This window comes from Benincasa hispida, chromosome 1 (genome assembly GCF_027475165.1).
Source record: "Benincasa hispida cultivar pf3 chromosome 1, pf3_genome.v1.1, whole genome shotgun sequence".
Taxonomy (NCBI): Eukaryota; Viridiplantae; Streptophyta; class Magnoliopsida; order Cucurbitales; family Cucurbitaceae; genus Benincasa; species Benincasa hispida.
In genome coordinates, this window is record NC_143478.1 from 69,832,248 (window position 1) to 69,904,336 (window position 72,089).

Below are 72,089 nucleotides of genomic sequence, written 5' to 3' on the forward strand. Positions count from 1 at the left end.
CGCGTGCTAGTTACAAAGTTTATGAAATATGCTTTGGTACAATGGTTGAACCATGGTAGTCTTCAAAAGGAGATTCTATGACATGTTTATATTACAAGTATTTGTATTATGCTTTAAAGCATATGTGCTCTTAATGTTGTTAAGCATGCATTAGGGTTAAAGCTAAGGTTGAATGAAGCTTGATGTACTATGTTTTAAATACCTAAGGTTATCAAAGTATATGTGTTGTTATTCCTAAACACAATGAAAAAGGATATTGAAGGTAGGGAAGGTATCCTAAATAGATTTTTATGCTATATTTGCAAACTATTCTTTTTAATGCTCTTCGAGAACTTGATACTTAAGTGAGCCGGATACTGAAGGTAAAGAAGGTATCTGAGTAAATGTACCTAAGGTGTTGACGGTACTTAGAAAACTCCACGTGCACATAGGTAGTTCAATAGAGAGATTGATGTAGGGGTTTCTTCTAGCCATAGTTCAGTATGAAGAGATTGAAGTAGGGGTCTCTTCTGGCCATGGCTTAGCATTGGGAATTAGAGCAATGGATGTTCATTCTCAACTAAGATTCAGTTTTCAGATACAATGGTTTTAAAAGTTTTATGTACACGTTTGCTTGGCATATTTTAGTTCTAGTATTATGTTTTTGAGCTTTCAGTTTAAGCATGAGATTTATGTTTTTTATTAAGTCACTCACTGGGCGAGTAGCTCATTCTTTCAAATATTTTTCTTTTCCCAGGTAGTGGTCATCTCCCTAGAGGTTAGCTGTCCTACTGCTCTGCCACTCAAAGACTCCAGTTAAAAGTTTAAAGTTTAGAGAGAAGTTTTAGGGTTTATTCTGTAAATGTCTGTACATATGTGTTGCTCAGATTAGGGACTAGTAAAGTATATTGGGACCGTTGAACTTTGTATGTGTTAATATGATGTAATTATGTTGTTGTTGATCCCTAGTGTTCTGAGGTTATTTTTAAAGTTTCATTAGTTTGGTGAATGTTATATATGTATTCTAGGGATCTAAGCAGGTTAAGGATGTTAGTTAGGCAGTAAGTGCCACAAAAGTGCTGGTAACTACTATCGTCACATTCACTTTTGGATTAAGAAGGGTAATCTGGGAGGGGATGTGACAATTTCATTGGATTTAGCTTGAGTCCTTGACTTAAGCATTCAGTCACTTTCAAGCTCAGTGTTCTACCAGCTTTGATCTCAGTATTCCGTTGGTTTCGATCTTAATGCATGACCTGAAGATTCCATTGATTTTTGGCTTGAGTCCTTAACTTGAGTGTTCTGTTGATTTCAAGTCCAGTGCTCTACCGGCTTTGATCTCAGCGTTGTCTTGGCTTCGATCTTAGTGTGTGACCTGTTCGTTGGATTTGACTTGAGTCATTGACTTGAGTGTTTCGTCAATTTCAAGTTCAGTGCTCTACCAGCTTTGATCTTAACATTCTGTTGGCTTCAATCTTAGTGCGCGACTTGAGGATTTCGTCAGATTTTGGCTTGAGTCCTTTACTTGAGCGTTCCGTCAGTTTTAAACTCAGTGCTCTATCGGCTTTGATCTTAATGTTTCGTTGGCTTTGATCTTAGTGCATGACTTGAGGATTTTGTTGATTTTGGCTTAAGTCCTCGACTTCAACACTCCGTCGGTTACAAGCTCAGTGCTCTACAGACTTTGATCTCAGCGTTCTGTTGGCTTCAATCTTAGTGTGCGACTTGAGTATTCCATTGGATTTGGCTTGAGTCATTTACTTGAGTATTCTGTTGAAGCTCAGTGCTCTACGACTTTGATCTCAACATTCTGTTGGCTTCGATCTTAGTGCGCGACCTGAGGATTCCAATGGATTTGGTTCGAGTACTTGACTTAAACGTTTCGCTGATTTCAAGACCAGTGTTCTACTTGTTGGGTTTTATGTTATAAAACTCATGGTTTGTAAACAATAAACTCATTTTGTAAATCGATAAAGTTGTTATTGAATATATGAATTGATTATTTCATTTTAGAAATAAATTCAATCAACTAAAAGATCCATGACTATTACATGAGTACTTGAACTTTATGTGGAGACATAAAAGTGGATCATGTTCGAATAAATAGTCAAAATGATCAATAGTATACGAATAAGATTAGGTGCCTTATTCTTGTGACACTATTGGATGTTGCCCACTCTGTAGTTATTACAAGGAGTTGTAAAGTGCTACAAACACCCTGATTTGTTCATGTGGTGACATGAGGAGTGGGGGCGTCCTATGCAATGAGTTTGCATAAGATCAGACCAAGAAATAAGTTACTTTTACTTTATAACATTGTTTACTGTTTAAAACTAACTATTTTAAAACGATGACCTAAGTAACTTAATCTTAATCTTGAACTAACTATGAATCACTGTTTATTCGGGATTATCTTTAGATTTGCATAAGTAAGTGTTGGCTCAACAACGCTGGCTCAATAAGCCTCCCATTTCAAGGGTAAGATTGGATAGATAGTTGAGTACATAGGGTGAAAGACGGAATGCACTCCTACCCCCTTTTAGGGATAGTAGAGAGGTTGTTCCCTTAAGTGCTGATTTCGGGTCTTGAATAAGGAGCCCCACCCTCTCATTGGCCTGAGAGGGACGTTGATGATCAGATCACAAACCAATTATTCATTAAAGGATCAGTGGGACTTAAGTTCAAGCTTGTTTTGAGTCCACAACTCAATTTAAGGCTCTTAGAGAATAGTAGGGAAGCTCTAGTGGTGGTCCATGGCCTAAATTGGAGAAGATTGCAGCTCAAATTCGTGTTTGAAGAGGATCTTCAAAAGTATGTGTTGAAACCCTTTTAATATCCTATGAACATGCTTATTTTGATGTCAAAACCAAGGAATTAGAATGCTTAATGATCCTGTTTTCTTCCGCTGTATGTTTCTATAAACCAACAATACCGATTTTGATCTTAGCATTTCTTTGATTTCGATCTTAGTGCATGACCTGAGGATTCCGTTGGTTTTGGCTTAGGTCCTTGACTTGAGCATTTCATTGGTTTCAAGCTCAGTGTTCTACCGACTTTGATCTCTCGGATGTGGCAAAGTAAGGCAAATTGAATCTGGAACTAAGTAGACTGGATTTGATCGTGCAAATGAAGCAAATGAAGGCAGAGACAGGAAGATCGAACTCGATTTTGCATATGAGACAGAGCCAGGTGGGCCGAAATTGATCTCACATACAAAGCAGAGCCAGTCGGATCGAGGTTGATCTCACATATGAGGCAAAACCTAGTAGACCAGACTTGAACTCGCATATGAGGTGGAACTAGGAAGACCAAACTTTACCTTGCATATGAGGCAAAGCCATGAGGATCGAAATTGATCTCACATATGAGGCCGAGCCAAGTGGACCATACTTGATCCCGCATAAAAGGCATAACCAAGTAAACTGGACTTGATCCTGCATATGAGGCATAACCAGATGGACCGAACATGATCTCACATATGAGGTGTAGCCAGGTGAACCGAACTTGATCCCGCATATGAGGTGTAGCCAGGTAAACTGAACTTGATCTCGCATATGAGACATAGCCAAACAAACCACAATTGATCTTGTATAAGAGGCGAAGTCAGGAAGACTGAAGTTGATCTCACATATGAGGCAGAGCCAAGCATACCAAACTTGATCTCGCATATGAGGCGGACCCAGGCAGACCAGACTTGATCTTGCATATGAGACATAGCCAGGCGGACTGAAGTTGATCTTGCATATGAGTCAGAACCAGAAAAACTGGGCTTTGTGAAGCAAAGTGACACCAAACTTGCCTTTTTTGCCAGTTGTGTCGGACTTCATTTTCCACCTTCTGCATTGGTCTTGACCTTTTACCTTCCGCATTAGGCTTAACTTCGCAACTTAAGCATAAAGATGGCATCGTAAAGCCTCCAAACTTGGTCAGAAAGATGGTGTAGGGATTGGATCCCACAACAGAAACGTTTCAGCGAGGAACACCTTACATTCCACGATTCGATTTTACATTAAACAAAATCGTTACACTAAACAAAATAAATAAACACGAAAATTAGAATGCTTTTAGGGAAAGGATTAGAACGATTCTTATCTTTGTAAATTCCCTAATACCATGAACAAGTGTCTTCAAGGTTCTAATGAATGGATCTCCAAACGGTCTTGATCACAAAAAACTCCTTGAACGATCTCAAACACTACCATGAGAGAAACCTCGTTATTCTCTTAGGATTCCAAAGGATGATAGGTGGTATCCAACTATTGGGAGAGGGAGAGGAGAATAGTGTTTTTTAGAGAGTACAAAGGCTCAAAGAAAATTCTACACAATAACACTAGAGAAGTATGTAATGTTAGAGTTTCTTTACAATGAGACCGTATCGTGTGTTTTGCAAAGGGCCATAGGGAGGTCTTTATATAGGGAAAGGTCAAGGCCTTTCCTTAATATATTTTCCTTTTCCTAATATATATTTTCCTTTTTTGTAATTACTTAAATAACACTTATTTAATGAATTAGCCCAATTAAATAACACTTATTTCATCTGCATAACTAAATAACACTTATTTAATTTTAATTTGCACAATAATTAACCAATTATACATTAAACCCAATTAAATATATATATTTAATTATCATATTCATCGTATATGTGCAATACCTCTCTATTAATTAATTCTTTATGCATCTAATTCACTTGAATTAGTTAATTTGAATCTTATTCAAATGTTACTTTCCAATTTAATTATAGATCATATCCATAATTAATTATATATTGATCACATTAATGAATACTTTCCTTAAATTAATTTGAACAATTCAAATTGTCCTTTTTAAGTATCCTCTAGTGAGCTAACGAGAGGACCTGGGATCCTATAGATTAGAAGCTCTAATGATATGAGATTAATTGGCTAAACTCATTAACCAAATAATCAATATTCCTTAACTGTGGGCACATTCCATTAAAGATTCATAACTGCACTTTTCTCACTACAGATATATTTATGTGTCCACAAATATAGACCAATACTAGCAAGTTAGTCATTTACGAGTGTTCATAACACCAACTGAGTCAAATTATTGGTTTACCCTTGGGTTACCTCTGAGTTCTTAAGTACTAGTGCTCCTCTATTGAACCAATAAACAGAAACCCCTATTAGGCCAATGAGTGGATAGACCCTTTGTTCAAGTCTCGAAGACACTACCTAAGGGAACACTCATCTACTTACCCTTAAGGCGAGAATGAGTGAGTTCCATCTTGTATCATTATGTTCCCAGCTCCGCACTTGGGTCAGGATCTGGCCACCCTCACCTATACAAGTCAAATGACAATCTCTCGTGATCAGGACTTCACGATATAATCAAAATTAAGACTAAGTTGCCGAGGTCATCAATTGAAATAGGAACCTAACTAGTTAACAATGTTACATCTAGTGGTTACTATTTCATGATCCAGTTTTATGCAAACTCATTGCATAAAATATCTCCACTCGCGTGTCATCTACACGAACGCATTGGATCATTGTGTTTGAATCAAATACAAAGTCGACCGTATCCATAGTATTACCCGAATAAGGTACCCAATCTTTTCCCTATACTATAGACCCTTTAGGCTGTATCTTGAACATTGATCCCTGTATGTCTCCACATACAGTTAAAGACTCATAGGATAACCTTGGATGTTAGTTTATTAGATTTAGGATTATTAAGACAAAATAGACAAATAACACAAACAATAACCTTTATTGAATTAACATCGACAACTCTTTATTGATGACGATCAATTAATAATGTTTACTACCTGCGAGTTTTAGGACATAAAATCCAACAGATGGAGCATCGATGGATCCTTCGAACTTGAGCTTGATGAAGCTTTTGTTGGGAATGTCCTAAAACTCACAGTTCGTGTTAAAAATTCTATTTATCAATAAAATATTATTGAGTATTTTATTTAATAAAGTTGTTGATTTTGCACTCTATTGTGAAAATTCAATAAACATATCCATGACTATAGTATGAATACTTTAACTTTATGTAGTGACATAAACAGGATCAAGTTAATATTGTATAGCCTAAATAGTCTATAAGTATATGGATGAAATTGAGTATCTCGTCCTAGTGACACTATTGGATGCGACCCATTTTGTATAGGTAATACAAATTATGTGACCCACAGATCATTCATGTAAAGACATGTAAGTGGGGGCATCCTATGCTATGAGTTTGCATATAGATTGGACCACAAAATAGTCATTTTTATTTATAACGATCGTTTACTGTTAAAACTAACTATTTCGTATTTAAGTAACCTAGGATAACTCGATCTTAATCCTGAGTTACCTATGAACTCCTGTTTATTCGAGATTATCCTTTGATCAACATGGGTGAGGATAAGGGCGGATGGATAGCTGGGGACATAGCTCTGCAAGATGGAATTCACTCCTACCCATTTTAGGGTTAGTAAATAGATTGTTCTCTTAAGTGCTGATTCTAGGTTTTGAACAATTAGGGCTCTGCCTTCTCATGGTAGAGAATGACATGATTCATAAGTAGTATTTTGAATCGAACTGTTCATTGGAGGGTTAGTGGGAACTTAAGGAATAAGATGTATTTACAGGGGTAAAATGGTGATTTTGACCCAGCTGTAATTACGAACAACTTGTGAAGGATCGACTTACTGATTATGATTTATATGGACAAAAATATATCTATAGTGAGGAGAGTACAACTATTGAGCTATAGTGGTGTGTCTTGATAGTTAACAAATAGTAATTAATTCCGTTAAAGAGTTTTAACAAATTAATTACAGATCGTTGGAGCTCATGATCTGTAGGTCCATAAGGTCCCTCTACTAGCTCATTAAATTGAAATAACAAATTGAGTATTGATGTATGAAATTCGGGTTACGAATTTGAAATGTTCAAATTCAATTTTAGGGTTTTTGATTGATTGTATATGATATAATTATAAACGTTTAATTTAATTGAAATTAAACGAAATTGGAAAATCAATTAATATTTAAATTATAATTTAAATATAAAATTTATTTATTGGTGATATTGATATTTTATTAATTTAATATTTAGATATTAATTAATATTATTTTAATTAAAAATCAATTAAAATTTGGTTTTATATAAATTAATTATTTTGAATTCATTTTATAAAATTAATTCAATTAAATATTTTTTAAAATCATTTTAGGTTAATGGGTTTTTCCAATTTTAGGAAAAATCCACTAACATGTTTGATGGAATATCATCAAATTCCAATTGATTTTGGTAATGATCTTCAAGCTGGAGCTGCCCACCATGCAACCTTATACATTTGCATGTTTTTACCTATATATTGAAGCTCCATGCATGAAGATCAAAGTGGATGCTGAAATATAATTTTTGAATTGATAACCTGAAAACTCTACTCTCGTTTTTCATCAATTCAACTTGTTCAAGTGTTTCCACCACACATTCCAGCTTGAGCATAATAGAGAAGATCTCGATGGTAGTCCTCTCGGTGATTCAAGCTCTATCTTGGTGTTTTTCAGCTGAATTCATGGAGGAATCTTCAAAGGTAATATGTGTTTCAAACCCTCTTTTTGAATATCATATGAACAATATGCTTAAAATTCAAATTAAATGTAATTTAAGTGCTTATTGATTTTGTAGTCTTCCGTTGCATGATATTTCATTCCTTCAGCTTCGAGAAATTCTCCATACTTGATTTTGAAGAAGGCTTTAGTGAAGCCTTCGAGCTTGAATTTGAAAAAGCCTCGATGAAACCTTTGAACTTGAATCCGAAGAAGCATCATTGAAACCTCTGAGCTTGATTTTGAAGCTTTTAGACTTGAAGATGAAGTGTGGAACTTTAGGTGAATGATGCCCTTATAAGTATCTGACTTGCAGTGTCTTGCTCCTAGTGTTGCACTTCTTGATTTGTTGGGTTGCCCCCAGTAAGGATGAACATCTTCAATTTTTAGTGACATTCTTTAATATGGATGAACATTATCAATCTTCTAGTGCCACACTTTAGGTGGTGGTGACTTTTTCTGTGGTCTTAACTTAAATTTCTTTAAGTTGTCTATGTACCCTTTAGGAAAAGGATCAAGCCATAATGTGGTTTAACTGATTTTTCTTTTATTTTACTAGATTTACTTTGAAGTTTCCTTAAGTAGCCAACATACCCTTTATAATAAATAGAGATCAAGTCATAATGTAGTTCAAAAGTTTTTTTTTAACTGGACTAAACTTGAATATTCATTCAAGCTACCTACGTACCCTTTATAATACACAGGGATCAATTCATAACGTAGTTCAAAAGATTTTTTTGGTTTTTTTACTAGATTGAACTTAAAGCTTATTTTAAGCTACCTATGTACTTTTTATAATGACAGTGATCAAGTCAAAACATAGTTCAAAATATTTTTTTACTAGACTGAACTTAAAGTTTCTTTCAAATTGCTTACGTACCCTTTATTATGACAGGGATCAAGTCATAACGTAGTTCAAAATATTTTATTTTTAGGTCGTTCACCTTTTAAGCTCATGCGGGCCAAGAGCACCATATAATTTATACTCTTATGATAAGGAGTTTCTACATTTAAACTTCAAAAGCTCTTATTTCATCATCACTTTGATCATCCACTTCATTTGTAGGATTCATCAATATGATGAGTTTTGGCTTCACCATCAAGGAACCTTCTAGATTTATATCAATATAAAACTTCATTTTCATATGTGAATGGACACGATTGTGAATCTTCTTCTTGTTGTTTACTTCATAAAATGGTTCTGCCTTCAAGGTTGTCATCTTTCTTTTATGTTGAGTGCTTGTCATTTTGAGACGATCAAAAGTAGATGTTGAAGTTCAATCTTTCTTTGACGTGGAGATACCTAGCCTTTTAAAGGTTGGAGTTTGAGTGAAAGTAGATGTTAGACATTTGTTTTGTTCTTCCATCGTGACCATACTCAATCTTTGGAAGACCGAAGACCGAGTAGTTGAAGGCTTGATGCGATCGAAGACAGAAACTCTTTACACGGTTTCTTTTGAGTCATTGACTTCTTTAATAGCTATATGGTTGTTGTCGACTTCCGCTATGCTGATAGTGCGACATGCAATGACTTCTGACACTTCCTTTGGATGATTAACGAGAAAAATTCTTGGGAGAAATTCTGCTAAAGTTACTGAGCGTCGAAGTTGAGGGAAGTCCTCGTCTTCTTCCTTAGCAGGCATAGGCTTCCATGCCATATTTTCCCTTTTTTTTTTTGTCTTATTCCCTCTTTTGTAACGTCAATAGGAGAGCGACCCTTTTTGGGTGGAACTTGACTTTTTTCTCTTTGGATGAGTCACAAGGATCCATTCTTTGTTGTAGTCGCCATTAACATGTTCATCTTTTGTTTTGAGAATCTGACATTGGGATCGTTTGTTGAAACTAAACAACTAAGGGTTCGAGGGTCCAAAACTGGATCAAACTTTATCTTTGATCATAAGGCACAAATGGTATTGGAACACTTGAAGTCACCGAAATTGCAGTATGGTTAGTCTGAGCCATTTCAACCAACTCTAACTCAATCTTCTTTTCACAAGCTAACTTTAGGATTAGCTCCTTCAGTACAAAGCATTCTTCAACTGGGTGACCGAGGACTCGGTGATACTTACAGTAGTTGGGGTTGTTGACTTTCCTTAATTGCTCTGGTCACTTGCATTCTAGCAGTTGAATGAGTTATTTCTCTAACAATTGCTCTAACATGTTAGAAACATTAGAATTAAGGAATTGATAAACTTTTTCCTGACTTTCTTTAAGATTTAGGCGACATTTCTCGCCCTTATTGTATTTTCTTTCAAATTTTGTTTCTTTTCCTTAAGAGGAAAATTTTATTGGGGTTGCATGAATAACCATAGATTCTTTAATAGCATTATTCACAATCTTTAGTGCCCTTGGTTTCATTCTTGTCTTTTCTCACCTTAAGAACCAAAAATTTCTTGGTTTCCCTATTGGCAATGCTCAACTCTATGTCATGGGCACGAGTCGCCAGCTCTTCGAATGTACGAGGCTTTATCCATTGTAGAATCTAAAAAAGTTTCCAGTGTATACCTTGGGTGCACATCTCCATTGCAGATAATTCAGTGAGTTTATCTTTGTAATCCAAACTCAGAGCTCTCCATCGATTGATGTAGTCAATGACTCGCTCTCCTTTTCGATACTTGGCATTTGTCTACTCCACCATACTGACGATGTGTCTGGTGCTGTAAAACGGTTCAAAAACTCTCTTTCCAACTATTCCCAACTGTTAATCTCTTCTGGTTTCAAATCGGTGTACTAATCAAAAGCATTTCCTTTCGAGATTCGGACAAACTGCTTGATTAGCAGGTCTCCTCTGGTTCCTACATTTTCACAGGTTTCAATGAATTGAGCAACATGTTGTTTTGGATTACCCTTTCTATCGAACTGCTAGAACTTTAGAAGTTGGTACTCAGCTGACATTCTCAAGTTGTTGATTCTCTTAGTGTACAACTTAGAGTACATAAAGAAAGATTGTGATGGTCCTCTGTATTGAGCCCTTATGGAGTTTGTAATCATATCTTGTAGCTATTGAAATGACAAAGAGGCAATATAGGTGAATTGTTGTGGGTGGTTTTCCTGGAAGACAATTTTTCCATTGTCATTAGCTTTAGTAGCTGGAGTCTGACTTGTCTCAGTAGCTTCTCAAGCCTGATTTGATCTCTTAGGGTGACGATTTCATGATCTTGCTCCTCAACAACTTTTATTAGGAGATCTATTTTCCTTTCCATCTCTACCATGGTTGACTCAGCCGTTACGTCAGCCACCATGACAGACACTACATCAAAGTGTGATTCTTTCTCTGATCAATCCGAAGTAGGAGCATAGTTGTCAAACAATGGATTTTCTCCGATGAAGATCCTGCCTTTAGGAATGTCCATAAGCTATTATCATGTTTTCTCAACGATGATTGAGCCTTGTTCTTTATCATGCATGTTGCCCTTTGAATGACTCCAGATGAAAGGTTAGTATAGGAGTTGCTTTGAATGAAACTTTCTTTGGTGACATTTGTTGATTTGGATGACGAAAGAGAGATGAGAGGTAGAGAGTTTCCACTAGGCGTGCTAATTTGTTCACACAAAGTTTCCGGATAAACTTATTTTGTGGAATTCGAACTTTATATTTGTTTTAATTTCAGTATAATGAATACAATCTCTAAAACATAATCTTTTGATGCTTTCAAAATAAACTTTAATCTTTAAGTTGGTTGATCTTCTTGGATGATCAGCCTTCAGACTTGATGACCTTCTTGGATGATCGACTTTTGAGATTGATGATCTTCTTGGAAGATCAATGTTCGCATAAGGATTTCGGACAAAACGTATTTCGTGGAGTTGAACTTGTGTTAATATTTATTTGATGCAAATGTGGTTCGACCTCCAGTACTTGATCCTCTAATTCTCTCTCGGTTGAATACGTACACTTAATGTATGAAAGTGGAGCATGTGGATGTTCTTGAAGTTGGAGTCTTGTAAGAATGCTTGTATCTCCAAAGGATTTCAGTCTTCAAAAGTGGTCAACTTCAGGAATTAGCAAGTCTCCGGATTGTTGGGTGAATTCTCTCTAAGCCTTCTTTGTTGGGTTGAAATCCCAAGCACAGTGGAAAAAATCTAGACCATTTTCAAAATTTAATAACACGACTTTTTATCATCGTTCTTAACCCCTCAGTCTGCTTTCACATTTTCGCATGCTGAAAAATTCACGCACAAAAAATGGGCCCCGGGGCAGCCTGATAGCCATTTGGGGCACCAAATAAGCTCCGTTCGCAAAACCGTATGACGCACAACTTCTTTTTCATCGTTTTTAACCACTGGGTTCGTTTTTGCATTTTCGCCCGATGGAAAGTTCGCACAATAAAATTGGGCCCCGGGGTAGCCCCAATAGCCATTTGGGGCACCAAATGAGCTTCATTCGCAGAACCGTCAGCGCGCACGGCTTTTTTCATCGTTCTTAACCCTTGAGTCCATCGCGTTTTCGCCTGCCGGAAAGTTGGCGCACAAAAATTTGGCCTCGGGGCAGCCCCGCCGTGCCCGACACTCATTTGGGGCACCAAATGAGCTCCGTTCGCAAAACCGTCTACACGCACGACTTTTTTTCTTCGTTCTTAACCCCTGGGTCCGTTTTTGCGTTTTAGCCCGTTGGAAAGTTTGCGCACAAAAATTTGGCCCCGGGGACGCCTCGCCGGGCCGATACCCATTTGGGGCACCAAATGAGCTCCGTTCACAAAACTGTCAGCGTGTACGACTTTTTTTCATCGTTCTTAACCTCTAGATTCGTTTTCGCATTTTCCCTCGTCGAAATGTTTGCGCACAAAAATTAGGCCCCGGGGTAGCCACACCAGGCCTGATCCCCATTTAGGCACCAAATAAGCTCCGTTCGCAAAACCGTCTGCACGCACGACTTTTTTTCATCGTTCTTAACCCCTGGGTCCGTTTTTTGCGTTTTCGTCCGTCGGAAAGTTCGCGCACAAAAATTGGGCCCCAAGGCAACCCCGTCGGGCCTGATAGCCATTTGGGGCACCAAATGAGCTCTGTTCGCAAAATCGTCAGTGCGAATGGATTTTTTCATCATTCTTAATCTTTGTGTCCGTTTTCACGTTTTCGCCCGCCGAAAAGTTCGGCACAAAAATTGGGCCCCGGGGTAACCCCGCCGGGCCCGATAGCCATTTGGGACACCAAATGAGCTCCGTTTGCAAAATCGTCTGTGCGCACGGCTTTTTTTCATCGTTCTTAACCCCTGAGTCCGTTTTCACGTTTTCGCCCGTCGGAAAGTTCGCGCACAAAAATTGAGCCCCGGGGCAGCCCTACCAGACCCGATAGCCATTTGGGGAACCAAATGAGCTCCGTTCGCAAAACCGTCTATGCGCACGACTTTTTTTTCATCGTTCTTAACCTCTGGGTCCGTTTTTGCGTTTTCGCCCGATGGAAAGTTCGCGTACAAAAATTGGGCCCCGGGATAGTCCCGTGGGGCCCGATTGCCATTTGAGGCACCAAATGAGCTCCGTTTTGTAAAATCGTCTGTGCGCACGGCTTTTTTCATCGTTCTTAACCCTTGGGTCCATTTTTGCAATTTTCCTGTCGGAAAGTTCGCGCACAAAAATTGGGCTCCGGGGCAGCCCCGCTGGGCTCGATAGCCATTTGGGGCACCAAATGAGCCCCGTTTCACAAAAAAATCCGTGTGCATGGCTTTTTTTCATCTTTTTTAATCTCTGGGTTCGTTTCGCGTTTTCACCTGTCGGAAAGTTCGCGTACAAAAATTGGGCCCCGAGGCAGCCCCGCGGGGCCCGATAGCTATTTAGGGCACCAAATGATTGTCGTTTGCAAAACTGACTGCGCGCACGGCTTTTGTTCATCGTTCTTAACCCTTGGGTTCGTTTTCGCGTTCTTGCCTACCGGAAAGTTCGCGCACAAAAATTGGGCCTTAGGGCAGCCCTGCTGGGCCCGATGCCATTTAGGGCACCAAATGAGCTCCGTTCGCAAAACGGTCTGCGCGCACGATTTTTTTCATCGTCCTTAACCCTTGGGTCCGTTTTTGGTTTTTCGCCCGCTGGAAAGTTCCCACACGAAATTGGGCCCCGGGGAAGCCTCGTCGGGCCCAATAGCCATTAGAGGCACCAATTGAGCTCCATTCAAAACCGTCTGCGCGTACGACTTTTTTTTTTATCGTTCTTAACCCCTAGTTTCGTTTTCGCGTGTTCGCACGCCGAAAAGTTTGCGCACAAAATTTTGGCTCCGGGGCAGCCCCGCCAGGCTTGATAGCCATTTGGGGCACTAAATGAGCTCCGTTTGCAAATCCGTCTGTGTGCACGGCCTTTTTTCATCGTTCTTAACCCCTAGGTTCGTTTTCGCATTTTCGATCGCCGGAAAGTTCGCACACAAAAATTGGGCCATGGGGATGCCCCGCCGAGGCCGATAGCCATTTGGGGCATCAAATGAGCTCTGTTCGCAAAACCGTTTGCGGGCACAACTTTTTTTCATCGTTCTTAACCCCCTGGTCCGTTTTTGCCTGCCGGAAAGTGCGCACACAAAAATTGGACCGCGGACCCGATCGCCATTTGGGGAACCAAATGAGCTCCGTTTGTAAAACCGTCTGCGCGCACGGTTTTTTTCATCGTTCTTAACCAATGGGTACGTTTTTGCGTTTTTGCCCGCCGGAAAGTTCGCGTACAAAAATTGGGCCCCAGAGTAGCCCCACCGGGCCCGATAGCCATTTGAGGCACCAAATGAGCTCCGTTCGCAAAACCGTCTGCGCGCAAGAGTTTTTTTCATCGTTCTTAACCCCTAGGTTCGTTTTCACGTTTACGCCCGCCGAAAAGTTGGCACAATAAAATTAGGCACCGGGGCAGTTCCGCCAAGCCTGATAGCCACTTGGGGCACCAAATGAGCTCCATTCGCAAAACTTTCAGCGCACACGACTTTGTTTCATCATTTTTAAAGCCTAGGTCCGTTTTCACATTTTCGCCCGACGGAAAGTTTGTGCACAAAAATTGGACCCCAGGACAGCCTCGTGGGGCCCGATTGCCATTTAGGGCACCAAATGAGCTTCGTTTCGCAAAACCGTTTATGCACATGGTCGTTCTTAACCCCTGGGTCTGTTTTCGTGTTTTCGCCCGCCAGAAAGTTCGCAGACAAAAATTGGCCATAGGGATGCCTCACCGGGCCCGATACCCATTTTGGGCACCAAATGAGCTCCGTTCGCAAAACTTTCAGCGCGCACGACTTTTTTTCATCGTTCTTAACCCTAGGTCCGCTTTCGCGTTTTCGCCCACTGAAAAGTTCGCGCACAAAGATTGGGCCCCGGGGCAGCCCCGCCAGGCTCGATAGCCATTTGGGGCACCAAATTATCTCCGTTTGCAAAGCCATCTGTGCGTATAGCTTTTTTTCATCATTCTTAACCCCTAGGTCTGTTTTTATGTTTTCGCCCGCCGAAAAGTTCGCGCACAATAAATTGGGTCTCCGGGTAGTCCCATCGGGCCTGATAGCCATTTGCGGCACCAAATGAGCTCTGTTCGCAAAATCGTTAGCACACACAACTTTTTTTCATCGTTCTTAACCCTTGGGTCTGTTTTCGCCCGCCGGAAAGTTCGCGCACAAAAATTGGGCCCCGGGGCAGCCTCGCCGAGCTCGATAGCCATCTGGGGCACGAAATGAGCTCAGTTCGCAAAACCATCTTTGCACATGGATTTTTTTCATCGTTCTTAACCCCTGGGTCCGTTTTCATCTTTTCGCCCGCTGGAAAATTCGAGCACAAAAAATTGGGCCCCAGGGCAGTCTCGCCGGGCTCGATAGCTCTTTGGGGCAACAAATGTGCTCCGTTCACAAAACCGTCTGCGCGTACGAATTTTTTTCATCGTTCTTAACCCCTTGGTCCATTTTCGTGTTTTCGCCCGCCGGAAAGTTTGTGCATAAAAATTGGACCCCAGGGTAGCACCGCCAGGCCCAATTGCCATTGGGGGCACCAAATGAGCTCCGTTTTGCAAAACCGTCTGCGAACATTACTTTTTTTCATCGTTCTTAACCCCTGGGTTCGTTTTCGTTTTTTTCCTGCCGGAAAGTTCACGCACAAAAATTAGGCCCCGGGGCAGCCTCGCCAAGCCTGATAGCCATTTGGGGCACAAAATGAGCTTACTTCGCAAAACCATCGCGCGCATGGCTTTTTTTCATCGTTTTAACCCCTGGGTTCGTTTTCGCGTTTTCGAGTTTTTGTCCGCCGGAAAATTCGCGCACAAAAATATAGCCCCGGGGTAGCCCCGCCAGACCTGATAGCCATTTGTGGCACCAAATGAGCTCCGTTCGGAAAACTGTCTACGCGCACGACTTTTTTTCATCGTTCTTAACCCCTGGGTCCGTTTTCGTGTTTTCGCCCACAGAAAAGTTTGCACACAAAAATTGGACCTCAGGGTAGCCCCGCCAGGCCCAATGCCCATTTGGGGAACCAAATGAGTCCGTTCGAAAACCGTCTGCACGCACGGCTTTTTCTAATCGTTTTTAACCCCTGGGTTCGTTTTCGCGTTTTTCCCTGCCAGAAAGTTTGCACACAAAAATTGGGCCCCGAGGCTGCCCCGCCGGGCCCGATCACCATTTAGGCACCAAATGAGCATCGTTCGCAAAACCGTCTGCGCGCACGCCTATTTTTCATCGTTCTTAACCCCTGGACCGTTTTCGCGTTTTCGCTGGCCTGAAAGTTCTCGCACAAAAATTGGGCCCCGTTGCAGCCTCGTAGAGCCCGATAGCCATTTGAGGAACCAAATGAGCTCTATTTGGCAAACTGTCTTCACGCACGACCTTTTTTCATTGTTCTTAACTCATGGGTCCGTTTTCGCATTTTCGCCTGCCAGAAAGTTCGCAGACAAAAATTAGGCCCCCGGGCTTCCCCGCCGGGACCGATAGCCATTTGGGGCTCCAAATGACCTTCGTTCAAACAACCGTCTGTGCACACGACTTTTTTTCATCGTTCTTAAACCCTGGGTCCGTTTTCACGTTTTCGCCCGCCGGAAAGTTCGCGCACAAAAACTGGGCCCCGGGGCATCCCCACCGGGCCTGATAGCCATTCGGGGAACCAAATGAGCTCCGTTTGCAAAACCGTCTACGCGCACGATTTTTTTTCATCGTTTTTAACCCCTAGGTCTTTTTTTGCGTTTTCGCCCTCTTGAAAATCCGCGCAAAAAACCTGGGCGCCGGGGCAGCCCTGCTGGGCCCGATAGTCATTTAGGGCACCAAATGAGCTCCGTTCGTAAAACCGTTTACACGGACGACTTTTTTTCATCGTTCTTCACCCCCTAGTTTATTTTCACGTTTTCGCCCGCCGGAAAGTTCGCGCACTAAAATTGGGCCTAGGGGCAGCCTCGTCGGGCCCGATAACCATTTGGGTTACCAAATGAGCTCCGTTCGCAAAACCATCTGTGCGCACGACTTTTTTTCATCGTTGTTAACCCTAGTGTCTGCTTTTGCATTTTTGCCCAATGGAAAGTTCTACACAAAAATTGGGCCCCGGGGCAGCCCTGCCGGGCCCGATAGCCATTTGGGGCACCAAATGAGCTCCGTTCGCAAAACCATCTACGCGCATGACTTTTTTTCAACGTTCTTAACTCCTGGGTTCGTATTTGCATTTTCACCCGCCGGAAAGTTCGTGCACAAAAATTGGGTCCCGAGGCAGCCCTGCTGGGCTCAATAGCCATTTGGGGCACCAAATGAGCTCCGTTCATAAAACCTTTTATGCGCACGACTTTTTTTCATCGTTCTTAACCCCTAGGTCTGTTTTCTCATTTTCGCCCGCAGGAAAGTCCGCGCAGAAAAATTAGGCCTCGAGGCAGCCCATCAGGGCCCGATAGCCATTAGGGTCACCAAATGAGCTTTGTTCGCAAAACCGTCTTCGTGCATGGCTTTTTTTCATCGTGCTTAACCCCTGGGTTCGTTTTCGAGTTTTCGCCCACCAGAAAGTTCAAGCACAAAAAATGGACCCCGAGACAGCCCCGTTGGGCCCAATAGCAATTTGGGGAACCAAATGAGCTCCATTCGCAAAACCGTCTTCACGCACGACTTTTTTTCATCATTCTTAACCCCAGGGTCCGTTTTCGCATTTTCGCCTGCCGGAAAGTTCGTGGACAAAAATTGGGCCCGCGGGGCCTGATAGCCATTTGGGGACCAAATGACCTTCGTTCACAAAACCCTCTGCACGTACGGCTTTTCTTTATCTTTCTTAACCTCTGGGTCCGTTTTCGCGTTTTTTGGCTATCGGAAAGTTCGCGCATAAAAATTGGGCCCCGGGACAGCCCCACCAGGCCCGATAGCCATTTGGCACCAAATGAGTTCCGTTCCCAAAATCGTTTGCGCGAACAAATTTTTTTCATTGCTCTTAACCTCTGGGTCCATTTTCACATTTTCGCCCGACGTAAAGTTCACACACAAAAATTGTGTCCCAAGTAGCCCCGCCGGGCCTGGTAGCCATTTGGGGCACCAAACGACTCCCGTTCGCAAAACCGTCTGCTCGCACGGCTTTTTTTCATCGTTCTTAAGGGTCTGTTTTCGCGTTTTCGCCCGCCGGATAGTTCGCGCACAAAACTTGGGCCCTGGGTAGCATTGTCGGGCCTGATACCCATTTGAGGCACCAAATGAGCTCCGTTCGTAAAACTGTCTATGAATATGAATTTTTTTCATCGTTCTTAACCTTTGGATCCGTTTTTACGTTTTCGCCCGTTGGAAAGTTGGCACAAAAAAATTGGGCCCTACGGCAGCTTCACTGGGCCCGATAGACATTTGGGGCACCAAATGAGGTCCGTTCGCAAAATCGTCTTTGCACACGATTTTTTTTCATCATTCTTAACCCTTTGGTCCGTTTTCGCCTTTTCGCCTGCCGGAAAGTTCGCGCACTAAAACTGGGCCCTGGGGCAGCCCCACCGGGCCTGATAGCCATTTGGGTCACCAAATGAGCTCCGTTCGTAAAACCGTCTACACGCACGACCTCTTTTCATTATTTTTAACCCTTGGGTCCGTTTTCGCGTTTTCGCCCGTCGAAAAGTTTGCGCACAAAATTTGGTCTCTAGGGCAGCCTCGTCGGGCCTGATTGCCATTTGGGGCACCAAATGAGCTCCGTTTGCAAAACCTTCTTCGCGCACGACTTTTTTCATCGTTTTTAACCCCCGTATTCGTTTTTGTATTTTCGTCTGCCGGAAAGTTGGCACACAAAAATTGGGCCCAGGGCAGCCCCGCAGGCCCAATAGCCATTTGAGGCACCAAATGACCTCATCGCAAAACCGTATGCTCGCATAGTTTTTCTTTATCATTCTTAACCTCTAGGTTCTTTTTCACGTTTTTCGGCTACCGAAAAGTTCACACACAAAAATTGGACACCGAGGCAGCCCCGCTGGGCCTGGTAGCCATTTGGAACCAAATGAGTTCCATTCGCAAAATCGTCTGCGTGCACGACTTTTTTTCATCGTTCTTAACCCCTAGGTTCATTTTTGCGTTTTCGCTCGCGGTAAAGTTTGCAACAAAAATTGTGCCCCGGTGCAGCCCCACCGGGCCTGATAGCCATTAGAGGCATTAAATGACCTCCATTCGCAAAACCGTCTGCGTGCACGACTTTTTTTCATTGTTCTTAACCCTGGGTCCGTTTTCGCGTTTTCGCTCGCCTTAAAGTTCGCATACAAAAATTGTGCCTCGGTGCAGCCCCATCGGGCCTGATAGCCATTTGGAACCAAATGAGTTCCGTTCGCAAAACCGTCTGCGCACACGACTTTTTTTCATTGTTCTTAACCCCGGGTCCGTTTTCGCGTTTTCGCCCGCCGAAAAGTTTGCGCACAAAATTTTGGCTCCGGGGCAGCCCCGCCAGGCTTGATAGCCATTTGGGGCACTAAATGAGCTCCGTTTGCAAATCCGTCTGTGTGCACGGCCTTTTTTCATCGTTCTTAACCCCTAGGTTCGTTTTCGCATTTTCGATCGCTGGAAAGTTCGCACACAAAAATTGGGCCATGGGGATGCCCCGCCGGGCCCGATAGCCATTTGGGGCACAAAATGACCTCGTCTCAAAACCGTCTGCGCGCACAGCTTTTCTTTATCATTCTTAACCTTTAGGTCTGTTTTCACGTTTTTTTCCTACCGAAAAGTTCGCACACAAAAATTGGATACCGGGGCAGCCCCACCGGGCCTTATAGCCATTTGGAACAAAATGAGTTCCACTCGTAAAATCATCTGCGCGCATGACTTTTTTTCATCGTTCTTAACCCATGGGTCCGTTTTCGCGTTTTTGCCCGCCGTAAAGTTCGCACACAAAAATTGTGCCCCGATGCAGCCTCGCCGGGCCCGATAGCCATTTAAGGTATCAAATAACCTCCATTCGCAAAACTGTCTGCGCGCACGGCTTTTTTTCATCGTTCTTAACCCCGGGTCCATTTTCGCGTTTTTACCTGCCAGAAAGTTCGCACACAAAAATTTGGCCCCAGGGTAGCCTTGCCAAGCCCGATACCCATTTGGGGCACTAAATGCGCTCTGTTCGCAAAATCCTCTGCGCGAACGATTTTACATCATTTTTAACCCCTGGGTCCGTTTTCACGTTTTCGCCTACCAGGAAGTTCGTGCACAAAAACTGGGCCACAGGGCAGCCCACCGGGCCCGATAGACAGTTGGAGCACCAAATGAGTTCCGTTCGCAAAACCGTCTGCGCGCATGGATTTTTTTCATCGTTCTTAACCCTTGGGACCGTTTTCGCCCGCCCGAAAGTTTGCACACAAAAATTGTGCCCCGAGGTAACCCCACCGGGCCCGATAGACATTTGGGGCAACAAATGAGCTCCGTTCGCAAAACCATCTGCGAGCATGACTTTTTTTCATCGTTCTTAACCCCTGGGTTCGTTTTCGCATTTTCACCCGCCAGAAAGTTCGTGCACAAAAACTGGGCCCCGTGGCAGCCTCACCGGGCCCGATAGCCATTTGGGACATCAAATGAGGTTCGTTCGAAAAACCGTCTGCACGTTCGACTTTTTTTCATCGTTCTTAACCCATGGGTCCGTTTTTGCGTTTTCACCTGCCGAATAGTTCGCGCACAAAAACTGGGTCCCAAGGCAGCCCTGCCTAGCCCGATAGCCATTTGTGGTATCAAATGAGTTCTGTTCGCAAAACCGTATGCTCGCATGACTTTTTTTAATCGTTCTTAACCCCTGGGTCCGTTTTCGCGATTTTGCTAGCCGGAAAGTTCGCGCACAAAAACAGGACTCCGAGGCAGCCCCGCGGGGACCGATGGCCATTAGAGGCAACAAATGAGCTCCGTTCGCAAAACTGTCTACGCGCATGGCTTTTTTTCATCGTTCTTAACCTCTGGCTCCGTTTTCGCATTTTCACCCGTCGGAAAGTTGGCGCATGAAAATTGGTCCCCGGAGCAGCCTCACTGAGCTCGATACCCATTTGGGGCACCTAATGAGCTCCGTTCGCAAAACCATTTGCGCGCACAACATTTTTCATCATTCTTAACCCCTGGGTCTGATTTCTCGTTTTCGCCTGCCGAAAAGTTCGAGCAGCAAAATTGGTCCCCGGGCTCGATAGCCATTTGGGACACCAAATGAGCACCGTTCGCAAAATCGTCTACGCGCATGGCTTTTTTTCATCGTTCTTAACCTCTGGCTCCGTTTTCGCGTTTTCGCCCGTCGAAAAGTTCGAGCACAAAAATTGGGCCCCGGGGCAGCCCCTCCGGGCCTGATAGTCATTTGGGCACCAAATGAGCTCCGTTCGCAGAATCATCTGCGCGCACGACTTTTTTTCATCGTTCTTAACCCCTGGGTCTGTTTTCGCGTTTTCGCCCGTTGAAAGTTCACGCACAAAAATTGGGCCCCGGGGTAGCCCTGCTGGGCCCGATAGCCATTAGGGGCACCAAATGAGCTTCGTTTGCAAAACTGACTGCGCGCATGACTTTTTTTCATCGTTCTTAACCTCTGGTCAGTTTTCGCGTTTTCGCCCGTCGGAACGTTGGCGCACGAAAATTGGTCCCTGGGGCAGCCCCACTGAGCCCGATACCTATTTGGGGCACCTAATGAGCTCCGTTCTCAAAACCATCTGCACGCACGGCATTTTTCATCATTCTTAACCCCTGGGTCTGATTTCTCGTTTTCGCCCGCCGAAAAGTTCGAGCAGCAAAATTGGTCCCCGGGGCAGCCCCGCCGGGCTCGATAGCCATTTGGGACACCAAATGAGCTTTATTCGCAAAACCGTTTTTGCGCACGACTTATTTTCATCGTTCTTAACCCTTGGGCCTGTTTTCGGGTTTTCACTTACAAGAAATTTTGCGCACAAAAATTGGACCGCGAGGCAGCCTCGCTGGGCTCGATACCCATGTGGGTCACCAAATGAGCTCCATTCGCAAAACCGTCTGCGCGCATGGCTTTTTTTCATCATTCTTAATCCCTAGGTCTGTTTTCGCGTCTTCGCCCCCCAAAAAGGTCACGGACAAAAACTAGACCCCGAGGCAGCCTCGCCGGGCCCGATAGCCATTTCGGGTACCAAATGAGTTCTGTTCGAAAAACCGCCTACGCGCACGGGTTTTTTCCATCGTTCTTAACCCATAGGTCCGTTCTTGCGTTTTCGTCCGCCGGAAAGTTTGCGCACAAAAATCGGGTCCTGGACAGCCCCGCCGGGCCCGATCTCTATTTGGGGCACGAAATGAGCTCCGTTCGCAAAACCGTCTGCATACTGCTTTTATTCATCGTTCTTAATCCCTGGGTCTGTTTTCCCGTTTTCGCCCCCCAGAAAGGTCACGCAAAAAAACTTTGCCCCGAGGCAGCCCCGCTAGGCCCGATAGCCATTTCGAGCACTAAATGAGTTCTGTTCGCAAAACCGTCTATGCGTACGACTTTTTTCCATCGTTCTTAATCCATAGGTTCGTTTTTGCGTTTTCGTCCAGAAATTGGCCCCGGACAGCCCCGTCGGGCCCGATTTACATTTGGGACACGAAATGAGCTCCATTCGCAAAACCGTCTGCGCACGAATTTTTTCATCGTTCTTAACTCCTGGGTTCATTTTCGCATTTTCGCCTGCCGGAAAGTTCGCGCAAAAAAATTGGGACCCGGGGTAGCCCCGTCGGGCCTGATAGCCATTTGGGGAACCAAATAAGCTCCGTTCGCAAAATCGTCTGTGCGCACGACTTTTTTTTATCGTTCTTAATCCCTGGGTCCGTTTTCACATTTTTGCAAGCCGGAAAGTTCACGGACAAAAATTTGGCCCTAGGGAAGCCCCGCGGGGCCCGATAGCCGATTGGGGTACCAAATAAGCTCCGTTCGCAAAACCGTCTGCGCGCACGACTTTTTTTTTTTTTATCGTTCTAATCGGTTTTCACATTTTCGCCCGTCGGAAAGTTCGTGGCCAAAAATTGGGGCCTAGGGCAGCACTGCCGGGGCCGATAGCCCATTGCAGCACCAAATGAGCTCCGTTCGCAAAATCGTCTGTGCGCATGGATTTTTTTTATCGTTCTTAATCCTTGGGTCCATTTTCGCGTTTTCGCCCACCGGAAAGTTCGCGTACAAAAACTGGACCCCGGAGCAACATCGCCGGGCCCGATCGCCATTTTGGGCTCCAAATGAGCTCCGTTCGCAAAACCGTCTGTGCGCATGACTTTTTTTCATCGTTCTTAACCCTTAAGTTCATTTTCGCGTTTTCGTCCGCCGGAAAGTTCGCACACAAATGTTGGGCCCTGGGGCAGCCCCGCTGGGCTCAATAGCCATTAGGGGCACCAAATGAGCTATGATCGCAAAACTGTCTGCGCACACGACGTTTTTTCACCGTTCTTAATCCCAGGGTCCATTTTTTTTGTTTTGGCTCGCCGGAATGTTCGCGCACAAAAATTGGGCCCCGAGGCAGCCTTGCCAGGCCTGATAGCCATTTAGGACACAAAATGAGTTCCGTTCGCAAAACCGTCTACGCGCACGACTTTTTTTCATCGTTCTTAACCCCTAGGTCCATTTTTGCGTTTTCGCTTGCCAGAAAGTTTGCACACGAAAACTGGGCCCCGGGGCAGCCCCGTCGGGCCCGATAGCTATTTGGGGCACCAAATTAGTTTTGTTCGCAAAACCGTCTGTGCGCACGACTTTTTTTTTATCGTTCTTAACACCTGGGTCCGTTTTCGTGTTTTCACCTGCCGGAAAGTTCGCGCACAAAAATTGGGCCCAAGGCAACCCCACCAGGCTTGATAGCCATTTGGGGCACCAAATGAGCTCTATTCGTAAAACCGTCTGCGCGCATGACTTTTTTTTATCATTCTTAACCCCTGGGTTCGTTTTCGCATTTTTGCTTGTCGGAAAGTTCACGCACAAAAATTGGGCCCTAAGGCAACACCGCGGGGCTCGATAAACATTTGGGGCACCAAATGAGCTTCGTTCGCAAAACCGTTTGCGTGCACGGCTTTTTTTCATCATTCTTAACCCCGGGTCATTTTTCGACCGACGGATAGTTTGTGCACAAAAATATGGCCCCAGGCAGCACCGCCAGGCCCGATCTCCATTTGGGGCACGAAATGAGCTCTGTTCGCAAAACCGTTTGCGCGCACGGTTTTTTTATACCGTTCTTAACCCATGAGCTCTGTTCGCAAAACCGTCTGCGCGCACAGCTTTTTTTCATCGTTCTTAACCCCTGGGTCCATTTTCACGTTTTTGTACGCTGGAAAGTTCGCAGACAAAAATTGGGCCCCGAGGCAGCCCCGCCGGGCCCGATTGTCAATTGGGGTACCAAATGAGCTCCGTTCGCAAAACCGTCTGTGTGCATGACTTTTTTTTTTTTTTTTTTACTGTTCTTAACCCCTGGGTCGGTTTTCGCGTTTTCGCCCGCCGAAAAGTTCGCGGCCAAAAATTGGGCCCCGGGGTAGCCCCTCGGGGCCGATAGCCGATTGCAGCACCAAATAAGCTCCGTTCGCAAAATCGTCTGCACGCACGGCTTTTTTTCGTCGTTCTTAACCCCTGGGTTCGTTTTCGCATTTTCGCCCGCCAGAAAGTTCACGCACAAAAATTGGGTCCCGAGGCAGCTCCGCCGGACTCGATAGCCAACAGGGGCACCGAATGCGCTTCATTCGCAAAACCGTCTGCGCGCACGACTTTTTTCATCTTTCTTAAGCCCTAGGTCCATTTTCGCGTTTTCGCCCAATGGAAAGTTCGCATATAAAAATTGGGTCTCCGGGCAGCCCTGCCGGGCTCGATAGCCTTTTGGGGCACCAATGGAGCTCCATTCACAAAACCGTCTCCACACTCGACCTTTTTTCATCGTTCTTAACCCCTAGGTCGGTTTTCTCATTTTCATCCATCGAAAAGTCGCGCACAAAAATTGGGCCCCGAGGTTGCCCCGCTAAGCCCAATAGCCATTTGGGGCACCAAATGAGCTTTGTTTGCAAAATTGTCTGCGCGTACGACTTTTTTTCATCGTTTAACTCCTGGGTCTATTTTCGCGTTTGCCGAAAAGTTTGCGCACAAAAATTGGGCCCCGGGGACGCCTACCAAGCCTGATACCCATTTGGGGAAAATATTGAGCTTCGTTCGCAAAATTGTCAGCGCGCACTTCTTTTTTTCATCGTTCTTAACCCCTGGGTCCATTTTCGCTTTTTCGACCATCGGAAAGTTTGCGCAAAAATTAGTTCCCGAGGTAGCCCCATCAGGCTCGATAGCGATTTGGGGCACCAAATGAGCTCCGTTCGCAAAACCGTTTATGCGCACGACTTTTTTTCATCGTTCTTAACCTCTGGGTCTATTTTTGCTGAAAATTTCGCGCACAAAAATTGGGCTCCGAGGCAGCCCCGCTAGGCACGATCGCCATTTGGGGCACAAAATGAGCTTCGTTCACAAACTGTCTGCGTGCACGACTTTTTTTCATTGTTCTTAGCCCCTGGGTCCATTTTCGCGTTTTCCCCCGCCGGAAAGTTCGCGCACAAAAATTGGGCCCAAGGGCAACGCCACCGAGCCTGATAGGCATTTGAGGCACCATATGAGCTCCATTCAAAAAATCATCTGCGCGCACGACTTTTTTTCATTGTTCTTAACCCTTGGATCCGTTTTCACGTTTTCACCTGCCAGAAAGTCCGCACACAAAAATTCGGCACCGGAGCAGTTCCGTAGGGCCTGATAGCCATTTAGAGCATGAAATAAGCTCCGTTCGCAAAACCGTCTGCGCCCACGACTTTTTTTTTCATCGTTCTTAACCTCTGGGTCCATTTACGCCCGTCGGAATGTGAGTGCACAAAAATTAGGCCCCGGGGAAGCCCTGCTGGACTCGAAAGCCATTTGGGGCACAAAATGAGCTCTGTTCACAAAACCGTCTGCGCGCACGGCTTTATTTCATTGTTCCTAAACCCTGGTTCCATTTTCGCGTTTTCGACCGCTGGAAAGTTCGCGCACGAAAATTGGACCCCAGAACAGCCTCGCTGGGCCCGATAGCTAAGGGTACCAAATGAGCTTCGTTCACAAAACCGTCTTCGCGCACGACTTTTTTTCATTGTTCTTAACCCTTGGGTGCGTTTTCGCCCGCCGGAAAGTTCGCGCACAAAAATTGGGGCCAGGGGTAGCCCCATTGGGCCCGATAGCCATTTGGGACACCAAATGAGCTTCATTGACAAACCCGTCTGCGCACACGACTTGTTTTCATCATTCTTAACCCCTGGGTCCGTTTTTACGTTTTCGCCTGCCGGAAAGTTCGCGCACAAAAATTGGGCCCCGAGGCAGCCCCACCGGGCTTGATACCCATTTGGGGCACCAAATGAGCTCCGTTCGCAAAACCGTCTGCGCGCACGACTTTTTTTTATCGTTTTTAACCCCTTGGTCCGTTTTCGCGTTTTCGCCTGTCGGAAAGTTCGCGCACAAAAATTGGGCCTCGGGGCAGTCTCGCCAGGCCCGATAGCAATTTTATGCACCAAATGAGCTCCATTTGTAAAACTGTCTGAGCGCACGACTTTCTTTCGCCAGCCAGAAACTTTGCGCACAACCCTTGGGTTCGTTTTCGCGTTTTTCCCCACTGGAAAGTTCGCGCACAAAAATTGGGCCCCAGGGCAGTCCGACCAGGCCTGATAGCTATTTGGGGTACCAAATGAGCTCCATTCGCAAAACCATCTATGCGCACGACTTTTTTTCGTCGTTCTTAACCCCTAAGTTCGTTTTCGCGTTTTCGCCCGGCGGAAAGTTCGTACACAAAAATTGGGCCCCGGGATAGCCCCACCGGGCCCGATAGCCATTTGGAGCACCAAATGAGCTCCGTTCGCCATTTGGGACTCTATTTGTGTGACTAATTAATTTAATATCAATATTAAATTAATTATAATTAATTAAATTATTTAATTAATTATTAATTATTAATTTTATTGGAAAAATTAGTTTTGAATTAACTTTTTGTAAAATTATTATAATTTCAGTTTTAAATATAAATAAAAACTAAAATTGAATTTTGATTATGAAATTAGTTTTAAAATAAAAAATAAAATTGAGAAATTGGAATATGGGAAAACCCAGTGGGATTTTCCACTTTCTAATGGTGGTAGTTCAATCACTCTTCCACTTCAAAATTATCAGTCAAATTCATAGTAGGAGGTATAATACATGAATGAATTTCTTTTTCATGAAATTCATGCAATAAATAACTCAATTTTGAGTGGAAATCGGGCATGCAACTGAAGTAATTTTGTTGAGAATCTTCGAAGTTTGATGACAGACTTCTGTTTGCAAAACCAATGACCTCTTCTCCATTCTTCCTAATTCAAGCTTGTTTTGAGTCCCACAATTCAATCTAGGGTTCCAGGAGGATAGTAAGAAAGACCTTGTGGTGATCTACAACAAGATTTGGAGAAGATTTGTAGTTGGAATCGTGATTCAAGAAGTTATTCAAAGGTTAAGAATGAAACTCTCTTATCAGTTTATGAGCATGCTTTATGAAAGCCAAAATTAATGAATTAGAATGTTTAATGATCCGTTTTTCTTCCGTTGCATGTTTTCTAACTCTAGCAATTAGAAAGTAAGAGTGACTTATTTCTTAGTCCAGTCTTATACAAACTCTTTGCACAAGACGCTTCCACTTGCATGTCTCCACATGAGCGATTCAGAATCACATCGTTTGTACTAAATACAAAGTGGACCGCATCCAATAGTGTCCCCAGGATATGGTGCCCAACCTTATCTGTATACTAGACCATTTTAGCTATCTACTCGAATTTGATCCACTCTTATGTCTCCACATAAGTCCCAAGTACTCATGTAATAGCTATGTGTCACACCCCTTCCCAAATTAACCTCTTAATCTAAGAAGAAATGTGAAGACAACAATGGTCAACTCTTTATTACAACTACTGCTCAACATACTCTTGAAACATGTATCCTTAGCACCTATTAAACCTGATTAGTAGTTTATAATTGTCTAGAACTTAACACCTAGTTTTAGCAGCATCTTAAAACATATAATTTACTATTAATCAGAAATATGAACATCAACATACATAACAGTTTCAGAAATCAAACTTATATACAACATTTGTTCAACACAAACTCTACCTTATTCCCCATGACATGGACATAAAAACTAAATAACAGAACATGGTGAGCCACTTAAACTTTTAGTCTTTGTGTATCTGAGAAGTGACTGATTGGCAGAATTGCTAGGCCTCAGAATGTCAACCGCTACCTTGGGAAGAAAACATTTTTAAAAAGTGAGTTGGGAAGGCCAGTGAGTGACTATCTTAAATGAAACATACTTTAAATCATAAATAACGTGAACTTTTTTATCAAGGAAACAATTATAAAATCATAATCAGGGTTTTAGAAATGGAACTGAAATCATAGAAATATATCACATAAAAAAAAACCCTGAAATAAACTCATCGGAATTTTTCTAAAAAACTCCACTACTCCACTGCCTGAACATGTGGGAAAGCCCTTTTACTCAATCCCTAATAACCTTAGTTGAGAGAGAGCCCTTTTGCTCGATCTCATAATGTCCACAACATAGTCATACATGCACGCAAAGCTGAATTGGGTTCTGGCCACCTTACCATTCCTTTGGTGCCTAGGATCTGTAACATCACTAAAATCTGGGTACCTTCATACCTTCGGAACCAACATTGGAGTAGGGTTTGTACAAGGCACACATTTAAACATTTAAGAACATGTATAGAATATTCATTTTAAATGATCAAACTTCAAGATTTCATATCATTGCATAGTGCCTTGCAAAATATGAACTATTCTTATAAAATTTCCTTGATAAATTTTCATCATGCGGTACAACATAGCATAGGCTTACTATAAAACGCATGTTAAACTCATAAACAACTTCATCATTTAAAAACATGGATCATGCGATCAACGTTCATTTTTAAGGCACGTGTTAAAGAAAATCATGATATAAAACTTTATATGAACTGTCTATGCATTGGAATTCATTTAAAAAACTTGCATTAGAAAACATTTATTAAAACTTGTCATTCACTTTCTTAAGCTACTTATCCAAGGGGTTTGTACGCCTCTCCTATTTGCGTTTTCCCTGAAAAGGAAAGGTCCCTTAGTCAGCATAATTAGATCCCTTTTGAGCTTAACGCATAACTTAACTTCACCGCATACTAATAGTTTTTGCATCATAACTAAGTTCAATGCATCGAAACCATCTACAATACATCAACTATCCTTAGATCTTACCTTATAACTTGGCTGATAATTGGGAATCCTTCCTCAAGGTTTTTCGAATAAGCGCTGAAACAACTTCTTGGCCTGTGCGATGAACACCTACTATGCGATGTACTCCAAGTGCCTTTATTGTGAACTAGCTATGTTGTATGCATCAAAGTATAACATCCCTTGGTCAGCTGCTTGCTCATACATCCATAACATCATTCCAAATTCAATTTTCTACATTTCTTAACTTTAATTCCAATTCGTAGAAACTAAACTTTCTTTAAGGAAATTGCTAAAAAAACATCTTAACTTTTACTTACCTTAGAATTTAACCGTCATTTCCTCTGGAATTGATCGGGGATTCCTCAAATTCTCCTTTAGTTTGTCGAGAATTCTTCAACCTCCAGAATCGTCAGATGGCAGCAACACTCCCTCACTTAGGTTTTAGAAAACATTTGGCAAAATGGTCTCTTTCTTTGCTAAGCCTATTTATACTTGGGCTTGCATGAAGAGTTTGCTTAATTAATTGCCACCTGGCATGCTATCCTTCTATTGACGTTTACAAGACTGCCATCTGGTTTACTTACTCGTCAATTAAGCTGAATTCCTCATCTTAACTTCATCGAATGGCCTTTCAGCCTTTAAAGCCTTCTCTCTTCAACACATATTCTTCTGTCGCATAGTTCAACAGAACTGACCACATGGCGCCTCATAGCTCCAACGCATGGAGTCTTCTACATCCTCTGAGCATCCTCCTACTTCACCCGAGACTCAACATTCCACACTGAACATATTCACTAAGGTGGTTAGAGAAAAAAAGGAAATTAATTATCGAATAATTAATAATTATAAATAAATATGATAACCAACTTATCATATTTATATTAAATTTAACAACTATGAATTATTCATAGAAAATATATTTGAATCATATTCAAATATTTGTTCATCCAATTAAACTATGATGTATCATATACATTATGTCAATTATATCATATATAATTGAATCTATTTAATTATATTATATATAATTAAATTTCCTCTTATTAATTTGAACAATTCAAATTAACCCAAAAACTGATTCTCAACTATATCTTTTTGAGCTACCAAAGGAACCTTATGGACCTGTAGCTTGAAGCTCCAACGACGTGAATAATTAATTAAACTCTTTAATTACATAATCCACCATCTGTTAACTATCAGACACTCTAATAAAGATCGACAACTTCACTCTTTGCACTACAGATATATTTCTGTGTCCATTGGATATAACCAATCAACAATACGATGATTCTTCACAAATTGCTCGTAAGTATAGCTAGGCCAAATTACTGCTTCGCCCCTGTAGTTACATCTAACTTCTTAAGTACCATTGGTCCGAACTGCCCTCATAGATAAGAGTTCACAACTCACTCAGGATTAAGGTCATGTTACCTATGGTCATCCTAGTGAAATGAAAGTCTCTATTATGAACGATGTTATATAACGAGACTAAACATTTCGTGGTTGGGTCTTATACAAACTCTTTTGTATAGAATATCTCCGCTCGCATGTCTAATACATGAATGATCAGGACCAAATTATTTGTAGCACTTTACAACAATTGTAACACCTACAAAGTGGGCCATACTCGTAATGTCACCAGGATAAGGTACCCAACCTTATCCATATACTACAAACCATTTAGGTTATCACTTAAACATGGTTCACCTGTATGTCTCCACATACATGTTTAAGTTACAATGATAACCTTGGATGTTAGTTTATTGGTTTGTGGTTAATGCAATATCATATATTTCATAGATAAAGTGAATAAAATATCATATATTATTAATCACAGAAATGTTTGTTCATACAAGGGTTACAAACTATAGAACCCTACAAGATTTAAGGCATCAACCCCAACAGGTTCTATGTCCGACGTACACATGCAATGACATGCACAAACATTGTATTTGATTATACAATGGTTGTTAAATAGGAAGAATTAATGTCTAGAACATATCTTGTTTCTTCGGTAGATATGCATGTAATTAACTTGGATGATGGATAATTGGGGGGGATGGGGGTTGGTTGATCTTCGTTCAAAGACATGTACTTGTATGAAGTTCAATTGCATGGATATCCGATGTTGAGATACAATAACTGCGCTAGTGCTGTGAAACATTAATATTCAAACATTATGCACAAAGTGGTTCACCGTTGAGTGTTCAAATATTAATGTACATTCCTATCCTGGAGAAACAAACGAATGAACAGAAATATTAGGTAAGTGAGCAAGTAGACATTCCTAAACGACTGTGTCGAAAATTACACGATCGTTTAATCATTCCTAAACAATCGTGTAGTAAACTCTAAACAATCGTATAGAAATTTATAAACGATTGTGTAGAGAATACTAAACGATTTTTTAGAATTTTCTAAACGATCATGTAGTAAACCCTAAAAGATCTTATAGAATATCCTAGACGATTGTTTAGAAAAAACTGAACGACCATTTAGATAATCTTAGACGTTAGTTTAGGATTCACTATACAACTGCCGAATTTACTAAATAACTCATGAAACACATTGTTATTACCTTGACTAAATGCTGGACACAGAACTTAATTTCATTTAATTGTTGGCTAAGGAGTTTATGTTGTTGACAGACCATGCTCGTTAAGTTTGCCAAATCCTTGCGAACTTTTGATAGGAATCGTATAATTCTGCAAGACTTACTTTTCTTGTGTTTTCGTGAGGATTTTGTATCCTCTTGGTATGTTCGAGTTGCCTTCTACTCCTACCCTTCTCAGCATTATTGGTTTTGTAATACCACATATGTAAGGTTGTTCCATATGGTCAGGGAAGTGTTGATCAGCTCCAACATCACCAGCCGTCTCATGATAATCTAATTCCTCAAATACAACAGTTTGGTCAAGGGAACATTGATTAGATCTAACATTGCCATCACCTTTTTTTCATCAAACACTTAGACCAAATCAATCCTTGTGGTCGATCCTTTTTGTACCTCATCTCCTCTACCATTGATACAAGTCTCGACACAACAACAATCTGTATATAAAAGAGGACAAAAAGTTAATATAAGCTATCACTCAGTTTAGGCTACAAGATCGCTCAATTTAAGCTACACGATCGCCTAGTATAATCTACACAATCACCTAGCTAAAGCTATATGATCGCCCAATTTAAGCTACATGATCGCCCAGTTTAAGCTACATGATCTATCAATGAGGATAACATCTCGTAAACCCATACCTGATATTAAATATACTAACATTGTTAGACATACAACATCACAAATAAGTTTATATTGAAATAAATTGAAAAAGTATGTGCTTGAAATGCATGTACGAATCCCTTTATGCAGTAATATGTGACACGTTTGGGATTTAATTGTCTCTTTATTTCGTGCGTCTCATTTTTACCGTGCAAAATGTTCTTTAGACTTTCCAATGTTTGTTTATATATGATCTAGGACCAGTCACAGTGTCTGAAGACTTTGGTGTCATCAACTATCCTAAGTGTCTTCAAATTGAATTGGATTTTCTTGTTTTTTTTTTTTTTTTCTATTATCACCATTTCTATGTATATGCCTATGCAACCTTCATGGCATCTTCATCGTTTGAAAATCTAAATTTTTTAAATGCGGTCTCAACATTCTTGTAGAGAATTGGTTTATTATCCATCTTCAGTACGAGGATGAGATGTTGTAGCCTCTCACTGGTAGTATCCTTTTCTAATCATTCCTCAATCAACCACAACCCAGTAATAAAATTAAAATCATCTTGTGTGAATGCCATCTTCTTCTCCATGATATTGAAGCTTACGACATTTGGATCCTCATCGATGACCTCCCTTAAAAGAAAATGATGGAAAAGCTCACAATTGAATACAAGATCGATGTCCAGTAATGGACCAAAGCATGTTTTCCTAAACATGCCCTTCTATGTTTCGGTCAACTTCTTCTTGATTAGTACATTCGTCTTGGCGATGTGAACAAAGCAAGATACGATAGCAGGGAAATATTTCTTGACGAAGACTGAATGCGCCATCTTAAATCTAGCAACCAAGTACATTAAAACAATAAGTAATTAGAATAGGTATGCGAAGTATAAAAATTGGCAATTGAGTATTAAAAACTAGGTGATCAAGTATAAACTACGTGATCAAGTATTAAAAGTTATCTGATCGAGTACAAAAAGTTATTTGATTGAGTATATAAATCTATGAGATCGAGTATTGATAACTTGTAGAAATACAAGTTATTTTTGCTCTTAAGTTGGAACAACTAAGGTTTCTAATGATAAATTCTCCTCATTTTTAGTAGAAATGCAAGGAATTATTCAAACAATAGCAAACTCATACAAAAGAAGTTTTATTACCAAATACTGTGGTGCTAACCCATTGAATTGCAGGATTTTTACAAGAAGCTAACGTATAGTCAAGAAGTGCCGCAGGGAAAGCTCTAACGCATGGGCCACGCGTCGGAGGGAATTCAACACAGAGGAGATTCATTGATCCAGGCTGATTGTGTCACATCACCACTTGCAAGTATGGGCACCTGCAGTAGGCGGCGTCTGAAAAGCTTCCAAGCAGCAGGCGGCGTTTGAAAAGTTCCCGAGAGTCAGGCGGTTGACCAGGGCATGGACTTTAATGCTGACTAGGATATGAACTTTAATGCTACCCATTCACCAAGTGGACATGACCGACACCTATAAATAGATGAAGTCCCTCCAGAGTTTGAAATTAGAAAAAATATTCAGTTTAGAAATTATCAGGATCCTTACTTTCTGTAATTAGTGTAGTCATAGTTTAAGCTGTGTTGTGGTGCCAAGATTGTTCGAGAGAATAAATAAGCCACATCAAGTAGAACGCCTAGTACAGCTAGAGATAGACTTACTGTGTTTATTGCATTCTGTGTTAGATGCATGCATCCTAGAGATAGGTTTTGTATGTTGTTTGCATTGAAAAGTGTTGAATAAAGTCTAATGGATGAACAAAAGATAAGCAAATCATCCCATCTCATCCACATCACATTCTGGTTGTGTACATTCATCTTAGACTGATGCATCCGCTTACATTAAACTCATTTTTCGCATGACCCATCACTCACCACTCAACTCTTTTGTATCTTCTTGTACAGGCACAACACTTTAGTGTAAATAACACATTTCTCTCATTCATTTAGGAAAACCCCTACAATAGATACAACGCAAGGTCTGCGTTTGTTTAACTGAATCCCTAAATTTGACCCTAGACTTGCCAAGAACCTAAATTAGATTTATACTTGGGTCTGGTTTAGGAAAACTTGAACGTCATCAATAGGAGTGTCGTGCGTTTTGATTTCATATCTCTAACGCATCAATGCGTTACAACTACTTAAACGCATCACAGCATCAATGCACTATTTATACTTAGCACTTATTTTTCCAACTTATTTTATATAATACACTCCCTACTCGAATCACGATAGCAACGAACAAGTATATAAATCTATGAGATCGAGTATTATAAGTTAGGTGATCAAGTATTAAAAGCTAAATAAACCTTAACCCATGTACTGGACGATCATGCACATTATGCTATGGCTAAACATTTAGACAACGATAGAAAAGAGTAACATACCTTTCAGATTACGGGAACGGTGGAGACAGTGTTGAAACAAACGTTGAAAATGGATCAAAATGCTCAGAGACGGTGAGAGAAAAACTAAGAGAAAACTTAGAGAAAGCTGAGAGAAGGTTGAGAGTACGTGTGGGAGTGGAATATGAAAGATCGTTTACTTTTGTAAAAGGAGAAGCATGCTTGCGAGATAATTAAAATTCGAGTGTATAATTGGTATTTAACATGACAAAAAAGTCAGCCATACAAAAATTTTTAGAAAGAGACCAGTCATAGAATTTCTTTTTTTTTAGACCATTTTGTGAAATTTTCCGATTTTCTTAGTGTATGTGCCTTGTATGGCTTAGCGATTGGGCTAAGTGCTTGGATGATATGTCCTCTTGGTGTTAACTAGCTATCCTTAGTGTTTGAGATAGGTTTTGCTCTTCGATGCAGTTTTTTATGGGTAGTCTGTATCCATGGTTTGTAACCAAATTCATGCTGTACCTCGTCTTACTTTGTACACAATGTTCTTTTGGTGCTGACCTTTGTGTTATGATGGATTCTTTCTTTCTTTCTTCTTTTTTTTTGGGTAATATTATATTACTTTTACAAATGTTTTTAAAGTATATATTTAATTAGACAAACCAAATATCTCAAAAGAAAAAAAAATAGACAAACTAGATTATGGATGCGTTTGGGATTGCTTTTGAGAGGGATAAAAGTGATTATAACAAACATTTGAAATGTTTGTTGTGTTTAGTAAAATAGATTTGGATTAAACCGATTAAAATCACTTCTAAAAACACGTTCATCTCACACCTATTTTAAAAGTAGTATCATACCAATTTTATAGATTCTCTTAAAATCAGATAGATTTTTTAATTAATATTTAATTTTCAGTTTTATCTTTTAAAAGAAATATTCATTTTATATATTTATCTATTTGTCACCTAATCAAAGGTATCTTCTAATTTTCGTAAATTGAATTCATCCATTTTAAAAAATTATTCTATGATTTTTTTAAAAATAAAGCTATTTCTATTAATGTTCAATTTTTTAAGAAAAGAATTAATTGAGAAAAAACAAAATATATCACTCTAAATAATTATTTAAAATTATAAATTATAAACAATAAAAAATTTAATAACAGGTCTTTTAGTTATTACACCTAAAAACAAGATCTTTTTTAATCTATTTACTAAACAATATAAACTACCTTTTCAGGTTTAATTAACTTCATTCCAGAGATGATTTTTTTAAGTAAAATAGTTGGCAATAATTATTTTAAAAACTACAATAACTGTAAACTTAAGTCTATATTTAAAAATTATAGACAATGAAATATACAAATAGTTGTTTCTAAAAGAATGATTATATATCACTTCAGCCAACATAATAAAATCTGAAATGGGTAGCCACAAAAACCCAAACATCAATTTGAACGGTTAAATAAATGGGGTATGAAGATTTAAACCTTCATGTATTTTATTATTAGTAGGTGGGGAGTTTGAAACTACAAAACTTTTGGTTACTAACACATACCACGTGCCAGTTAAGTTATCCAAATAGAAAAAAATGTTTTCTTTTTAAAAAGTAATTTTCATTTAAACGCTTTTGATAACGACTATTTAAAATAAAAACACTGTATGTTTAACAACTACTTTTAAGAAGTGTTTTTGTATACAAGTTTGTTTGATTTGTTATATACTAATGATCATTTGTTTTGTGAGAATCCAAGATTTCCATAGAATAGGTATCTAGATTACTATTTTGTTTTGAGGTAATGTAAGACTCCCTAAGCGGCTGTTTGGGGGCCCAACATGAAATGGTATATCCCCACATCAGTGCTTGGAGACCCATTATCCTATCTCACTAATTTTAATTGTTTGTGGGCCCATTTTTGGAACGTATTCTGTTTCTCATCGTCATTTTTCTTCCGTGTATCGTATCTCATCTCAGTGCTTGAACATACTCGATCAGAACTCCCTAGAAGTCAGAACTCTCCGGACATCGGAATCCCCCACATCCTATATCATCTCAGCATCCTAAACAGCCTCTAACATCTAGAGATTCTTGGCCCTTTTGGAGGGCAGATCGTGAATTTTGCGAGAACATAAAAGATAACTTGGTAATCATTAAGTCTGTGACTCGAATTCTTCTACTCCTATTATACTAAAAAAACAAAAACGACTCATTTTGATATCTATTTAGAAGTTATTGGGCATTTACAATTAGTAAAAGAGGTTCACCTTTTTAATTAAGGTTAGTAGTTAATTTGCCAAAACAAAAGTACAAGTTTTATTTTGGAATGATTGGCTTTTCAAAAAGTTTAGGTACCTTTTCTAGACCTTCAAAAGCACTTTTAATTTCCTTTTGTATATTTTTAGAAGTTCTAAATTAATGTAAACATAAACTATGGAAATTTTTTAAAATCTTAATTGGCGAAAGCAAATGCTATACGAAGTGGTTGTCGATGCATAGTTCATTAAGGCATTATAATTATTATTATTTTTATCTCTTGAGTGTAGTGAGTTCAAATATCTTCTCCTACCTAATATTTTTAATGAAAAAAATTATCCCCACTAAAATGTAGAGTGAATTAATTTATTAAAAGCATTCATGGAGTAGTTTTGAAATAATTAAAATCACTTTTGTTATATTTAAAGTGATTACCAACTAAAACAATTTATTATTTAATTTTATATTTTTGAACACAATTTTCATAAAAAAAATTGATTTTGAGTAATTAAAAATGTATTTGAAATTGATTTTAAATATGATCCAAGTGATTTTAACAATTTTCAAGCCACTCTCGAAGATGTTCTAGTCTTCAAAACTGAGTATAAAAATGTGTTGCATTACTCTTCTTCTTCTTCTTTTTTTTTTTTTTGTTGCACTAGCTGTATACATAGAGTTGTTGTTGAGGAAGTACATACTGCAGAGTTATTAAAGAAAGGTGCTTTTAGAATGAAATAAATACTTGAATTATTTATTTATTTATTATTATTATTTTTTTTGCAAAAAACATGTAAAACACATCTCAAGTGACATGTTTTGGGAACTTATATTTTAAATGGTTAAAATCACATCTGTCTTATTTTGAAATCACTTCAAAATATGCATTTATCATTTCACTTTCAGGATATGAAAATCATGTAAAAAAGTGTTAGATCGAATATTAAAATCATTAAATCAAAATCACTTTAATAAATCATTTTTAATGAAATCATTATTTCTAAAATTGCTTTCAAACATGTTTTAAATACATTATAAGTTCCAGTTGAATAATAAAAATCTATTAGCATCCATATAATGTCGATCTAACTCAATGATAATAAATATGTACTATTCTTTCAAAATTAAAAGTTTAAATTTTCATTTCTCATTTGTTATACTAAAAAGTTTTAATTTTTATGTAGACGTGGGTGAAAATATCTGTCAAACATGTTTTTTAAAAATAGTTTTAAAATTTAAGAAATTCAATTAAAAAAAAGAAGGAATTTGGTTATTGATAAAGGGGCATTTCTCGTTTTTTTAAAATAAAGTAAATATAAAAAAAATATCCATTTCTATCTCTACAGCTTCTACTAAATGTTATAAAAAGTTGAAATTTTCAAACAATTTTAAAAAGCTATAAACCAACCTCATATCTGATCTTTGTAAAATATATCATGACGTTTTATTAAATAGCATAAATTTTAAAAGAAAGCTATAATAAACCTTTAGATAGTTAAAAAATTTTATATAGCATTTATGAACTTTTTATAGTTTCAACATATGCTACTACTATTGTAATTTTGATAGATTCTCAAATATAATAACCAATTTGTTTAATTTTGGCCAAAGTAAATTTTACTCAAGTGTAATTGACATGATAAAGTCTCATGTCCCTATAATTGTTATACTCAAAAAGATTATTCAAATTTAAATATTAAAAAGCCAAAATGAGATTTAAACTTTATTTATTAGAAAGTGAACATAAAATCGATATACCTAATTCAATCATAAATAAGACATTTATTATCCGTTTCACAAGTGATATCGTCTACCCATCAACAAATGCAAATGTGGCACAAATAAATGCCACCAAAATGTCCCAAACTCGCAAATAACATTGGGACACTCAATTCATTGACACCCTCCCATCTGTCTTCCCCCTTTTGGACTCAATAATTGCAAGAAATTCTTCCAAACTCCTCAAAGATGAACCCTTTTCTTCATCGTCCTTAATTGCAGCTATCATATTGTCCTTAATAATGGCTGCCTTCTTCCTCATCTCTTCCCCTTTCCCACTTTCCCCCATCACCATTTCTATCACCTCCTTCACTTTCCCTCTCTTAATCTCACTCTCTTTTCCTCTTGTTAGCTCCACTCCAATCCCCATTTCTTCAACCAACATCTTCGAGTTGTATGCTTGCTCCGCCGCCATTGGCCACCCGATCATCGGAACCCCCTGGCTCAAGCTCTCCACCGTCGAATTCCACCCACAGTGGCTCAAAAACGCCCCCACTGATTTGTGCGACAAAATTTCCAATTGGGGTGCCCAATTTCTGATCAGTAATCCTCGATTCGTCTCCTTCATTCGCTCCTCGAATCGCTCCGGCAGCCATTGATGAGCTCTGAACTCTGCTTTTATGTCGTGTCCCAATGGCGGCCTCACTACCCAGATGAACACCTTCCCACTTTCCTCCAATCCGTAAGCTAATTCCAGCATCTGGGTCTCGCTGATTGTGTTTTGAGATCCGAATGAGATGTACAGAACGGAATTTCTCAGGTGGGAATTCAGCCAATTGATGCAATTTTCTAAATCCACGCCGGAATCTTTCTCTTTTCCCCACCGGCGGGCGGAGTTTTGAGGAAGAAGCGGCCCAATTGCCCAGACGGGGAGTTTGATGTAATCTCTCAAAAGCCCCAATCCGAAAGATTCAACTTCTTCGACGGTGTTACAGAGCCATCCATCGGAGTTCAAAGCAGATGAGAGTTGTGGCTGAAAATATTTGGACCAGGAATCTGTGCCGTCCCCTGCTAGTAAGAACCGGTGGAGTTGGGAGCGATGGAAACGGCACCGTTCTGGGAACCCCGGGATTGAGAAATCATCGGCAGTGGTGGACCGGTGAGGGAGATTCAACCAAAGAGAGATGTAGGCCAGAGTACCATAAGCACCGCAGGTAGTGAAATTGAAAATCGGGATGTTGAAGCTTCTAGCGACGGCCACCGACCAACCAAAGAATACGTCGGAGATTATACATAGTGGAGGCTTGCCATCTTTTTGAACGATGTCGGAGATTAGTTGTCGAAAGGGGAGTTCGAGGGCGGCGGAAGAGTGAAACAGAGTGGCGATTTGGTCTAGAGAGAGATTTTCGGTGTTCTCAGTGTTGGGTGGGAGGCCGTGTTCGGTGCTGGAGTATTGGAGCTCGGCGAGGTGGATTTTGGCGGTGGAGACGGTGGAGCGGAGGTATTGGATGTTAGAGGGGGTGTTGGCGATGGTGGTGGTGAAAACGGAGGATCTCCGATGGATTAAATTGGCGAGTTCTAGGAAGGGGATGAGATGTCCGTGGGCCATAAAAGGGATCATAAGGATGTGGTGGTCACCGGAGTTTGGTTCTGAGCCCATTTTTTCCGGTGGTTGGAGGGACTCTATTTTGGTAGAGAGAAAAACAGAGATGTGAAGAAGATTATATAAGGGGATTTATTTTATACATAGTGGAGTGGGTGGCAGACTGCCAGGCAATGGCAGTGGCAAAAGCCATCTTTTTCTTTTATACTAAAACAAACTTTTTAAGTATATTTAAATTTTAAGGTCTATTTCAACTTTGAAACTTATTTTATTTTGATCACTAACCTTTTAAAAAAATCTATTCTAATATTTAAATTTTTAAAAAGTACTTATTTTGATATGTTCTATTAAAATTCTATTAATTCTTAATAAAATGATAAGATGACTTGTCTTTTTATATGACTAGACTGTCAAATAAGTTAGACACGCTAAAAAAATATAGGGTTTACAACTTAATTCAAAGTCATTTTGTGTTAAGATTTTGGTCATTAGTACTTTATCGTGTTGGTTGTTGACATTTTACTTCGCCCTTCATTTTACTCATCACATGCTAGACATAATTTCATGAGTTAATAAAATCTTAATAACAGGGATTAAAATAAACACTTTTTAAAAGTTCAGAGACTAAAATGGTTGGTTTTTTAAAGTATAGGAACCCAAATAAAATAAGATTTAAAGTTCTGGAACGCTTTAAAGCCAACATGATGCTCCTTGGTCAGATGACTAAGATATTGGCGAATGCCACGTATGATCAAGAAAAGAGTACCCATAATCACATTGAAACCATGAAGTCAGTTGCTAAGAAAAAGGTAAAACCATAAATACTATCCAAAATAGTGAAGAGTGCTTGATAATATTCCATTCCTTGAAAGCATGTGAATACTAGAGCCAGTGAAATGGTAGCTACTAAAGCATAAACTGCTCGTTCTTCCTTCCCCACGAGTATAACATGATGAGTCCAAGTTACGGTTACTCTGAATAAAAGGAGAATAAGGGTATTAAGAAAAGGGATGATTTAAACCTATATTTAATTTAATCATTAACCGCCAATTTTAGGAATCTAATCTTAAATTGGTATTTATTTTATTTCACTCATTATATTTAATAACTTGGGTTAAAATATCATTTTGATTATAGTACTGAAAATGTATAAAGGATTGTTTGGGGCACTAATTGAGATATGATGTCTGGAATTCATATGTCTGTAGAGTCCATATATATGTAAAGTTCGTGTTTGTCATATGCCTGGGTATCTGGTTTAGTTTTTTGAACTCTAAGATCCCGTTTGGTAACCATTTGGTTTTTATTTTTCTTAATCAAATTCCAAAAACAAAAATAACTTTTTGAAAGCTATTTTTTTTAGTTCTTAAATTTTGGCTTGATTTTTTAAAGTATCGGTAAAAAGTAGATAACAAAGGAAGAAATTTAGAGCAGGATTAGTATCCATAGGCTTAATTTTAAAAAACAAAAACAAAAACAAAAACAAAAAGCAAAATGGTTACCAAATGAGACCTAAATAATCTATTTTTATGATGACTATTTTTGTCTTGAATTTTTTCTATTCAATAGTATAATTCTACTCATCTTTGTGTTGAATAAAATATGGATTGCAATTTTTTGTTTTTTTTAATTTTTAAATTCTTTCTTTATTATTTTTTTTGTATTGAACAATAACTAACCCACTACATTTCTTGCAGGAATATAGTTAAATAAGATAGAAAACTAAAGATAAATCAAAACTTTTGATTCCTATTTTTTTTTCATGAATTTCATGATCATCTTCTCCTTTTTCTTTTTCGTCTTATTGTTTCTTTGTATTTTTACTTTATCATGAATTTTTTTAATTGAATCTCCCCCATCATCTTAGCCCCAATAAAATGCCACTACATCTCTTCAATAATTTTACTTTCAATTCCTCCAAATTTGGAGCATCATCAAACAACAAATCTCATTTTTTTCACTATTTCTTGCCACAAAATGTTCCAGGAAAACAAATCTCCATTTAATGGTTTTTTTATGTGTTATATACTATTCAACTACATACATACTTTTCCAAATATTATTCACATTCATTTACTATGTGAATTCAATTAAATAAAAATATATTTTACAAATTTATGTGTACGAATATTACACCTAATGTAGACAAAATACTATTAAACCCTACTACATACTTTAACAATCATCGGTATTATAATAGTCGAAAGTGGTTTTCGAAGTTGATTATCCAAGATGATTTTTGCTGGAGTTTGTAGTTGGAGGTAGTTGTTGAAGCCTGAAGCCGGTTGCATGAATGTAGTATTGGAGTTGGTAGCCCGAGTTTGTCGTTGGAGGTATTATTCAAAGCCCGAAGTTGGTCATGCGGATGTGGTCTTCAAAGTTGAACATTGAAGATGATTTTCGCTGGAGTTTATCGTTGGAGGTGGTTGTTAGAGCTTAAAGTTCGTTGCATGAAGGTGGTATTGGAATTGGTTACTGGAGTTTTATCGTCAGAGGTAGTTATCGAATCCTCGAGTTAGTCGTTGGAGTTACCCGCTTGAAGGTGGTCATCGAAGGTGATTTGAAGGTGATTTTTGTCGAAGTTTGTAGTTGGAGGTGGTTGTCGGAGCCTACGAAGGTGGTTTTCGGAGCTGGTCATCAAAGTTTTATTATCGGAGGTGGTTGTTGGAATCCAAAATTGGTCATCGGAGTTGGTCATGCGAAGGTGGTTGTCGGAGTTGGTCGCCAAGATTGTCATCAGAGATAGTAGTTAGAATCCAGAGTTGGTTCTCAGAGTGTAGCAACGATAGTCGTCGACAGTGACCGATGGATGGAGCAATTGAAAACATTGGAAGAAGGAAGAGTTATGGTGAATTGGGGTGAGTTGGTAATAACTCAACTTCACCAACATTTAAAGTTAGTGGACCAAACACTGAATTGATATAGTATACCAATTCAACTCAACTCATGTTGATAAGCTAAATGCTCCTTAAGAGTTATATTGTAAGCATGTTGAGTAAATATGACAATAAAACATGGTGTAGAACACACTATTGACAATAAAACATGTTAAGATTATAAAGCATGTTAGTGTAAACTAATTATCGCGAGTAGATTGAGTAGATATACGATAAAATTAAAGATTATTTGAGAGCTCTTCATCAATTATTGAGGTACCTTGAGGCACAATGATTTTTTTTCTTTTTCATTTGAACCATTTCTCTATGGTGTTAGAGAGGGATATTTTGATGCAAAATGGCTAATATATAACGATGAAAATAAGCCTTTTCATGAAAATTAGCAAACCATATATATAGCATGATCCACCATGCACCACAACAAATGTTACTTTTAATAGCATTTTAGGATAGCGTTTCATTTAAAATGTTATTAAAAGAGAAAAAAAAAGACCAAAATGTGGCAAAAAAAAGCAGGATGTGAAATTTATAGGTAAGGTGCACATTCAAAAGACTCAAACGCATCGAGTGAAAAGTGTTATTTGAGAGCTACCATATTCTCCAGGGTTTTACGATCTCTGGATATCTCTACAATGGTATGACATTGTCCACTTTGGGTATAAATCCTCATGATTTTGCTTTTGGAACTACCCAAAAAGCCTTATACCATTGGAGATAGTTGTTCTCCCTTATAAACTCATGATCATCCTCTTATTAACCGATGTGGGACTTTGATCGCATTCACACACAAAATACACATTTATCTCTTGTGTTATTTTAGGCCAATTTTATTGCAGCTATATAAAAGCTTGAATTGAGATTCAGTGATATTTTTATTTGTTTGTTGGATTTTTTTAGTCTTTTCATCGTGTTACATTCTCATATATTTCTTGTTTAGTTTTAGGTGGTAAATAAATGTTTCTAGTTGATCTATTGCTCTAATTGAGGGTTGGATCCATTAGAATCATTTGTATAATATGACACAAAAATTAAATTTGAACACCATTAGTTTTGTTGTAGAAAAATCATGTGTTCAATATGCTTGTGCTCGGTGCTTAATTAGATATATTTTTGTTGGATTATTGTTTCTTTAACATTGTTAAGATGTTACGCAATATAATAAATACATACAATATGACCGACTAGATTTGTATTATTTGGAGAAAGTTGTTTGACCACATATTAAATGTTTTTGTAGGCTCAATGAGATCGTTTTATAAGATTATGTATCAAACATTAATTGCTAGTGAAGTACCAGAGGCTGGTTACATCATTAGACAAGAAGATATTGTGTAACTCCTCAAAGAAATTGTTGAATGAGAATTTTTGGAGCAATCACAAATTGCCACGTTATTCACTAAATTAATGAAAAATCATAAAATTTGGGACTAATTAGGAGTTGACATGTGTCCCAAATTGAAATTGAAGACATAAATTAGCAAATTTCGATGATGCCACATGTTTTTATCATGATCTTTGGATGAAATAAAATTAGTTCAATCCAATTTTATTATTTAGGCTAAAGTCCAGTTGAACAAAAACAAATCCCAAATCCAAATTAGGTCCAAGTCCAGTTACTTGGGCCCAAAGGGCAGACCCATGGACAAATCATCGAGGGTCGGACCCATAGACCAATCAAGCACAAGTCCAACTAATTAGGCTCAAGGGTTAGACCCATGGAACAATCAAACCCAAGTCCAACTAATTGGGTTCAAGGATCAGGCTCATGGACCAATCAAACCTAAGTCCAACTAATTAGGGCCAAGAGCCAGACCCATGGATCAACTCCACAAGACCCACCAGAAAGCTCTATAAATAGAGAAGTTCTTCTCATTTGTGAGGAAACAATTCTAAATTTTTAGAGAGCCCAAGAGAATTCACCAATAACCAGAAGACTCCTAAACTCCTGAAGCTATACACTTTCTTGAAGACATAAGTCTTCTGAAGACACATAAAAGACTCTTCCAATACTTTGACTTCAAGAACATCACGTGCTTCAGTTCTTCAAGTTAAACCACACATTCAACTGAGAGAGAATAAGAGGATCAAGTGTTAGAGATCGAACCACAATGCATCAAATCAACATCTACACCAACATAAACTCAATTTCAACTCCACGCAATAAGTTTTTCTGGAAACCTCATGTGAACAAATTGGCACGCCCGATGGGACCTATCGTCTACCTCTTATCTCTCTCAACATAAAAAAAAATCAATGACATCAAAGAAAGTTTCATCTAAGGTAATTGCGACAAGAGACTCCTACATGGGACCTGGCACTCGTAGTTGTTCAAAGGAGGTGATGCAAGAGCAAAAACAACGTTTAGTCATCGCTAGAGATGTCTACAGGGCGAGACAGGGCCAGGGATGCCATTCCCCATCCCCATCCCCACTTTCCATTTCATTCTCCATCCTCGTAAAATTTTCTACGGGGATCGGGGTGGGGATTCCCCGCGAGGAATTTGCGGGGATCAAGTTCCCCGTGGAGAATTTTTCCTTGTTCTTTTTTTTTTTTTGTAAAAAATCAATTAATTTAAATCTTTAATGTGAGAAAATTTTAATTAAATAATTAACTTTATCACTAAATTGTTTATTATGGTTAGTTTAACATGAAAATTTTAATTTAAAGATAAATTAATTACTCAAATTTTGGCCAAAAAAAGCTAATTAATATTTTTAGTAGAAAAAAATAAATATAAATAAAATTATTCACATATATAATCAAAATTTAAATATTCAATTTAAACATATTCATTATCTTTCCCAATAAATAATCAAATATGAAATTTAAATGTAATATTTATATAATAATAATAATAACATAACATTAGATAACTATACTAAATAAATATGTAGAAGCTAATCGGGACGGGCACAAGGAATGCATTCCTCATCCCCATCCCCATTTAACTCACGGAAAAATTTTTCCCCACTCCTTCCCCCATTCCCCGCTTAATAGAGGAATCTCCATCTCATTCGGAGTCCCATCCCCGTGGGAAAATTGGACATCTCTAGTCATCACGCACAACATCTTGAGGTAGATGACAAAATCTCCTAAAGGCAGGATTGTCATCAAGGAGAATCCCTCGTTTGACGACTCTACGTCTGCCTCCAACAAGTAAAAAAGGGAATCACACCCAGATGTGATTTCTATCATGATGGCAGATGTAATAGCCAAGGCGGCCATGACAGAAATGGAAAGGAAGATAAATTTTCTGATGAAGGGCAAGGGAGCGAGATCATGAGATCGTTGTCTTAAGAGAATAGATGCAGTCTTGAGAAGCTGTTGAATCAAGCCAAACTCATGTCGTCAAAGCAAATGACAAAGGGAAGTCCGTGTTGCAGGAAAATCAACTATAACAATAAGCTTTTGTTGCCTCTCTATCGATCCAACAGCTGCAAGATATGATCATGACTTCCATAAGGGCTCAGTATGGAGGCCTGCCTTAGACCTCTTTTATGTATTCCAAGCCATACACCTAGAGAATTGACAGCTTGAGAATGCCTACTGGGTACCAACCCTCAAAGTTCCAGCAATTCAGCAGCAAGGGCAGCTCAAAAGCAACATATTACCCACTTTGTGGAGACATGCGAGAACGTGGGAACTAGGGGAGATCTGCTAGTTAAATAGTTTGTCAAAACCCTCAAAGGAAACACTTTTGACTGATACACTGACTTAGAACTTGAGGCAATCGATAGTTAGGAGCAGCTTGAGAGGGAATTCTTGAACCGTTTCTACAACACCACACGCATTGTCAACAAGATGGAGTTGAAAAACACCAAGCAACAGAAAAGGAAGCCAGTCATTGACTACATCAACTGAGGGATAGCACTGATCTGGACTGTAAAGACTGACTCACTGAACTTTCTGTGGTAGAAATGTGCAGCCAAGGTATGCACTGTGGACTCTCTATATTCTACAAGGAATAACCCCTACATTTGAAGAATCGGTGACTTATGCCCATGATATGGAGTTAAGCATCGCCAATAGTGAAACAAAGGATTTCTTGATCCCTGAAATGAAGAAGGATAAGAATGAGATAAAGGGCACTGAGAAGATTGTGAAAGACACCGCAAAGGAATCAATGGTCATTAATGCGACCTTGCTGAAGTTTTCTTCGAAAGGAAAGGAAAAGAAAATTAAAAAGAAAGATGATGGAGGTGAAAGACGTCGTCTGACTTTGAAGGAGAGGCAGGAAAAAGTCTATTCATTTTTTGACTCTAAAGTCGCTAATATGCTCGATCAACTTATCTCTGATAAAACCACTAAATTCAAGACACCCCCTTTTTATTCCCACTTTCCAAGTGGAATATAGTCTCTTTACTAAATTATATTTTACTTAACTCCTCTATAAGTCTTATCTCTCTCATTAAGACGTTCCATCTTGTAGAATTCTCCTTTGCCAATTTGCATACTTTTAAACTCCAAAAGACTTTTGTTTTTTCAAATTTGCCTAACTTGGATCTCCTCATCATAGTAAGGCTATGGATTTAGTCTAGATATACTAAAATAATCCTTCAACCAAAACAAATAACCCCTTGCTTTATTCCCTTTAAGTCCAAGGTCATGTCCAACTATATTAGCTTCCTTTAATGATATCAACTTAGCTAGATATTCCAAAATAATTCTTATTATCACTACACATACTTTACCTAGTCCATCAAGTTCCTAGTATTACCAAAGTGCTTATGACTTATTAATCCTTTTCAAAGTTCCTCTCGAAACGTTTGGTTTAATATCTCAGAAATTTTAATGAATCTATAGGCCCTTCTTCTTTTCCTTCTTATCCATAAAACAGCTTTTAACCTTATACTTAAGTTTTGGCCTATGTACTTATACTACCACCAACTGAACTAACCAACATAAAACGTAACACTAGTCCCAGATGAATTCTTGCCTCGACAATTTTATTCTTGAGCTTAAACATATACATACCTTTATTCCTGAACTTTCATAACTCTATATAGTTTCATCAACCTTTAAGAACTTTAAACTGAGGTATATATATTTGTTCGTTTCTAACATAATTTCCATGAGATAAACTAGCGCCAAATGACCTCATAATTTATTCTATTTTATTTTTCTCCTTTTGTAGTGTCGTACCTGATAATCCTCTGATAATAACTTCTATCATGTCATTGTCCTAACATTAGAACATATTGGTGCATTTAAGCTAAACAAATATTTTAACGCACAAGTATCATAAAACTTTTAATTGATAGGATATATCTGGCGATGATGAGGAATCTGTTCATGGGCCATAGGGACAATCTGGACTTACATAGTAAGTTAGTCTACAGAACCCAAAACATGGGCTTTGATACCAGCTGTATCGACCTGACCCCCTAGGACTCAAGTTAGGCCGTTACTAAACACTGCATGCATGGAACTTAAAACGACACCCTTTTATAGGGAAATAAATGCTAAATAAATAAGGTAAATTCAAAAGACTTTCATTAAATTCAAATATTAAAAACAGATGATAGGGTACCCATAAATCATAAATGATAATAAATATGTCTGAAAACAAATCTTAATAGTAAGTTTCAAACATCAAAACTGGAAGTTGAAAACATGAAAAGAAATCTAAATATCATGAGCGGAAGCATAAAACTGGTCCTAGTGGCTCGATCACAGATTCTGCTTGTCAATCGCCGATACATCTCTACCTTTACCTGAAACGACAACATGAAAAAGGATGAGTATAAAATACTCAGTAAGTAACCCCACTACTGGGGTCAGGCTAGACATCTATGTCCTCTAGATGCCTACCTCTGGTGGAACATATACACTTTTCTAGTCCTTAGGGGACATATACATACATGAAAAGCTGATTTTTATCCTACTGTAGTTAAGTATGCCCATTACCTCTAGTAAGTCCCGTAGGACCCACAACCTCTAGTGAATCCTGAAGGAAACACAACCTCTGGTGGATCTCGAAGGAAACCACCACCTCTAGTGAATCCCGAAGGAAACACAACCTCTGGTGAATCCCGAAGACAACCTCTGGTGAATCCCAAAGGAAACACAGCATCTAGTGGGCATCTAACTAATTAGTGAGGACACTATCACAATCTCATCATGGTTCTATAACATACATATACACCTCAACATCATGGCTCTACAACATACATATACCTCTTGTCATCCTAGTTTCATAATATACATATACATCTCATCATCCCCAGATTTAGTAGGATCTCCAAGAATAATAATATAATCAAATTATGCTAGCATTCAAACATCTCTATGTGCATCTAGTCTTTTAAATTCTCGTGTCAGCAAGGCATACATAAACATCAAACATCAATATATCTTCAGTAAATCATAATTATCAATAATTGACTCTAGTCCTTTCAAACCTCAGTCAATGAAGGCATACATGACCATCATGTTAACTAATGATCCTCTATAAATCATAATTATCATTGCCTGGTACTAGGACAGTTTCAGTAGTAAAATTACTAATTAATTCAGCAACCATGACCTAGAATAATGAATCCAAAATTTTAATTTATCCTTTGGGGTCTAAACCCAATTAACCAAATTGGTCCAAATGTCTTTAATTGAACTTACCAAAAAAGAATGAGGCTTGATCCAAAATTAGTTCCGAAACTCAGATCAATTAGCGAACCTGAGCATAAAAACAAAACCCACATTGAACAACTTCCACAATTACCCTTAATTCAAAACCCCAAAGTGTTGAAATTCACCAATCTTAACAATGTCCCAAATTTGTGAACAACACCTCAAAATCTTCCGAGACATGAATCTACTTACGAAATCTTGAAGAAACTGATTCCGAACACACTGGACAACAACACTGACGTCCTTCAAACCTTGATTTCAACCAAAACAAGAATTTGATGGCTTGAGGAGAGGTGAACTAAGACCAATGTACATAGAGGCGTTCGACAGTGACGAACCCAACCCACTGAAAGGTGGCTAGCGGTAGACGACAACCGGATGACACTCGATTCAAGAACGCCAACGTGGATCCGTAAACGGCCAAGCGGTAGGCAATTAGAAGCGTTGTTGACTCAGCTGGAATGGAGGCTGGCGCAAATTTGGTTGGTTGGCAACTCGAGGACGCAAACGACGTCAAACTGAGCGGCGACGACCCATGCAGCGGTCGGCGGTGCTCCAACGACGAACGACGAGTGGCTAGGTCGAAAAAGTGACACGAATTGACGGACATGGACGGCGGCTCGGACGCGGACAACGAAGGCTAACAGTGTGGCATGTGGTTGAGTCTCGGCGAGGATGGACAACTCGGACGTGGACGGTGATGGCTAGCGGCGACTGACGAGGAGGCTAGAGCTCACGGGGGAGGGGTTCACGTAGGGGAAGAAGAAGGGAGAGACCAGATTTTTTTTTAAAAGAAGAAAATAAAAAATAAAAAATAAAAAGTTTATTTTATTCTATCTCATTTTATTCTTTCCTTCGATACACAAAAAATATATATATATTTTAAAACCCTTTCCTTTTCCTCTTAAAATCCAAATTTCAAAACCAAACCAATTTTCCCGAATTAAATCCAAATTTTGACATTAACTTAAAAATTAAATTCACTTAAACTTAAATTAATTGCGACATAAGTCCAAATCTTTCCTTTAAACAAACTTAAGTTTCGAAATTAACAAAATTGTCCTCAAACTTTACGAAAATAAAAAATTTGAATTATGAAAAGCTCAAGATGTTACAGATGCCCTTAATCTCATATGATCCAATAGATTGTAAATCTTGTATGAACAAACATTTATGTGATTAATAATATTTGATATTTTATTCACTATGTCTATGAAATATATGATATATTTTAGTTGCATTAACCATAAACCAATAAACTAACATCCAAGGTTATCGTTGTAACTTAAATATGTATGTGGAGACATACAGGTGGATCATGTTTAAGTGATAACCTAAATGGTCTGTAGTATATGGATAAGGCTGGGTACCTTATCCTGGTGTATGAGTATGACCTGTTTTGTAGGTGTTACAAATGTTGTAAAGTGTTACAAATGATTTGATCCTAATCATTCATGTATTAGACATGCGAGCAGGGATATTCTATACAAAGAAGTTTGTATAAGACTGGACCACGAAATGTTTAGTCTCATTATATAACGCCGTTCATAATAGAGACTTTCATTTCACTAGGATGACCATAGGTAATATGACCTTAATCCTGAATGAGTTGTGAATTCCTGCCTATGAGAGCGGTCCTTTGATTTGTATAGGTGAAAATGGCCAGATCACTGACTCAACAAGCCTACAATTTTGGGGATTCGTCTGATTGGGGAGCTGGGAACTCAGCTACACAAGATGAAATTCATTCATTCCCTGAAGCAGGGGTAAGTAGATAAATTGCTCATTTAAGGGTTGATTTCGGGTCTTGAACAATATGGCGCCACACCCTCTTTTGGCCCAAGAGAGATTTAGTCATAGTGGGACTATGATCTATTGTTCATTAGAGGGATCAGTGGTACTTAAGGAGTTAGATATAACTATAGGGGAAAAAATTTAATTTTCCCCAGTTATACTTATGAGTGATTTGTGAAGGGTCATCGTTGTTGGGATTGGTGTCCTAATTCTCCCGGAGTCTCGTTGTTTGTAATGATACACATTGTTTTATGGATAAAATAACTATTATTTCATTCTTGCATTTAGTCATATCCAATAAATAGATCTCCATTGTTATCTTATGTAAACTTAAGCATGTATATGTAATATACAAGTGGATCATGACTTAAGTGATAACCTAAATAGGTCTGTAGTATAAGGATTAAGATGGGATACCTGATCCTGGTGACATTACGAATACGGCCCGCTTTGTAGAGGTTTGCAAGTGTTGTAAACTACTACAGAAGGTAGATCCTGACCATTCATATGGAGACGTGCGAGCGGGGGTGTCCTATACAAAGAGTTTGTATAAGACCGTACCACGAGATGACTAGACTCTGTATATAATGCCATTGATACTAGAGACTTACATCTCACCTAAATGATCATAGGTGACACGACCTCAATCCTGAGTGTTTTGGGAACTCCTGCCTTTGAGGGGCGATCCTTTGATTAGTATGAGTGAGAGTGACCAGATTGCCAACTCAACATGCTTACCTTTTTAGGGACTTGTCTGATTTGGGAGCTGAGAACTCAATACACAAGATGAAATTCACTCATTTCCTGAAGCAGGGATAAGTAGAGAGATTGCTCCCTTAAAGGTTGGTTCCAGGGCTTGAACATAGTTTCCACAACTTCTCTTTAGAAGAGAGAACTCAGTCATAGTAGGACTATGACCTATGTTCATTAGAAAATTCAGTGGTACTTAAGGAGTTAGATGTAACTACAGGGGCATAACGGTTATTGGTAGAGCTATACTTACGAGCGATCTGTGAAGGGTTATCGCACTGCTGATTGGTTAAGATGGACACATAATACATCTATGGTAAGAAGAGTTCAGTTGTCAGTCTTTAGTGGAGTGCCTAGTAGTTAACGGATGGTGGATCCCGTGGCTAAAGACTTTAATCAGTTATTCACGTACTGTTGGAGCTTCAGGCTACAGGTCCATAAGGTCCCCTTGGTAGCTTAATGGATTCAATTAAGGATAAGTTTTTGGTTTTGATTTGAAATGTTCAAATTGACAATAGGTAATTCGATTACATGTGATATGATCGGTATGATGTATGAGATATATCTAGTGGAGGATTAATGTAAATGAGATTTACATTAAGTACCATGGAATAGAAAAAGAGCTATAGTTTATATGTTTCATGAGATGAAATATTAAAACTCTAGGTTATAAATATAGTATGGTAAGTTAGTTATCATTTATATTTATAATAATATTAATTATTGGATAATAAACTCTTTTTCTCTAATAATCAATTGAGTGGGAGGTTATTGGTGGTTTCATGGTAACCGTGAGATAAAAAGAAAAATGTTTTCCTAATTTTAGTAAGAAAAGAAAAAGCTTGACATTTTGTGAATTTGAGATTTTCTCTTTCGGAAATATACTCACGGAAAGTTGTCAAGTAAATAGGATTTACTAAGCGATAGCTTGGATAAGGTAAACGATCGTGGAGTGTTAGTAAGTGACAGACACTCAGCTAAACAATGAGCTAAACGATCGCATAACTTTTGCTAGACGACCGCTTAGCTTTTCCTAAACGATTGGGCATCGATCTATGTGATAGGTTCTTCCATCTCCCATTTGCTCAATCATTTACACGATTGTGTTTCCTCTTGTCTTCTGCCTCAAATCAAGTCCACACGAAGCCCACTCTTTGGATTCTCACCTTGATACCAAGGTAGCCTTCTTGGTGGTGTCATACTCAACTCGACACCGTCGAGGTTCTGTAGAGGTTGTTCGTATTGTTCGGGGTGTTTGTGGCCTAGAAGATCACTGACTTCGAGTGCACGGTATTTGTGTTGTGTAGCGTTGTGTTGGATGAACGTTTGTGGTTGCTGTGTTGCTGTGATCGAGCGTTCTTAATCAAGGAGCTTTGCGATGAATCTACAAAAGTGTGTAGCGTTTATTCTTGATCTTTTGTATAACATGCTGTAATTTATATATTTTTTGCATAACTGATGATGGGCAGAAATGCACGTCATCTTAGGTCTTTTATTTAGAATTATGAATGTTGTTAAGCAGAATATACGGCAATTATATTAGGAATTCATGAGAAAATGAGTTTGCATCGTTCAGCATTAAGAATCTCGGCTAACCCACTATTATACGTTATTATGCGTTCAATTGTCTATCTTTGTAGTTAACGCAGGAAGCGGACGCATATGCAGAAGCTGAGTTATCGCAAAGACGACCGCATGTGGAGAACTTCTCCATCGCAAAGGCGAACGCATACATTTAACGCATGGGTGTTACGATAATCAACCGCATGCGTCCATCGCATAGGAGTTGCGATCGTTAAGCGATTGCGGTCATCGTGTAGAAGTTGTGGTAATCAAGAAAATGCGGTCATTGCAAGATTACGGCTACACGATCATAACCATAATAGTGGGATGAATGCAAGGTTGGTGGAATGGAAACATTAACGCATATCTCGAGAAAATCAAAAGATGATATTGACATTTCACCTACCACGCCGTTAGCAGCAGAGATTCAGAAAAGAACCATCGCACTGTGAATGTCAGAATCAGAGCAGGTCCATTAATGTTGTCGATGATCCAGCTCTATAAATAGAAGCCGATGAATAGAATTTCATTTTATCCAAGTTTCTACCTTTGGGTGGATTCATCCATTCCGAGTGACGATCAGAGCCTTCGTTGGAGTTAGATCTCAAGAGAGTCAGCTCCACCGCCCTTCCATGGCACCACCGACAGCCTTGACACATATCTGCTAGAAGCAAGACATTGCTTCCAGCTAGCCTTTTCCATTTCTCTTCTTTCCTTATATTGTATTGTATTACATTTTAGCTTAAGGAATTAATACATTTTGTGATCAATGCATTTCTATGTTTCCTTCGATTCCATCTCCATCTTCCTTTACTTAGCATCTTTACATTCATTGCATCACTTAGTGAGATTGCTAGAGTATCACATACTTAATCATGCGGCATAGGAATATGAAGCATGTAGCAAACCATCGGAAGGTGTGCGTTGCGTGAGTGTGGTGAGAACCTTATTTGCTTAGTGTGCAGCTGTAGCAACGCCTGTCTATAGGCAGACGCAACGCTTGTCTATGAGTAAAGTCAGCAACAACTAACTGCCCGGGAGGGTAAGTGGTTAGTCGCATTAAGCAATGTAAGCAAGTATTCACTAGAGATAGGAATAATCTTACATCAGGCAAGTTTATGCGGTTACCTTGTCTTATGAGTGCATCATTCATCATTTAGGCATACTTGAGAGAGTAGTCTAAAAACCAAATCTAAGACTCGAGAGAGCGGATTGGATCGCATAAGCAAGAATGGGAAACTTAGAGATAAGCTCCGTTTGCTATTACACAGTGTATGCACCCTATGGAGAGGATACTGCATGCGTCCAATAAGTAGGATACGGTGGTATGCGGTCATCTTGTTTATGTGTGGGAGCACATGAGCAGGAATAGAGACTTAGGAATAAGGCCTCTCGACACTTCGCATATACATCACATGCGTCCTAGAGTTAGGCGCAAGTGTGTGTAGCATGACCGCATAGCTTGCGTTGGTTGAGGTTGCCCTTGCGGTCAAACTTAGGGTTGCAATGAAGACATCCTCACATTTTTTCTATTTTTCCATGAATTTACTACGCGTCAACAGTTGCGATGTCTCTACCCTCATTCATACTTCCACTGTTTTGTCTGTTAGTTAGGAGTAAGAGTAGTTTATAGCTTATCATACCCATCATTCTTTTATTCATCCATCGCATACACATTACCGTATACGTCTAGCTACAAGTTCCTAAGTTCGACTTCAGATCACCCAAGAAACTTGCGTTCGTGTTATACTTGGCGTGAGTGCAAGAAAACTTGTGACAGGAACTCAAGGTCATCGCATATAAGAGTAACGCATATTTTCATTCTAACGCATGACCATCGACGCATGATAACCAACACATAACTTAAGACATGCATCGCACAATTGCGTTCACTAATTTTTTTCATCAATAACTATATGTTTTTCTTTGAGATTGTAATTGTAAAGTTCATATACGATTGTAATTTGGAATGGTCTTTCTCCTACTCATGGAAATCCTCGTGTTCGATTTTCTTCAATTGGTATCAGAGCCAGGTTGTTCTGATATTCCAAATTTCAATTCGATTTTGAACTTTTTTTACAGTCTTGGTGGGTTTTCTCCATTTGTATTTAATTGTTAAGTGCATTTGATAATTAATTTTCTTTTTCTCTCTAACCACCTTAGTAGGAAGTTATTTAGTTTTATGGTAAAATGAGATAAATAAAAATATGATTTTTATTATCCATAATTCCAGAGACTCAGTGTTACACGATTGAGTATCTATACGATCAACTTTGAGAGCCTATGCAATAGACTCTGTTCACTAAATGATTGAAGAAAAACCTATGTGATAGAGTTGTTCGTGCTTCAATCGTCTAGAGTTGTTCGTGCTTCAATCGTCTTCCTCCTCCAAACCAAAAACACCTCCTAACCAAAATAGCCAGAGCCCACCACTTCTGGGTTCTCATTCCAAGAATACCAAGGTAACTAAGTGGTAGTGTCCTCTTTTGTTTCGAAAGCTACGTTGTTGTTTGCTACTGTTTGGACTGTTCGTGCTTGTGAATGCATTCGTGAACGTTCGAGGGATTTACTTGAAGAAGAGTTCTTCAAAGGTATAATCTCTTAAACCTCGTTTCTTATTTAAAAAGCATGCTTTAATTTAGTTTTGTGCATAATCTATTTGTTTTACTGTAAATGTATGCATTTAATCAAAATGGGATTTGGATGATCCCTTCCGCTCAAAAGTTCTTGGTAAAACGAGTTCCTTCAGAAGCAACTTCGAGCGCTTTAACATTGATTATATGTTATGATGAAAGAAAAGGCTTGGTCTAGTTTTGGACCCTCAAACCTGTGGTTGTACGGTTTTAGCAAGAGATCAAAATCACAGATTTTCAAAACACTCAGGATTGAGGTCATGTCACCTATGGTCGTTTAGGTGAGATGTAAGTCTCCAGTATCAACAACGTTATATACAGAGTCTAGTCATCTCGTGGTTCAGTCTTATATAAACTCTTTGTATAGGACACCCCCGCTCGCATGTCTCCTCATGAATGGTCAGGATCTACCATCTGTAGTAGTTCACAATACTTGCAAACCTCAACAAAGCGAGCCGTATTCGTAGTGTCACCAGGATCAGGTATCCCTCCTTAATCCTTATACTACAGACCTATTTAAGTTATCACTTAAGGCATGATCCACTTGTATATCTCATATACATGCTTAAGTTTACATGCGATAACTATGAAGCATTGTTTATTGTATATAAGTAAATGCCAGAATAAAATAACTTTTATTTTATTCATAACAATGTGTATAATTACAAACAACGAGACTTCGAGAGAATTAGGACACCAATCCCAACACTCGGAGCCACTGATTACTTTTCAAGGTGGGTCGAGGCTATCGCCTTGAGGGAAGCTAAGAAAGAATATGTGGTGGACTTTATTTACACTCATATCATCTATCGGTACGGTATTCCCATCGAATCGTGATAGATAATGGGAGGCAGTTCTCCAATAGCTTGATGGATAGGTTGTATGAGAAGTTTAAGTTCAAGCAGTTCAAGTCATCCATGTACAATGCTGCTGCTATTGGGGTTGATGCCCTAAATCTCGTAGGGTCTTATAGTTTGTAAATGTATTATACAAATATCCTATTTATTTAATAAAATATATGATGCTTTACTTTATTTTATTTTAGTTACATTAACCACAAACCAATAAACTAAGATCCAAGGTTATCTTGCAGCTTAATACATATATGTAGAGACATACGGATGGATCATATTTTAAGTGATAGCCTAAATGGTTTGTAGTAGATGAATAAGGTTGGATACCTTAACCTGGTGACACTACGTGTATGGCCTGCTTTGTAGATGTTACAATTGTTGTAAAGTGCTAGAAATAATCTGATCCTGGTCATTCAAGTGGAGACATATGAGCGAGGATATTCTATACTAAGGAGTTTGTATAAGACCGGACCATGATATATTTAGTCTTATTATATCAGATGTTCATAATATAGACTTACATTTTACCAAGATGACCATATGTAACATGACCTGAATCCTGAGTGAGTTGTGAACTCCTGCTTATGAAGACACTTCTTTGATTTGTATGGGTGAGAGTGGCCAGATCGTTGACTCAACAAGCCTACCATTTTGAGGATTCGTTTGATTAGGGAGCTAGGAACACAACTACACAAGAAGGAATTCACTCCTTCCCCGAGGTCAGGTAAGTAGATAAATTGCTCCCTTAAGAGTTGATTTCAGGGCTTGAACAATGTGGCACTGCACCCTCTCTTGGCTCAAGAGGGATTTTGTCATAGTTGTACTATGATTTACTGTTCATTAGAGGGATCAGTGGTACTTAAGAAGTTAGGTGTAACTACAGGGGGAAAACGGTAATTTTGGTCTAGCTGTACGTTCGAGCAATTTGTGAAGGGTCATCGTACTATTGATTGGTTATATCAAATGAACACAGAAATATATATGTAGTGCGAAGAATGTAGCTGTTAGTCTTTATTGAAGTACCTGACAGTTAACAGATAGTGAATAATTTAATTAAAGAGTTTAATTAATTATTCACGTACTGTTGGAGCTTCAAGGTATAGGTTCATAAGGTCCACTTGGTAGCTCAACAGATATAAATGAGAATAAGTTTTTGGATTAATTTGATTTGTTCAAATTAATTGAGGGAATTAATTATATGTGATATAATTAATTTAATTCTAATTATATATGATATAATTACTATAACGTATAATGTATTTGATACATTATAATATTAAGTTTATTTGAGAGGAAATAAATATTTAATATGATTCAAATATTAATTATATGAATTTGATTCACATAATTAAATTTAATATCAATGAGATTTATATTAAATGTCCTTAATGAGAGAATTAAAGCTATAGGTTATATTGTATTGGATACAATATTAAACTATAGGTTATATGTTATATTTGATATAACATATAGTTTAATATATATTATACGATATATATATATATATATATATATATATATATTAAAGTCTAATTAAAATTATTTTTATTAATTTTATTTTTAAAAATAATTCTAGGGAAGAAGTTGTAACTCCCTCCCCATTTTTCTCTCTATTACATGGGAAGAGGGGTTGGGGGCAGCTCTTAGTTTTTTGTCTTCTTCTTCCTTCATCCAAAACATAGAAGGGTTCTATGAGTTTTTTTTTTTTTTTTTTTTTTTGGGGGGGGGGGGGGGGGGGGATTGTCTTCTCTACTCTCTCCCTACTCTCTCAAATCTTTAAAAATCTATTCCCTCATCAAAATAGCAAAAGCCCACGACTCCAGGATTCTCTTCCTGAGAATTCTGAGGAAACCTAGTGGTGGTGTCAATTGTGGATCTCATTTTATTTGTGACCGTTCTTGGAAAGGAATTACGTGAAGATTTGATTCTTCAAAGATAAGGGTTCCAAACCCATATCCCTCTTCTGTTTTGTTAAGAGCATGTTGCATTTTTAGTTTTAAATGCATAATTTTATTCTTCTTCTATAAAAATTCTAGATTTTGTAAATTTGGGAAATTGGGACGATGTGTTTTGCTCAAGGACCTATCAAAGGGTTCCTTCAGCTATAAATGGGTTGGCAGAGACATTCAACAAAACATTGTGTAGCTTATTGAAGAAGATTGACTCTAAGTCAAAGAGGGATTGGCAAGAGAAGATTGATGAGGCATTCTGGGCTTACCGAGCCACTCATCGTACACCTACATAAGTCACTTCATTCTCTCTTGTTTATGGGGTAAAGGTTGTCCTTCCTTTGAAAAGAGAAATTCCGTCACTAAGAATGGTGATACAAGAGGGATTGACTGCAGAAGACAATGCCTAGTTACGTCTTCAGGAATTGAAAGCACTTGATGAAAAACGATTGGAAGCTCAACAAGCATTGGAGTATTACCAAGTGCGAATGTCTAAAGACTTTGATAATCATGTAAAGCCTTGATCTTTTCAAGACGGTGATCTAGTGCTTGTTGTAAGAAGACCATTATCATGACGAGACATATGAAAAATAAATTCACACCTAAATGGGATGGGCCTTACATTGTCAAAGAGGTCTACACAAATGAAGCAAACATGATCTTTTCAAGTCGGTGATCTAGTTCTTAAAACGGATTAAGAATCGGCCCAATCAACAACAAGTTTCATAAGAAGTTTTATGTTTAACGAATGTAAAAAAAAGGGGAACTCCTTATCATAAGAGTATAAACTGCACGTTGCTCTTGGCCTGCATGAGCTTAAAAGGTGAACGACCCACAAAAAAAGAAAAATTTAAACTACGTTATGACTTGATCACTATCATTATAAATGGTATGTAGGCAACTTAAAAAATTTAAGTTTAGTCCCATGACAAAAAAAAAAAAAAAAAAAAAAGAATTCAGTTGCATAAAAAAGTAGAGAGTTAAAAGAAACTTTAAGCATTAGAATTTGTCATTAAGAAAAAAGAAAAAGAAAAAGAAAAAGTGGCTCCCATATAAGAAAGAGTTTTTTCGGAACCACAATACACAAATTCAGCAATACGCGAAGGGGTTAGCTAATGACTTTGCCACAAGAAAGCTAAGTCCTTCCTTTATTGGTTGACCTCTGTCTCCAAGAATCACGAGGTATCTCTCACCAGACGAGATGTGTTCGACAAAGTGAATCATCGTTATGCAAAAAGTGCCATAAAGGAATGAGTCTCGACGACATGGTTCAAAGATAATTTTTTTAAAAAAGGGATAAAAGTGATAGGGTCGTTGGACTTTGTTTAGGTTATCCCTATGTTGATCAAATGAGGATTGTTAGACCTTTCCGAGGTCATCCCTATGTTAATTAAATAGGGTTGTTGAACCTTTCCGGAATCATTCTTATGTTGATTAGATGGCGATATAAATTGGCAGACCTTTCCAGGGTCATCCCTTGCTGATGAAATAGGGTTGTTAGACCTTTTCGGGGTCATCACCATATTGATCAAGAAGCGGCAATATAATAGGGTAGACCTTTCTGGGGTCATCCTTATGTGGATCAAATGGGGATTGTTAGACTTTTCCGGGATCATCCCCATGTTGATTGAGATATAATAGGGCAGATCTTTTCGGGACCATCCCTATATTTATCAAATGGGGGTTGTTAGACCTTTCCAAGGTCATCCCATGTTATCGAGAAGTGGAGATATAATAGGGTAGACCTTTCCGGAGTCATCCCCATGTGAATCAAATGAGGATTGTTAGTTTTACTCGCATTTTTAAGATCAATTGTTAAATAACTTGGATAGGTGAGTATTTTTTATTTTATTTTGTGTTATGAACTATGGGGAGGATTTTTTTCATAAGCCTATAAAACTAATTATTGTTGTGGACTTTATTATTATTATTATTATTATTTTGTGAAATCACAGTTGATTTATAGAATTTGAGGTCAATTTTGGAAATTATACATTCCTTTTGCAGGAATCGAAGAAAAAGACGACTAGTCAAACAATAGAATACGAAGATAACAAATGATATGTGACTTTGAAAATAGTACTAATGGAAATTTAAAAAAATGCTATTAAAAATTGTTTACTGCTATAGAAAAGTTATTAAAGGTCATTCATAGTGCAATGAAAAGTTTCAATTAAATTTATGCAATAAAAATAAACTTTTTATAGCTTATTTTATAGCATTGAAAAAAAAATTGGGAATTTTCAATAACATCGCCTGTGACAGCATGTCTAAAAACGCTATGACATTTTTTTATACTGTTTTTTCATTGCTATTCATTGCTATAACAAATGCTATTAAAAAGCAACCATAGTGTTTTTGTTAACGTTGTGAAAAGCTTCCATAGCATTAAAATTATGCTAAAAATGAACTTGTAGTGATGGAGTCATAGTTTATAGTACTCGAGCTAGCAAGACAAAAAGTAGAGTGGCTAAGAAGTCTACAGGGAAATGTGTCACTATAGGAGGCATTTGTACCAATCTCTTTGCATTATGATTCACAAGTTAGCATAGGCATTGCAAAAAATGGTGTGTATAATGGCAAAATGAGGCATATACCACTATTAAAAAAAAAAAAAAAGAGAGAGACCTTCCACCAATGCCAAAAACCGTTGTGATAGTCTAAAAAATCGTCGACAGAAGGCTTTGTGAAGCACAGTGTGCCTCAATAAAAAGTGTCAGGATAGAGCCGTTAGGAGAACTTCTCCCGACGCATTTTTTACTGGTGTTGGGATAGACTTTTTATATTGACGCTGGTCAACATGGTGGTTAGCCTTGGTGTTTGCCGATGCCACTTTATTAGCGTCGACAAAACTAGGCTATGTCGGTGCCATCAAATGGCATCAGCATTGCTTGTTCCTGACGCCCAAAACATGGCGTCAGGATAGATAGGTTTAACCGACGTCATGTTTTACCGTCAGCAGACACCAAATTCCGACGCTTTTGATAAAGCATTCAGGATAGGTAGTTTTTGTCGATGCTTATATGGCGTCAACATTGACTTTATTTTAAATTGTTTAAAAAAAAGTTTTTTTATTTTTTTGTCTTATTGACCTCAATCGTACTTGTATATTTTTACAAAATATTTTAAAATGTTTTATATGTGGATAAGGTAAAATAATTAAGAAGAAAAAACTACCAAATTTTATTCAAATAGTAATAAATATCCTTATAACTTTTATTGTTCAACGGTGAAATAAGAAGAAAAATAACGTAGTACATTAAACGTAATACAATGACAAAACATTTAAGTTTAAATGACGTAACAGATAAAGTAATAAAATACTTAAGTTCAGATGACATAACATTGATATAAAAATACTTATCTTGTTTGGCAGCAAAATCATGAACATAACATTGTCTTGTAAAAAAACAAATAATACAAACAAAGTTTAGATTAGAAAACTAAAATACATTTCTCAACACACATTAATTCTCAATTCATCCAAAACAAATATATATATTTCTCAACTCATAAAAAAAAAAAAAAAAAAAACATTTCTTAACACATATTCAAAACAACATACCCAAATATCATTAACTCACATTTCTCCACACATATTCAAAACAACAAGAATAAAACGAAAATCAATAATTCACATTTCTCTACCCACATCCAAGATAAAAACACGGAAACCATTAACTCACAACTCTCAATTCACATTCAAAACAACACAAAAATCATTAACTCACATTTCTCAACACATTCAAAACAAAAACAACAAAAAAAATCATTAACTCACATTTTTCAACACACATCCAAAACAACAACAAACAAAAATCATTAACTCACATTTCTCAGTATATATTCAAAACAACAATAAAAAAATCATTGACTCATTTCTCAACATATATTCAAAATAACAACAACAAGACAAACATCATTAACTAACACTAACAACACATTCAAAATAACAACACAAAAATCATGAACGCACATTTTTCAACAAACATTCAAAACAATGACACAAAAATTATTGTATATATCACACAATTGATCTGATTTATTATCATAATTGTAGGATGGCAATAATTCTAGAACATTATGCAATGTTTGAAATTGTTATTAAAAACACTATCTTAGTTCATACTTATTTTGATGTTTCTCCTTGTGAGTTCATTAATTATTTGATCAAAACTTTCAAGCATTTTACCTCTGCTTTATGTTCTTCAATCTTTGAATTTTGTTGTTCAAGCTATCTTTTAACAAACTTATCAAAACTGGTTGCTCATGCTCTCTCTGTACATAGGATGAACTTGATGATGAAGTTGGATATATGGGAGTACCCACGTGATGGCGTGATTGTAGAACTACCCTCTAAAGAAAAAAGTAAACATAATTAAACTAATTTAATTAAATATTCATATATTTATAAACCTGAAGTCTCCTTTATGGAAGATGTTGTCCCAAGAGGCTTGACACCATTAAACTCATCTTTTGCTGATGATTACCATCAAGTTGACCTACTATCGTGTACCTACAAGTGCACAAGAGATGATATATAAGTAATGGTAAATCTTTGTAGAGTAAAAGTTGAAAACTAAAACCAAAACACATATTCATAAGCCAAGTCCAAACAAACTAAACTAATTAAATAGCTCATATAAAGAAGCAAAATTGAGAAGATCAAACAATAGAAAGGACCAAAAATTCAAATTTCTTATATCTACCTTCAAAAATCCAAATTTAAAGAAATAAATAAGAACAAATAAACATAAATGTAAAAGAAAATTTAAATGAAATAAACCCATTCAACTCCTTTGTTTATAACCTTAACAACCCAAGTTTGCTCTTATTCCCTTTATTTGTTTATAAACTTCAACAAGTTTGCCTACAATCCAAACCAAACAAGTTTAAAATAAATTCAATCTCCTCTTTTGTTTAAAACTTTGGACATACCAAGAGTGTAACAAATTTAAAACAAGTTTTCCCCATAATCATCAATACACTTTCAACAAACAAGTTTTCCCTAAAAAAAAATTGTAAAAACAGTGACTCAAATACATTTCAGCTAGTTAGTTTGCATAAAAAAAACTTTATTTCATGTAACTGGCAGATGATATATATTATAAATACCTACTGATCAGAACAAACAACATAGCATTCATTATACACCCTATTTTTCTGTAAACTACAACTACTATAAGCAATCTTCAAGAGGAAAAGAAAAAGAATCTTCCTGTGGACGTAGGCTTATTGGCCGAACCACTAACTCTGCTTGTTTCTTCTTCTTCTCCTTATCTTCTTCTTCAATCTTCATATGTTTCTCTGCAAATCAACGAAAACACAATTTTATAATCAAATTACAAGTTTTTAGAGCATTCAGTAGCATCGAGTTGCATCAAGTAAAGATTAATACTCATCGAGTTGCATCGAGTAAAGAACAAAAACTCATCGAGTAAAGAACAAAAAATCATCAAGTAAAAAATAAATACTCATCGAGTAAAGAAAAACAATTATCGAGTAAGAGAGAAAAACATAGAGAATTATGTGAAGAGAGAGAGAGAATTCTTACATGAATAAAAAGTTTTTCCCAATCTTTCTGATCAACGCAGCCTGAAAGAAGTTGTGCCATACACGTGTTTGATAATCCCTTCGTAATCGTGGTTGAACTTCAACCTTCTCTTCCACCAACTCATGTTGATCTTGTTTGTGTTTTGAATTGAGCCTACATCAAGACAGAATAACTCAACAAAACTAGTATTAGAGCATTTGAAGATCATCAAGATCAAAATTCTTGAAACATTAAGATTCTCAATAAAATAGTTCTTGCCATTCTTTCTAGATTAGTGATGGCCGTTGCTAGATTTGAGATAGAAAAGTTTGATGGAAAGGGTGATTTTGGTCTGTAGAAGGCCAAAATCAAGGTTATTCTTGGACAACAGAAGGCCCATAGAGCCCTTTTAGGTCCATCTACTTTACCACCTATGTTAACAGCTCAAGAAAGGGAAGATATGGAACTTACTGCCTATGGTACTTTAGTTCTTAATCTCTTCATTTTGAGACAAGTGATCAATCAAGACACAGCTTACAAAATGTGGGTCAAGCTGGAAGGTCTTTATGCAAATAAGGATCTGCCTAACAAGATGTTTTTAAGGGAAAAGTTCTTCACATTTAAGATGGATTCTGCTAAAACACTATCAGACTATTTGAATGAGTTTAAAGAGATAGTTTATGAGCTCAAGAGCCTCGGTGAAAAGATTAGTGATGAGAATGAAGCCTTTGTTTTGTTGAACTCCCTACCTGAAGCCTATAAGGAGGTAAAAAAATGCCTTGAAATATGGCAGAAAGTGAGCCACCATTGATGCCATTATTTCAACATTAAGAACTAGGGAGTTGGAGCTTCATACAGTAAAAAAGGAACAACCTAGTGCAAAAGAGCTATTTGTCAAGGGCAAGAACAAGCAGAATCACTCTAAAGGGACTAAGAATCAATTTGATGAAGAGCATAGACCAAAAACCAAATTGAGATATAATTACTATAAGAAAAAAGGACACTTAATGAGGGATTGTTGCAGTTTAAAACGGAAAAATCAAGAAAAAGAGAAGGATCAGAAAGGAAAACAGCCAGAAGCCTCAGTGGTTGAAGGGTCCTATTTCTATTCTGATGCTTTAGCCTCTACTTGAAATAAAACCAACCAAATAAGTCCTCTAGGGAAGCATGACTAAGTACTTAACTCTGGCTGTACCTATCATATGACACCCTTTAGACCTTGTTTTAATATCTACAAGGATATGGATGGAGAATCTGTGTACATGGGGAACAATGAAGCCTGTAAAATCAAGGGAATTGGTTCAGTATCCTTAAAGCTAAAGGATGGATCAATCAAGCTTCTTAGAAATGTGAGACATGTACCTTTACTCAAGAGAAATTTGATATCTCTGTGTATGCTTGACTCTATTGGGTGTGATGCAGAGGAAATGATGGAATCCTAGAAGTGATTAAGGATTCTAAGGTAGTTTTGGTTGGTGAAAAAGTTAATGATTTCTATATAGTAAGATGAGTAGAGATGATGACTAGTGCGTACACTGTTTCAACAACAAATTTGACAGAGGCAGACTTATGGCATAAGAGACTATCTTATATCAGTGCAGAAGGGATGCAAGCACTATCTAAACAGGGTATACTGCCCAAAGGGATTAGTGAGCATCTTTCCTTCTGTGAACATTGTATTTTAAGGAAAGGTACCAGACAGAGCTTCACAAAATCTCAGCATACCACCAAAGAAATATTGGACTATGTTCATTCTGACCTATGGGGACAATCTCCTATACCAAGTCTTAGTAGTTCAAGGTATTTTCTAACCTTAATAGATGATTTTTCTAGGAAAAGTTGGATATGATTCCTTAAAACTAAGGACCAAGTCTTTGGGAAGTTTAAAGAATGGAAAACTATGATAGGAACACAAACGTCTAAAAGGTTAAAATACTGTAGAACTGACAATGGGCTTGAATTTTGTAATGAGGACTTTGAAAAATTATGTAATGAGAATGGTATAACTAGACATAGGACTATGAGGCACACACCTCAACAGAATGGGGTTGCTAAGAGGTTAAATAGAACTATAATGGAAAAGGTGAGGTGTTTGCTATCTGATGCTATCCTAAGTGAAAACTTTTGGGCATAAGCTACAGCCTACACTGTTTACACATTGAACAGGTGCCCCCACACATCTCTAGATTTATTTACTCCAGAGGAGAAGTTGATTAATCATTCTTCTAATTTAGACAACCTTAAGGTTTTTGGGTGTGTAGGGTTTGTCATCAAAATAAGAGAAAACTGAAGGCCAGAGTTGCTAAGTGCATGTTTATAGGCTTTACTGAGGAAGTCAAAAGATTTAAAATGTGGCATCAGTAGAGAGGAAGTTCATAATTAGCAGAAACATCACCTTTAGAGCAGAGGAGATCTTTATGCAAAAGGAGAAGAGGCTTGTGGATGAACCTGAGACATCTACCACAGGAATTGAGGTGGAGTTAACTACTGAGCAACCAACAAAACCTAACTTACCTAGTGACACAGAAGAATTTGAGGAAGAAGCAGGGGAACAAGAGGAGACTGTTAATCGGTAGCCAGACCTGAGTCAATATGCCTTAGTCAGGAATAGACAAAGGAGAACCATTACCCCTCCAACAAGGTATACTGAAATGAACTATATGAATTTAGTTCTAAATGTTGTTGTGGCTTCTATTGACCAAGAATCAACAATGTTTGAAGAAACAACAAGTTTTTCTAATGCAAGGAATTGAATAGAAGCCATGAATGAGGAAATGCATTCGCTAAATGTGAATGATACTAGGTCTCTAGCTCCCCTGCCTGAGGGTTATAAACCAATAGCTTCCAAATGGGTTTTCAAACTCAAAGAAGGGGCATCCTGTGATCAGAAACCTAGGTATAAGGCAAGGTTGGTTGCAAAGGGGTTTACACAAAGGGAAGGAATAGACTACTCAGAGATTTTCTCTTTAGTTGTCAAACAAACTTCTATAAGGCTTCTTTTATCCTTGGTTGCTTAAAATAACTTAGAATTGTATCAATTAGATGTAAAAATTGCTTTCCTTCATGGACATCTAAAAGAGACAATCTATATGATACAACCTGAGGGATTTAGAGTTAAAGGATAAGAGAATCTCAATTGCTTACTCAACACGTCAATCTATGGGCTGAAACAATCACCTAGGTGTTGGTATAGAAGGTTCAATGACTATATATCTAGCATTGAATTCAAAAGAAGTTCTTATGACATATGTATTTATGTAAATACAAGTTCCTACAAGGATAAGGTTTACTTACTCATATATGTGGATGACATGTTACTAGCAGGTAGGTCCAATGAAGACTTAACTCATGTTAAAAACCTCTTAAAGAGAGAGTTTGACATGAAGGACTTGGGAGAAGCAAACAAAGTTCTAAGGATTAAGATCCTAAGGAATAAGGAGGAGCCTATCCTAAGCATTAACCAGTTTAACTATTGTGAGAAGATCCTAAAAAGGTTCAACCTAAGTGATGCTATACATGTAAGCTTGCCAATTGCTCAGCACTTCAAGTTATCCTCAACCAACTCTCCTAAAGATTCTGACCTAGAACATCAAAAATAGATGTCTATTATACCCTATAGTCAAACAGTTGGAAGCCTAATGTATTTAATGATTTCTACCAGACTTGATCTCTCATACTCAGCTAGTCTTGTTAGTAGATATATGTCTAACCCAGGTAAGAGACACTGGGAGCCACTAAATGGATCCTAAGATACTTAGTTTGGTCTAAAAACTCAAGACTAGTCTACCACAAATCTGAACCAAACTTAGAGCTATACGGATATGTGGATGCTGACTATGCTGGTGATTTAGACAAAAGAAGGTCCTTAACAGGCTATCTATTCCTTTATGGTCCTAATCTAATCCGCTAGAAAGTCACATCACAACTTATAGTGGCTTTATCTACAATAGAGGCTGAGTATATGGCATTAACTGAAGCAATTAAAGAGGCATTGTAGCTTAAGGGATTGTTGAAAGACTTTGGATTAAATTAAACAGAAGTAAGACTCTACTGTAACAATCAAAGTGCTATACATTTATCCCGAAATCTACAATACCACACTAGAACAAAACATATTGATATAAAGTATCATTTCATTATAAACAAAGTTGAGACAAGAGAAATAGAAATCTTAAAAGTTCGCACATCAAAGAATGCAACAGACATGTTAACAAAACCAGTATCAAAACTTAAATTGATCAAATGTCTAGAACTAGTTGGTTTCGTACTTCCAAACACAAGGTAAATAGAATGGTCAAAATTAGAAAGATCAGAAGATTGTATGCATTAGAGTCAAGGTGGAGAATTTGTAAAACAGTGACTCAAATACATTTCAGCTATTAGTTTACATAACAAACTTTATTTCATGTAACTGATAGATGGTATGTATTATAAATACCTACTGATCAGAACAAACAACATAGCATTCATTATACACCCTATTTTTCTGTAAACTACAGCTACTGTAAGCAATCTTCAAGAGAAAAAGAAAAAGAATCTTCACGTGGACATAGGCTTATTAGCCGAACCACGTAACTCTGCTTGTTTCTTCTTCTTCTCCTTATCTTATTCTTTAATATTCATATGTTTCTCTGCAAATCAATGAAAACACCATTTTATAATCAAATTACAACATTTTCAGAGTATTAAGTAGTATCGAGTTGCATCGAGTAAAGATTAATACTCATCGAGTTGCATCGAGTAAAAAACAAAAACTCATCGAGTATAGAACAGAAACTCATCGAGTAAAGAACAAATACTCATCGAGTAAAGAAGAACAACTATCAAGTAAGAGAGAAAAACAGAGAGAATTTCAGTGAAAAGAGAGAGAGAGAACTCTTACCTGAATGAAGAGTATTTCCCAGTCTTTCTGATCAACACAACCTAAAAGAAGTTGTGTCATACATGTGTTTGAGGATCCCTTCATAATCGTGGTTGAACCTCATCCTTTTCTTCCACCAACTCAGCCTGATCTTGTTTGTGTTTTGAATTGGGCCTACACCAAGACAGAATAACCTAACACAAATTTAAAGAAAATAAACTTACTCCTCTCCTTTGTTTAGAATTTTGACATATTAAAAGTAACAAATTCCAAACCATATTTGCAATCATTATCATCAACAAGTTTCACAAATTTACCCTCAATCCAAATTTACAAAAAATAAACATAATCCATTCTTTTCTTTAGAAATTTAACATATTAAATCTAAATGACAAAAAGAAAATGAAAGCGACACTAGAGCACGATAGTGGTGGTAGCTAGAGTACAACAATGGTTGGTGGCGGCCAAAGATGGGTGGGCTGACAGCACGACGACAAGGAGAGGGGCAAAAGAAGGGTTAAGTGTGCGGGAGTTAAGGAAAGTGGGGGAAACAAGTTTCATATCTAAAATTTTGAGGAAAATTAGGAGACTTTATCGAGGGCGTTGGGAAAAGACTTATCTGACGCCTAGGTCTGGTGTTGGGATAAGCGGGCTATCTCAACACATTTTGCAATGGCATCAGGATAGCTTACCCGCAAATCAAATAACATGCACCTATCTCAACGCCACGTCCTTGGTGTCGGGAAAGGCTATATATCCCGACACCACCACATCTGGCATCGAGATTGGCAAATTCTGCCGACACCTATTATGACATCGACAAAGGTGGCGCCAACGGAAATTATTTTTCTTGTAGTGTACACCTGAGATAATACGTTGTGAAACAATTGTTGAAAGCGGTGATTATCTCCTTAGAGTGTGAGGTCTAAGAGGATTTTAGAAGATCTCACCAAAGGTCTAACAAGGAGAGTAATTTTAGAATCTTCAATATGTATGAGACTCAAATCTTTATAGTGATCCATAGCCCTTTATTTAGATGGTCTATTATGATAGACTTGATGGACAATCTAGAAAGTCTTTATAGCATAGTTTTGAGTGGTCTATTGCGATAGACTTGATGAATCAATCATGAATGTGAAGGTGTGACCACTTTCTACAAAAGAGTTTAAGGGTCTGTTTCTAGAGGTTTCACAATAACCCAAGGTTCTATGTGCATAACCTAAATAACACTTGATGTATGATGCTATTGCAGAATCCAGAGAAATCAAAAACTGAAATGTGTTGTGGGGGTCTCAAGAGAAATCAAAAGGACTGAAATATATTGTGAGAGTCTCAACCATATAATTTATAAAAGTTTAAGGGGTAACTCATTTTCTTAAATTTGGTTGTTGCCCTACTTATTCATCAATTCAAATCACAAGATATTGATACTTCATTTTACTATCATATTCTTGCTCATAATCATTTTTCTCTTTCGTTGCTTTTTTTTTTTTTTTTTGTTATTTATTCATGGAGGACCATTAGGAATGACTTGTTGGCTTTTTTACCCTTAATCTCAAATTAATTAACTTTCATTAATTAATATTTTGATGATAAAAAATTTGAATTAATTTATTAACAATTTGAGTATTTCGAAGTGTCCATTGCTTAGAGATTAAAATAGAGGTTCCATCACAATTTAAATCACCTAAATTGAAGTTCAAGTGAAGAAGATATAGTTGAAACATGCCTAATGGAAAAAAATACCTGAAGTAATGATGTGGTGACCAAATCATCAAAATAGACCCAATTGAAAGATGCCACCTGAGCAATTGAGGAGTGATACATGGTAGGTTTTTTATTTTTGAATTGGTTTTAAAAAAATGAATTTAAAAAGAAAATGAATTTAATATTATTTTAGATTTGTGTCTAAGGCTGTTTTTTTACACATGGTGGGCTTTTACTTTTTGTTGGGTTTAAAAAGAAAATGATTTTTTTTTTAAAAAGAAAAGAAATATTATTATATTATTTATGTTTGTGTCTAATAGCTAGTTGATTTTTTTTTTAAAAAAAAAAAGTAAAATCTCTCCCATTGATTTCTCTTTTTTAATATCTAAAGGCCCAAATTGACTTTGGTTTTTACCTTTTCTCTCTTTTTAAACTCTCCATCTTCTCTAAAATAAAACAACAACTTCACATATTTTTACAATCCTCCATAATTCATTAAGCCTCTATCGTTACTCTCTCCAAGTTTTTTTTTTATTTTTTATTTTTACATATTATTCTTCAGAGAGATTTATGTATGATGAGGATTGATTTGTTGTGAACTCAAAATTTGTAAATCCAAG

At 38.2% G+C, this 72,089-nt stretch overlaps 1 long non-coding RNA gene and 1 pseudogene across 2 annotated transcripts; both read right to left on the reverse strand.

The window, feature by feature from the left end:
* Window positions 1-38,675: 38,675 nt before the first annotated feature.
* LOC120091730 (UDP-glycosyltransferase 92A1 pseudogene) lies at window positions 38,676-40,554 on the reverse strand (annotated as a pseudogene). Its single transcript, XR_016525188.1, has one exon. The product of XR_016525188.1 is annotated as a UDP-glycosyltransferase 92A1 pseudogene (transcript).
* A 22,963-nt stretch (window positions 40,555-63,517) lies between these two features.
* LOC150038677 (uncharacterized) lies at window positions 63,518-70,612 on the reverse strand. Its single transcript, XR_016526974.1, has 4 exons — window positions 70,455-70,612; window positions 69,784-69,956; window positions 64,923-65,075; window positions 63,518-64,675 (listed from the first exon to the last, which is right to left on the reverse strand). It is a non-coding gene; the product is annotated as an uncharacterized LOC150038677 (long non-coding RNA).
* Between the last annotated feature and the right edge of the window lie 1,477 nt (window positions 70,613-72,089).